General features: G+C 35.7%; 1 protein-coding gene across 1 annotated transcript; it reads left to right on the forward strand.

Moving 5' to 3' along the window:
- The first annotated feature begins 12,603 nt into the window (after positions 1 to 12,603).
- On the forward strand, positions 12,604 to 39,390 carry rtp (MORN repeat-containing protein retinophilin). The gene is made up of 4 exons (XM_081726786.1): positions 12,604 to 12,616; positions 14,384 to 14,576; positions 28,461 to 28,570; positions 38,979 to 39,390. Exons 1-4 carry the CDS (start codon positions 12,604 to 12,606, stop codon positions 39,140 to 39,142), a joined length of 480 nt encoding a protein of 159 aa, XP_081582912.1. The 3' UTR covers positions 39,143 to 39,390.
- Positions 39,391 to 72,089: the final 32,699 nt, after the last annotated feature.

Here is a 72,089-nt window from a genome sequence, read left to right on the forward strand (position 1 = left end):
TATATTTCAAACAAAACAACTTAAATGCAATATGTTTTGTTAAAAATATTAAGCAGTCATTTATTAGGGCTAAGTCTCGATTTTGTTTGAAGTATAGCAAATATAATTATAGTAATAATTATATAAATACAAAATAGATTGCAGCACACTTCCTAATGCAATTTTTGTCACAGAAATCACAAACTTCCAAAAAGAAACTTATGAAACATTACTTAAAATACGTTATTTTTACGTAGCATAAATGTCAAGTATACTGCGTAAAGCTTTCGTTATATCTAAAATACAACCCATCCTAACTCTTAATAGAGCTAGTTACATCATGCAGACGGTGTGTAGGCCAATTAAAGGGTGTGCTTTATCCAGTGCTATCTTAAAACAAGCCATTTCTCATTTGCTTGTTTTTATACAGTAGATATTGTTACCGAATTAAAACTACTATCCTTATTGTAACAACAAGGCGTCTCAGTAACTCAGTCACGGTAATTCCTAATAGGTCGGTTAAGCCAATAGTTGTTATTATCTGAGCTGCCTCGTATCTGACGGCAAACACGGCGCTAGTGTACAGGAAAATTGCGGACGCCCTACAGAATTTCAAAGCTAGTAAATCTTGTCATAAACTTAAATACTATAATCAATATATAAGGCTAGTTCCAATAATAAGTACATTAATCACACTATTAGATGTCGTTGCCTGCACTGCCGAATAAACGTTTATCTCTTATATTCCGTAACAAAAAAAAAGTGTCGCTACCTACCTTGATTAGATGACTACAAGTTGTCTCTGACGTACACTACCTGTTATTACATATATATCTCCTCTTACTAGTCACTTCTCATACAAAGTCGCTCGGCGAAAAACAAATATGATTTCTATATTTAAAAGTGCCTTTAAACCATGCAATCATCGTGATTAATATTAGTCAACTTATTATTCTCGGATCATTTTAGCACACTGCAGTACGCAGTATTAGTACTGTGTACTAATTTCATACACAGAATTTCAATAAAGAGAATTCTTCGTTAACTAATACCGTATCATGTTCTAATTACTTTTACATTATCCCCATCTAAAAATTCTTGATCTAAAAATCTATGACCTAATGCCTCAATAAAATAGTATGGTTATGTCTCATACGAAATGTCTTCCTTTCATCCGAAGAAACATTATGTCTGTTTCCCTCTACCACTACTATTTCTTCCCTTCATAAATTACTTATAAGTATTCGCTTTCATCCGTCTACTTTACCCTAAACCCTAGATATATAATACTAGCAAAACAAAATAATCTCACTGATAATGTTAGAATAAAAACGTCCCAGCATGTATGTCACATACGCACGCAAAATTACATTCTTGGTGCTAATTCTTATTCTCCATACTGTCTAATATATTCCAATAAATTAATGGCTAGTTTGGGCGCTTTTCGTACACGTAGGCCCAAGTTCAATTCTCGGTGCTTCTTTCATATAAACCATAGTAATCGTTTTACTTTTTAAACTAGTTTCCCATCTTTCATAGCCAAGAAGTGCAAGCCTAAGGCGTTAAAGTGAAATAACATATGCTCTATACCTACAAAAGGCGCTTGTCCGGTATTCAATTAATGAAACTGAAACGTGACTTTGAGCAAAATAACATTTTCAAATACTCTCCTCCCATTTACAACACAAAACTCCTATCTATTAAATTACGACCGCTGTAAATCACGAGGTGAATATACCGTATTTTAGTTTACGTAACAGTTTTAAACACGAATAAATCTTCTTTGTGGCTAAGTGGTTAGCGTACGCGCCTTTGGCGTGGGGAATAAATTTCCTGCTGAAGCTCAAGGATTCTAATTCCACGTTAATCAGTAGGTCCATGTCTCACATAACTATGGTGCTAAAAAGGGACACTAAACTCCAAATCAAATACGATTATTTGTACCTTCAATGAACGATAAGAAAAATCTAAATTTTCTCATAAAATGATTACAAAAGTATCACATACCAAGCTTTATTCCGCTCCTGCATTTCACAAAGTTAACTTTTTTTTTCCAGGTGCGCCTCAAAATGAAAAAAGTTGGGAACCACTGACATATGCTAACAAATATAAAAATATTATTCGTCATCAAAATTCAAACTTATGTTCAGTTCAATATTACTAAAGATAAAAACAAGCAAAATTCAAAGCAGGTGTAGGCTACCCAGTTCCTTTCCCCTACTGTAAATGTTAATACCACACACAAAAAATAATAAAAAATTAATACTATATTACATAAGTAATCAGTTTCACCCATCATTTAATGGTCTTTTCATGTAACACTAACTTCTTATATTCTGAAGATATGCTAGAATTCTATGAGCAAGAAAATAATCGCATATTTATTATGAAATTTATCTGTCTGTGTGTCTATGCATCTATTCTTTTAATATGTAAAATAATAACTACGCCTCGTCCTAACGGAGAGGTCCAAACAATCCAAAATTCCTTGCTATTTGTTTATTGTGTTTGGCTTTTGGCGCGGTAGATCCTGATTCGATTCCCGGCAACGTCACAGGTTGTGTTCAATTTTAGTGCCATATAAGTAAAAACTCCATCGAACAAAAGATTTAGCGTACGGTTTTCCACATGGGAGAGCCCTGGTTCAAATCCAAGTGCAATGACCAATATTAAATCCCTGTAGCCTCCATATTACATTACACTATACATTAGTTAATTTATAATTCCATAAAAATACACCGAGTCATATGGTTTTCAATGCCGGAAAATCCGCAATATCAATTCCCGATAAAAAAAAAACGAACACTTCCGTCCCCCTTATACTCCCAACAATTACAAGTGTTTACGTGTATTTCATTTCCAATGTCCCTTCTCATATGAAAAAAAAGAAAACAAACATAAAACAAGAAAAAAAAACAAAGCCAGTACTTACAGATAAATTCTTCTTCTCTGTTAACTTCTATAAAATACAATTCATCAACTCAAACGCATCGTGCTTTTATTTCTTCAAATGAAACCACTGGATTTGCATCAAAGTTTATATACCAACGAAAATAAATCCAGAAGATTCTACGAAATTCTAGAATGATTTTATTACTCTCACTCTCCGAGACTCATATATTACATCCTCTGTGTCACCCAACCTCCCCTGCGGGCACTTAAACAGATGGCGGTCTCTTTTCTTAAAGAACCCTTGTCGTTCTGAATTAATTTTCCTGTCGCGTCCTAAACCTGCCGGGTTGCAGTTTTGTTTGCCTGTTGTTTACCCAAACAATTAATCTTTAAAGGATTGCGTTTCCGTTTCAAAAAAGTCTTTCAAAATCAAACGGTTGACATTAATTATACACTTCAAGAACCATGCGTGAATTCTTTACATTATTAATTACTTCTTTTATATTAAAATGTCCACCCTACCCAGAACTAAATTAACATTATTTTCTCATTTAAACCCAAAACAATTTATTTTCAGTAACTAATGTTGTTTTCTTTAAATTTGTCGCTATAATTCAAAGCACTACAAAGTCTGCCAATTCAATCCATCTAATGTCACACCCTCATTACAAATTCATTTACTTATCACTTTATATATGGGCAAGCTCTGTTTAGACATTCAAAATGTTACAAAGTACACAAGCAATAATTATTCAACATAAAGTACAAGCACAGCCGACCGTTTCCTTTAATTTTATATTTAAACCTTTATCAAAAAATAATTCATCCTGTCACTTTAACATGCTCTACAAAGGAACGCATATAAAAAAAAAGTGAACAAAAAATATGTAGGTCGTTATTACGTAGGCAAAATAATGAAACTACAGTCCGGTACAGCATAATTACATGTCAGTAATTGTTCCTAAAGTACCGGTAATAATTCAAGTTCAATTGAACCTTTGTACTTCAATTTATTACTTCAATGAGAGGTGAGGTGATTTTAGTTTAGCGTCCCTTTCAGCAGCGAGGCTATATGAGACGTGGACCTACTGATTAACGCGGAATCCGAACCACATGAGCTCCCGCCGGGAATCGAACCCGGGTCCCCCACGCTACTTCAATGAGAGTACTTAGAGTAATTACAATATTCATTACCGTACTTTAACGACAGTATGTACCAAAAGTGTAAGTACTTTCAAGGTCAAAAATGGAGACGTTTACAGATACCTCTACTTACTCGCCTTTGGTGCGGGCATTCCCGGGTTCGATTCCTGGGGGGGACATGGTCGAAAAGATGTAACAGGTTCTTTAGGTCAGCCATTCTAGGTGAGGTTTTTCTGAGTTTTTTTTTATTAATACCAAGCAGATGCCGGGATGGTATGTAACATAATGGTCCCAGACACTTCCCTATTTCCCCATTCCTTTCTCCTCCTCCCACTCCACGATGAACGTCATCCCTCATGTGTGACGGACTAACATTAGCATAGATGCCAAAAGCCCAGAAATCTAATTCCTAATCCTAGTCGAAGGACTGTGAAGCTTTTCATAGTGAAAAGCTATCCAGGAGCTCATTATTATAGAAAAGGTAATCTGCTGCTAAGGCGAAACGTCATATGTCAATTATCTTATTGTATCATTGAAGCGCCAAAGCTAGAAATACTACGTCTCGTCCCTCAGTAGTAGGACATCTATGACAGCTGTCTGGCGTCGACGTAACTAAATCATGGCCACAGTACTGTTCTTAGTGTGCCTACTCTAAAAATAGATGGGTTTCTGGAGACGTATCGAACAGAGATAGCCAACATTTTGGGCCGAAACTTCTCTGAATCTGCACATTATTCTGACGAGTTGAATCACTTTCGTACTCGTACCAAGCGGAAACCGTTAAATTTTCGTACTGATAATACTGAGAACTACCTAGATATAATATTCCATTTACGGTTCTCGAGTTCGATTTCATCTTCCTACTAGTTTTGAGTCATTTAATGCTGCAGCAGAGGTTGATCGTGTATCATGATACGTTGCTCAATGTCACTCGAGATACACACGTTATTGCAGCTTTTCAATCATATCTGGCCACAGGAGATTTTCTTACTTTGATAGCGTCAGGTTTTTTTTTTTTTTTTTTCATCTTGAAACTAGAGAAAGCCGCAACGAATGCCAGATCTGCATCGCCAATGCTCTCACGAACTATGTATGTAAGCTCTTTAAACGCTTGGTGAAAAAGCGACTGGTGTGGTATTTGGAATCAGATTTTCTCATCAGCAAGTTTTAATGTGGCTTCCGCAGATTCCGATCCCTTACTGATAACCTTACTCAACTCGAAAACCTGTTTCAGGAAGCGTTCTTCCACCGTCGACACCTTATTGCTATATTTTTCAATCTGGAAAAGCCTTATGACAATTTAATGCTACGGAATTCTAAAACGTCTGCATATCTGAAGTTTTTTAAAACTATATGACTCAAATTTTTAGCTGATTTCCTTAATGAACGCTATTTTAGGATGCGTATGAGTTCTCTCATAGTGGTTCCTGCGGAAAATGGTGTTCCACAAGGCAGTGTTAATATTACATTGTTTGCTTTCACCATGAATTGTGTCACACTGTTTGCTGTCGCCATGAATAGTGAATGTTCTATCTCAGATCCAGGCTTCTGTCTGTAATCTGCTGTATGTTGACGATTTAGTTAATTTAATATCGTTCCAGATACCTTTATGGTATTACTTGACAGGTTCAACGCACATTAAATCGTTTCGTTCACTTGTCGAATGAGACAGACTTTCGATTTTCTAGAAAGAAAAAAAGTGTGTACTACTGTGGCCAACGAACTTACCTTGTTGACCCGGACTCGCATCTAGGTGGCACACATCTGTCATTTGTTGACATGGCCCGATTTATGGGTTTGAGATCTGAAGAGTGCGGAGTGTGTGGACGTGTGGGTTTGACTTTTGATTGTCGATTAAGGTGGGCACCACAGATTCGAAATCTTAAGTAATATTGTCTCCGAGCTATGAACTTGCTTCGAGTACTTTCGCACTGCACCTTGAATGCTAATCGCATTGTTCTATTGCTATTATATCATAGGCTAATTAGGTTCAAGTTATACTATAGTTGTATTGCTTATTCATGTGCCCTTCCCTCTTTGCTGGAACAACTTGACAACTCTTCGTCACCTAGGTATTCCACTAGCTATTGATGCTTTCCGTACTGTAGTGCTGTCAGCCTTAATTAGAAGCAAACGATCCCTCGTTTGCCTATCGTCGCGAGAGATTTCTCAGAAATTATATAGCCCATGTGCATTGCACTTGTAGCCACCTTGCAAGTTTCTGTTGGGTAGTGAGCAGATTAACGGCATATATGCAAAACGCCTTTGGCACCCTCGTACTTACCAGAGTCTAACTGCACACGAAATTTTGTGTCCATCTCGTTGTTAGCTACATATTTGTGGTCTTTCACCATGACTGTTGACTCCAAAAGGCTCGAGCTTCGGTTGTCATCGCATATCAATAAGACAAATGCCCAAGAACAGCAGCAAGAGTTCGGAGTGCTGCTGGAAGAATACCCCAATTTTAATGTGATGGTTCGAAGATGAGAATTCTGTTGGCTATGCTTTCGTCACAGAAGAAGGTCGTTAAGAAATTAATCTGCATCGCCTGTGTTCAGTATTTACTGCTGAATTAGTGACAGTTAAACTTGCTCTCAATCACACGCTTCAGTTTCTATTTCATCGTGTGCTTATCTGTACTGATCACAAAGCGTTATTATAAGCTTGCACAATGCCTTTACTAAATACCCCATAGTGCAAGACGTTCTTGTGAAATGCCGTCAGCTACAGCAACTAAAATATGTAGTCGTTGACTTCTGAGTGCCTGCAGATGTCGATACTCGGATAAACAAGCGTGCTGAAACAGCAGCCAAGAATGCTGCATTGAACGATATTATATTGGAGCACTCTCTCGTTCTCGGAACTCCGTAGCTATTTCGTCCAATGGATGCGCTCTCACTGGCAAGCAGATTGGAACTATATAAACGAAAATAAGCTCCACTCAATAAAAATTTTTGGGAGCAATTGGCAGACTTCGTCGCATACTAGTCGCCGAAAAGAAGTGATCCTTACACGCTTGCGAATCGGACACACTCATCTCACTCATTCTTATTTAATGCGGGGTGCTAACTGTCCGTATTATAAAGAATGTATTCGGCACATACTTGTAGAATGTTCAGAATACTAAGACTAAATATCTTAATTAGATTTTAGGGGGTAAGCGGTATCTATTGACCATATTTTAACTTTTATTCGTGAGATTGGAATAGCTAACGATTTTCTCTTTATATTTTCCCTGGCATGTATTACTATTATTGTAATTTTTTAACTTATTTTTTTAGGTACCGTATATACGTTCACTGACAAAAAATGAACACCCATAAGGACTGGAGGGAATGAAATGAAACTTCACTGGTTACAAGACTACACAACTTTATTGCAATGAGTACAATATCAGATTAATTCCACAGCGGGTTTGGTTGTACATCGCAACGTTTCCTGAGGCAAGTCAGTCTATAGCTGCTGTAACTCCTCGAAAACTTGTAGATCGTCAGTGGCACGGAGTTGGCGTCCGAGCTGGTCCCAAACATGTTAAAGTGGAAAGAGATCAGTTAAGGCTGGCAAGGGAAGAACCTCAACATGATGTAAACAGTCCATAGACACTTGTGGACTCGTGCCATGTGTGGCCGAGCGATGCCCTCTTGAAAGATTGTATCAGTGTGCAGGGTTGGCCTCAGGTAAATTGCCTCTCCGTGCAATAGTATCATTTGCCGTCCCTGCCCTTCCCTATAAAAATCACATCTTAAAAGTTATGATTTCAAGTACTTTAGCCCATAATTATAGTAGCATTAATGAAATAATAATAAATTGTTAATACGAAGAGTTGTAGGTCAGCGAGAACGGACATAGTGGTTAGTCATGAATTAACTTTGAAAAGTGTATTTTAAATAACACATTTTTCATATTTTTCACTTTTGTATACTTTATACCAGCTTTTGCCACTCTCCAAAAGTTTCCACCCACATGTACGTATTGTCATACGGTATTACAGGAGCTACCAAAGTGTTCTCGTATAAGGGACATAGGAACACATAATCTCACCAACATATCGCTGGGTCGCCAACATGCTGCAAATTACTACGAGGTAATCGACAGTCATAAACTCCATACCATGATGCCAAGAGTAACGCCAGTATGCCGTTCCACAATATTTCCTGTATGTGACTCTCTCTCCGACGCTGCCACACACGCACACGATGGTCATCTGTTGTAATGCAGCTCATCACTGAAGATAATCCGTTGCCATTCATAAGTATTCCATGCTGCCCGAGTGCGATCACTCCACATGCTGTCGTATGTGCACCGGTGTTAATAGAAGTCTACGCAGGTGACGGTACATCTACAATCCAGTTGATATCAATTGTCGAGATATGGAGCGGGATGACACAAGGTGTTACAATCTACTTGTGTCTGAATAGCAGGCGCAGATGTCACACGGTTGCATACTGCTTCACGCCTAATGCGACGATCCTCTAGTGTTGTGGTCTGCCGTGTTCGACCGGAACTTTCACGTCATATGTTGATACCTTCATATAGCCACTGGCCCCAACATCGGCCCACATTGTCATCGGAATATCCCACCCATGTGTCTGACAATCACTCGAAACGCCCATCCGGTCTAGTGCAACCCCACGATGCAGCCCTTTTCGAACTCAAACTTTGGTAACGCTGTCTAGTGCGGTGACAAGACATTATTTATGTTTCTTGATCTTCCTTCACTGTGCTGACTCACTTTGTCACGCTTCACAACTGACTAACACGACCAGGACCGTACTGGCCAGGCGGGAAACCGGGAAATTTCTCGGTGGGCCCTGGACGGTAAATTTATTAGTGGGCCCTCCATCTCGTGTCGCTAGTAGCAGGATATGTACAAGAAGACACATGTCATGCACTCCTTGCATACGTGAGTAACGAAACGGAGGACGATTTCCGGCAATGCAAATCAGTTAATCCCAGACTAGAGTTGCCAGCCCATGATGTTGCGAAAACAGTCTTTCTTTTTCTTTTTTTCTTTTTTTTAAATTCAACCCTTGAAAGTTTCCTGATTTCCCACTTTGCATCATAATTTTCCTAATATTGAAATATTCAGCTAAATTGAAATCTCAAATGATACCATAACTTGAAACTAAATAATAATTTACATTTTACAGCACCTTGTTTTCCGTATAGGAAATAAACGGGGCCGAATTATGATCACTGGAGGCCCTGGAGCGGCAAAATATAAGGGAGGCCCATCAAAAACGTCTATGATTTGCTCTCTCTCAACATGTTCAAAAGGTCTATGATTTATATACGAGTGACTCATGTCATGTTTTTTAAACTTTACGGTGAAAATGTTTTCAGTAATTTTTAAAATTTTAAGGGCCTCCTTGGTTACGGAGTCCTGGATCAAAAAATGAAAACTCGATCGGAGTGACACTATCGGACTCCCTTTTATTGTCTGGTGAGGGGACAGTACGTATATGTGAGTGGGCCCCCTAGAAAGTAGCTTTCCGGTGGATCCCTGGATTGCAGTACGGCCCTGGACAAGACCACAGCCGAATTCCTTACTGCTGACTTTATTGCCCTCTGGTGGCCATTCTCGATGTTCCCGATTTTTGAAACTAATAGTTTACATGTCCTCCATAGCGCTATATATCTACCGAACCTATACAAGCAGTTGAATTGGATTATTCCTTCTTGGTGCTTTTTTTTTCTGTTAGTGAGTGTATTTCGTATTTTGTTATATATTATTTTGGTCTTTGCGAATTTTATTTATTTATTGTTTTGTTTTAGTCTTATTTTTTTTATTACTTATAATTTAACTTCTTTTCTGTAAGCTCTTTTTTTGAATTTTTAATTCATAGAATGTGTCGGCCATTTACCTTACCGTGACGTAAACAGACTCGTTGCTGACGTGCCCATTAAACATCAAATAATCAATCAATCAATCCTCCATGGTTATGCCCCAATAAATATTCTCCACTGTGAAAAGAAAATCCAACGTTATTCAGAAATATCTAAAACTGCTTTTTCAGAGAATTAATTCCCAAATTTTCCTGAGGAGAATCTCTTGCTAAAGCTGGCGATATTCCATATCCCAACCCCCCTGATTGTGGACTGCGAATTAAAGCACCCCTCCTTATTTTCAAAATTCGGCACACTTGATTGTTGAGATGTAAATAAATATATTAGGAACTTGATAAAGTGTTTAATAATATCGAAAGTAGATTTTGTTAATTCAGATGATAAATTTTGAAAGACTTATGGCGCAAGGACATTTCCAATAAACATTTCCTTGATTTCTATGCCGTCTCCAGTCTATCTAAAAAATGTAAACTTAGTTATAACATGACTGAGCTGGGGAAAAATTCTGCCGCTGCAGTATTAACATTATTTTTTTAAATTGTAGAATGAATGAGATGAGCCTATTCCAATAATGAATAGATTTAATGTACATATTTCCGCAAACGACTTACGGAATTTTCCTTATTTAACGTAGGTCCAAATACAGTTGTGAACCTATTTTGTACAGAACTCTGAAAAGGCATTTTAGAAGGAAGCCTTACCAAGTATAGATATACTATATTGACTTGATCCCCGACCCTAGTCTTCCGTTGCAAGCGCTGCTATCGGCTGAAGGAATTCCACTCCCTTTCGCTTAGCTACAGATGAACCCTTATTGGCTCAACTCGTGGGTGTGTGAGGGTGAGGGCTTTAGTTCACATTTTTGTCACGGCTCAAGACATGTTGGCAGCACAATAGCTAGCTATCATGCATGTCTGACATTAGTGTGATAGGACAAGAAAAGCTTTAAAAGTAAATAATGATGGTTAGCTGCAGGCATGGGCGGAGCTAGGAATTGTCTGCTGGGGGCAGACCTTTTGATCGGTCCCGGAGATCATGGTATGTGGTCATCTTGTAGGTGGCAGTTTTATTTTTTTGGCAAAAAATTGGGAGGGGGCAATGTCCCCATAACTCCGCCCATGGCTGCAGGACTTGAACCAGTACCTCAGGCCCGCAACCAAATGGGGGCTAGGGGGCCTGTCCCCCCTAAACTTTTCGTGACCCCTCCAGACCTCAACACAAAAAGCACAATTTAGATCAGCGCTTCCTAACCTTTTTCAACTTGCGGCACACTACGGGTGTAACATGAATTCTCGCGGCACACTCATAAATATCATTATTTGTAAATATAGAATACCGTGATATTTTTTTCTGTGATTTCTGATCTCCTTCTCACAGAGAAGAAACCTCGATCACTGGTTTTCTCTGTGGTAAATTATTATGCTCATTTTTCATTCTAATTAAATATAGGACTCAGTTTTTTTTTTTTTTTAATTTCGTTTTGCATGTTTGCTTTGTCGAAAGGATTGAATGATATATTAAAATTCCAAGTTACGATATAGTCTGAAACAATAAAGAAGCAATAATGATCATACTGATAACACATACTTTTTTCAACATTAGGGGGGCAAAGGGGGGAAGTTGCCCCCCCCCCACTTTTCTGAAATGGCCTATTAATGTATATAGTTTAATTTAGAAATGTAAAGTTTTTCCATGTATTTAGAAAAAAATGGTGCCGTAGTCTCAATAACATTTGCCTTTGCTTGAGGACATATTGATTGTCTTCCCGTGAAGTTAAGAAAGCTACAAGAATTGCGTTTTAATTGCCATAACAAATTGTCCAAAAATTTACCTATTCGAGCGCAACATTTCGAACATACTTTCATTTCTTCTTACAATAGCTCGATATAAGTTCAATATGAGTTGATCAGCCGCTTTGAAACTGAGATAACATTTCGAAAAAAAAAAAAAAAAAAAAAAAAAAAGAACTTTCATTCATTCCTCGGTCATTCCTCACTTCGACCAATTCACTTTCTTCCTGGACATTTAATTCTGCTGACTGGAGGACAGAAGGCGCAAAAGGGTTCCTCACCCAGTCAAATGAAGTCAACTGAAGCATAGGAAAATACTTCTCAACACTGGTGTTTATGAGGCCCCGACAAATAAAATTCTGCTCCCGAAATACTATCTGCTACATTATTTGTCTTGTATTGTGTTGCATTTATTTTTCCATTGTGGAAGTCCATAGCAATGTGAAACACAAATATACATTTTTTCCTATGTCTTACAATCTCGTTGCTATAGAATTAATATTTTTTTTCGATTTCCTCGCGGCACACCGGTTGGGAACCGCTGATTTAGATATGTGTAAGAGAATTTTTGATGACTTGGCCCCCTCTAATATATTCATGCCCCCCTCCCCTAAACCTCTGTGGCTGGTTTCGGGCCTGCAGTACCTCCTGTTTGCGATTCGCAGCTTTCATCTACGTTTGGTAAATTTACGTTTCTATATATAATGTCCTCTCTGTTTCTTACCAAAGTACTATATAGTTTATTAATTGTATTTTGTTATATTCAAACAAATGTTATGCATTGTAAAGATATTTGCTATCACTGAGTTCTTCGATATGAGAAGAAAGTGAAAGAAACCCTGCCACTGCTAAAACGAAGCCAATAACTGAAGCATTAAAAGCAGTTTATATGCATTTAAAAGGTTTCTTTTAGAACACATTCATGTGAGAAGGAAGTTGTAGGCAGAAAATCATGGCAGACAGAGGTAAGTTTCTTGTTCTTTCTTAGACATAATATAAAGTGAGGGGTTTCTCAACCTGGGTCGCGACTCCTAAGAAGGTTGCGAGATAAATTCTTAGGTGTCGCAAACGGAGATGAAAAAGGTAAATGTAATATAATTAGGACCTAGTAGCAAAAAATATTTTTATTTCTTATTTTGCTAGACGTATTTTTATATTCATACATATTGCCAAATATAACAAGACATCTTTTAAAAAAGCAAATTGGAATAAAAGAGGAACGAAACTGGTGAAAAACTGCATATTGAAATATTAGAAAAAAACAAATAGAACTTCATATTAAAATACAATTCAAAATGAAGGTTGCAATCACACAATTGCAAACGATAAGTAGCAATAATTAGAAACCTTATTACAAACCGGACATTACTTATGAGGAAGGACCTACGCATGGTTGTTCCTGTAGGTCCGAACCACCTCTCGAAATTCCGACTTTTCTGTATATTTGGTCAAATATTAGGGCAGGGATGCAAATAAGCAACAAAATTTTACTCGCCCAAGAAAAAAAGCTACTAATCCACATCCCACAACAGAAATCATTTACTGCCTTCGGTATGATATTAAATACTCTTCCGCACCGATGAACCACTCGCCCGGGCGAGTGGACGAGTGGTTATTTGCATCCCTGTATTAGGGGTTATTTTTACAAATTTTAATATAATTTACTCTCATATTGATTTTGCAGCCTCCAAAGCTTTAGACCGCTCCAGAAATAAATTCCTGCTTATGTACTTGCTTGTGGGGATCGCTGGCAAGAGGAGGTGATGAAAGAAGATCGTGATATGGAATATGTTGAGAAAGCTTGGACTACGTGAAAAGAATGTCTTAATTCGACTATTATGAAAAGACAAGTCTATTCATGCAATTAAGTCGTAGAAAAGATATAGATGAAATAGAAGATATTTGGGACAGTAACACTCTTCATAACTATGAAAATACTTTGTTTTACTGATGTTTAATTTTTTGTTGGTGTCTTAAGATTACGTATAGTCAGTGGCGGCGCTAGGCTCGTAATATTAGAGGGGCAAGAGGGGGTGCAAGAAAAATTTTGAGGAGACGAGGCAACCACACTTGTTTTGCTTTGGGTATTAATATCAGTTGTACGTATTATTATTATTTATTTATTATTCACCGGTTGCACATAGAAAAATAGGGGCGAAGGAGAGCCAAGAAGAAATATTGGGGTGCCGGTCGCCGCTCCTCGCCTCCCTGTGGCACCGCCACTGCGTATAGTATCGAAACTATTTATTTGTGCAAAACGCAACATAAAAGTTGAAAGTTCAGCCTGTCAACCAAAAATACTGATTGCTCCATTGTTAACATTGTAACATACACCTGTATTACTCGATAACTCTGACCAACCTTTGAGCACAACAACTGCTTACTGTAACGAGAATCGTCTTTATTGATCAGTATACGTCTCTATTGAGTTGTAAGTTAGCTTTGTTCCTGTGTGTGTCAGACATTCACATACACAGAGAGAAAAGTGAATGTTTCAGTCCTTTTCTCATATTAAACAATACCTACGTCCACCATGGAACGACTTTTTGAATGTTCTGTTCTGTATAAGAAATTTAAAGCCATATAAGTCTTTTTTATCAAAAAGTAACATTATTTACAGGACAAGAAACTTTTGGCTGGAAACTATGTACCATGAAGATCTGTTAAAAAATTTTTAAATTTTGCCCAAATAAATTTCGTATATAAGGATCTACTGTGTATCTATTTATAAGTTCTTCTAGGTGTGGTGAAATTTGGAGCTTACACGTACGAGGATGGAACTCGATATATAGGTGACTGGAATTGTAAAGGTCAAAAACATGGCATGGGGCACCTAGTACTTCCTGATGGTACTCGCTATGATGGTGGCTTTCAAGGAGGATTGTTTGGAGGACTGGGAGTTCTCACATTTCCTGATGGTGCTAAGTGAGTATTCTAATTTATTTAAATGTTTATTCATAGGGCCTTTTCGGCTTAACTAGATGTCAGAATCAGAATATATAAATTGGTTTACGCGTATGGTATTAACACTATCGTGTATTGAGAAGTTTCATGGTTTAACTTCAGTTAGATCCTGATAAAATTTGTATTAAATCTGCGCGAAAGTAATGCTCTTTGAAACTAAAAAAAGAATAATGAAAATCGGTATATTTGTGTTAACATTATGCGTGAACATGCGCGCAATGAAATTGATTAATTACGATATGAATACTTTCAGCCTTTGAAACGTTTCGTTGTCTATCTCCAAAGACTATCATTAAACCCCGATGAAATTTAAATGAAACCATATAATCACGAGAAAGCTTAATCTTCCAATAATAATAATAATAATAATAATAATAATAATAATAATAATAATAATAATAATAATAATAATAATAATAATAATAATAATAACCGACATCCGATCAAACGTAATAATGCTTCGTCTAGATTTTTTTCTTTTCTGTGTTTTTACCAACACACATTTCAGACAGCCTTCATGGTTAACTTGTATTACACTAGTTAACAAATTTAAACTTTTTGTTTGTTACATGAGAAAAATCACCTGATCTTAAAGGAACTCTTTGCGCTGAATTCGAATATGCACTCGGTTTCTCTCCATCACGTACAGTTTTCCCGTAACAGAGGGATTTTCGGGAAATTCCCTCAAAAATTTCCCTTTTTCAGATATTTTATTCCCCTAGCTCCTGTCCCCTTACATATAGTAACATAGAAATTATACCTAAGTATACCTTGATTTATATTTAATAAACCCTAAAAGTTTCGTAAAAATCGCTTTGTTCTTTCTAGAGAAATAAATATATTTGTATGTATACTGTGTGCACTGTTTATTGCACCTGATAGTAATGCTTTCAGATCTCCTGAGTTGGGGTAAAAACGATTTGCTTTATTACTACAAACACAGACATAAAAATGAATATTTACAATAGTCAACAACACACTTGTATTGCTCTCCGTAAATTAGAAACGTGTATAAAAATAGAATGTACTTCCAACGTATATTTTTTTTTAAAACGTACAGTATATGTATATCTTAATACATATAGGTTCCTATATACAATTCTCCAAGTTTTTTCGTTTTGTTCATGAAATGGTTATCAATATTTGTTATCAAATGTAATAGAATGCAAAAGAAAGAAAGAATGGAATACAGACTCATTGTTGACAACAATGAACTAATGCAGTCTGAATTTTCCACTACGGTATCGTTTCCCCCCTCCCCCCGCGCATTTCTTTCTTTCTTGTGTTCTTGACACCTGGTGAGGGAGTTTTGTACATTTTTATATTGACGTGTGGTTTAACACTACTTCACTTTCAAAGTTGTCTTTGCTGCTAAGAGTGCTTTCATGTTTGATCTTAACGGCATTATACCCAACTAAGACCAGAAGTTTAGTTTGTGATCAGTACAATGGCGTCAAGAGGACGGCGTTCGTGTGTTAACTCACCAAATAGTTTTTGTTATGTGTGTGGCCAGTTTGTAGTTAAAGGACAGTGTAGATCCATTACGCCATCGGTGAAACTAGCATATTATATATATTTCGGATGTCGTGTGGGAGATCAGGACAAAACTTGGGCACCCAACATAATTTGTGCGTCGTGCTACGTCACTTTACTTGCATGGGCCAAAGGGAAACGGAGGTTCATGAAATTTGCTGTACCAATGGTGTGGAGAGAACCCACTAACCTCTGGATGATTGTTATTTTTGTCTCACAGTAGTTAAGGGACATTCTAAAAAAAGCAAATACACAATAAGTTATCGTTAACGTTAAATCCGCAATTAGACCTATTCCGCACGGGGATGAACTTCCACTTCCCGAGCCCCCTACCAACTGGGAAGAGATATGGCCAAAAGACTCTGATGATGATCATGACCTTGATGAACCATCGACATCAACATGTACATCCAAGGATCCAACGTTCATCCCTGACTGTGTTCGCGAGCCACATTTCATCCGGCAATGTGAACTTAATGACCTAGTCCGTGATTTGCACCTGACAAAACAAGAGGCGGAACTTCTGGGATCAAGGCTCCAGCAGTGGAACTTATTGGATGCAGAAACGAACATATCAGTGTACAGGAAAAGGCATGTTCAATTTTCAAGCTATTTCTCAACGCAAGATAATGTGTGCGTATGTACGGATATAAATGGGTTGATGGCGGAGCTAGGAATTCCTTACGTTCCAGAAGAATGGAGGTTATTTATCGACGCTTCAAAGGTCAGCCTTAAAGCTGCCCTTTTACATAATGGAAATAGAAAACCTTCTATACCACTTGCGCACTCAGTGAAGATTAAGGAATCCTATGACACCATGTCAACTTTGCTAAATCTTATAAATTACAAGGACCATTGTTGGCAAATATGTTGTGATCTCAAGGTAGTTGGTATTTTATTAGGACTGCAGTGCGGTTACACGAAGTACCAATGTTTTTTATGTTTATGGGATAGCCGAGCTGATGACAAACATTATAAAGTGAAGGAATGGGAACCTAGAGTGAATTACGTACCTGGAGAATGCAAAGTCAAATACGCTCCTTTGGTAGATCCTAATAAGATATTACTACCGCCACTTCATATCAAGTTAGGACTTATGAAAAACTTTGTCAAAGCCATGCACACATCTGGTGAAGGTTTCAAGTATTTGCGAGATAAGTTCCCTAACCTGAGTGATGCTAAGATTTCAGCGGGAGTGTTTATTGGTCCCCAAATTAGGAAATTAATGCTTGATGATAGCTTTGACAGCAAGTTAAACAGTGCTGAGCTAGCTGCCTGGACAGCATTTAAGTGTGTTGTGCGCAACTTTCTGGGCAATAACAAAGCTGAGAGTTACACAGAAATCGTACAGGACATGATACAGAAATACAAAGAGTTGGGTTGTAGGGTGTCTTTAAAAATCCACTTTTTGCACTCCCACCTCAGCTTCTTTCCTGCTAACCTAGGTGCTCTCAGCGACGAACAGGGGGAAAGATTCCACCAAGATATAATGGCAATGGAGAAAAGGTACCAGGGACGATGGGATCCTTCAATGATGGGGGACTATTGTTGGGGTCTTGTTAGAGAATGCAACATTTCTTACAAAAGAAGGAAGTAGTGTACGTTTTTGTAACCCAATGGAAGTTTCATATATTGTGATAGTTTTGATTGTCTTTTCATGACCTTTTGGTACATTTGTATTATTGTTTATTGTAAATTGTCACACTTGTAAATTATATTGTATTATAATTGTGTATATATGTGTTTATGGTAATAAAGCAAAACGTTTTACCTCAACTTAAGAGATCTGAAAGCATTACTATAAGGTGCAATAAACAGTACACACAGTATACATACAAACATATTTATTTCTCTAGAAAGAATAAAGCGATTATTACGAAACTTGGAGGGTTTGTTAAATATGAATCAAAGTATACTTAGGTATAATTTCTATGTTAGTATATGCAAGGGGACAAGATCTTGGGGTGTAAAATAAACGAAAAGGGAAATTTTTGAGGGATTTTCCCGAAAATCCCTCTGTTACGGGAAAATCGTACGTGATGGAGAAAAACCGAGTGCATATTCGAATTCAGCGCAAAAAGTTCCTTTAAGAACAGATATTTCCTTTTATATAACAAAACCTTTGTTAACTAGTGTTATTATGATTTCAATGGTAACTTTTTCATTAAAAGAAAGGACAGCCTAAGAACTAGAAACATTTTAATAAAGAACTGTAAACTTTATTAATCATCAATAATCAAACTTCAATGTTATGTTTCCGTACACATATTGTATCTGTATTTCTTTTGTATTTTTTACTATGTTATAATTAATTTTTTTTTATTGTTACAGGGTGGTCCATAATAATTTTAGTACTATGTTTTGTAAATAAACCGGATTATCATCCAATTTATTTTCTGAAGGGCAATCAGTGTGGTGGATACATTAATAATTAACAGGTCAGACAGTATAAGAGTATACGGAAATTAACTTAGGAATCTCTTGCATTGTTTAAAGCCAGACTTCCGTGTAAAGAAATCTGTATATGCACATTACTCCACAGACTTCACAATCAAGAAAATATATAAAAACATTTGTAAAAATCTAGAGTCTAGTGATGGGTCGAAGCAGTTCATTTGGTGGAGCTAGCTCATTCGCTCTGGCACCGATACGGGAGTCGTTCAAAGGTACCAGTTCCTTTTTGAACGGTTGGGAGTTGTCGTTCAAAAAGGAGCCTGTTCTTTTTTTGAATGGTTGGGAGTCGTCGTTCAAAGGTGCCAGTTCTTTTTTAACTGGTGTTGTGTCATTCAAAAGGTAACGACTACGTTCACTGAGTTCCCTGTACGTATGCATTCTTACTGGCTTCTGGCTATATCGGTGTCGATAGGCGTGTGCGGTAGTTTCGTGCATTCTTATTGGCTGTTTCGGAGCGGAGTCGTCGTTACTTTGAACTGCTGGAATTGTGTACGGTGCTCTGATGACTCAACTGCTGGTGTCGTCTGCAGAGCTGTCGTTACTTCGAACGGACAGTTCCAAATGTATGAACTAGTTCCATACTAGTTCACATGATGGTGTCGTTCAAAAGAGTCAGTTCGTTCATGAACGACCCATCACTACTAGAGTCAGGTATAAGGAAGTCTTACTACAAGGAAGACAATTGAGTCATCTGCGAAGTAATTGTAACGGTAGGATTTTAAAATATTGCAAGAAACACGGAAGGTAGTTTTCAACCTGCATGTAGGACACAAGGAGAGCAGTCTCAATTAAATTCTCGTTTCGGAAAGATCCCGCGCGATTCGGCACCTAAGTTTCTATATCTCTAGTGAATGTAATTTCAACACTTCTATAACAGAACTGGAATATATCAACAGCAACCAGGTCAGTAGTTTCTCTTGAGATGTCTAAGTTAAGCAACTATTAGCAAAACCAAATGATCATTAGCTTCAACTAAAACCAATTAAACTAACTTGTGTTCAAACTGTAGTAGCTAGTAGCTACACTGCCCATGCAAGGCCCTAAGTCATTTGAGAATTAAGAATAAACTATTTAATGACATACGTTAAGTGTAGTTATTTAGTTGGTTGTCTGGTTCGCTATCATCGAACCCAGATTGACCAGATTATGATAATATTAGCAGCAAATGATTAACCTTGATTATAAATCATCAACACCGAACCAGACGCCACCATACTACTACTACTACTACTACTACTACTACTAATAATAATAATAATAATAATAATAATAATAATAATAATAATAATAATAGTAGTGGTAATAGTAATCGTGCACCTATATCAAAGTTATGCGTGATCACATATTCACACATATACAGGGGCGGATTAAGGTTTTTGGGGCCCTGGAGCCGACTATTTCAAGGGGGCCCTATGTTACGAATAATTCCAGCGTATAAATTTTCTTTGCTGCCTTTCACAGCTTCATAGGCTTATCGAAACACCGACAGCTATGCTGTAATATTTTAATGTGCTCCAAGTTTACAATAATTAGTTTAATTACATTCATTATTAACAGTTAAATGCTCATATACTACAGTGTAATACACAAATGCCGAATACAAGCCAAATGGTCAACAGTCCCTGTAAAAACACTAATAGAGTAAAGGAGATTTGGAAAACCTCTTAGATTTGCTCTAAGTAATGACAGATATTTCAAAGTAATTGTCACAATAAGCTAATAATTTGGTTTGTAATAGAGACCCAAAATAGCTCACTCCATCACAAAATAAGTATCGTGAAGACGCTGGTGGAAGAAGATTTAACTTTAGCGATACTTCGAGCGTAGCAAGCGGGAAAAACAATTGCATGGGTCTGAAGTCTAAAATATAAGTTGATTGCTATGTTTTAGTATTAAAGATAAGGATTTTGGGGGCCCCGGAGCCTGGACTCCATTGGCTCCACCCTTAATCCGCTCCTGCACATATATAATTATAGTATTAACACTGTCAGCCATTGAAAGGTTTCATGGTCTAGCTCCGAAGATTATCGTTATCTCCTTATAAAAGTTTGTCTGAGGTCACCAGGAAAGACTACTCTTTTAAACAAAAGAAAAATCATCAAAATCTGTGTACCTATGTCCAAGGTGACCAGAATTTTTACTTGCAAAAACGGGACACATTCGAATCGGCGACGCGGGGGGGAGGGTAAATATATGACTTTCAGATTGTATTTTGGGACTCAACAGTGTTTTCAATTTACAAAATACACAAGTAAGAATGATAACACAGCGTCTCTAACTTAAGTACTACCCAACAATACTTTTAACTACTTGAACACTCAGAAATCGAACTCAATTCCCACTTGAACCACAGAACACTCAATTCTCATTTGAACATTCAGAAGTTCCAGACACGGCTCAACCTTCCCAATGAGTGTTGGTAGGGAAGATTGTAGAATTTGCATTGACCATTTATATTTTGGATAATAATTACGGGACACCTGGGTCATTTTTGCTTAAAAACGGGACATTTAGGCGTCCCGTTTGAGAATCAGATAAAAACGGGACAACGGTTGAAAAAAGGGACTGTCCCGGCTAAAACGGGACGTCTGGTCACCTTGCCTATGTCATATCCCAGTAATGGAAGTGACTATAGTTTACATCGTGAAAAGAAAAGAAACTGTGCATATACTTCATCATCGTACATTCAATACAGGACCTTATCCATTATAAAAAGCTAGCAAATGTAGATCACAAATAATAATAATAATAATGTAAAATTCACAATATTATTAGTTCTACAATTTTCAAACAATAGAAAACTTGAAATATTCTATATTCAGTGAAGTTTTCGTTAAAGATTTTAGTGCAAAATTTAAATAACTTTTCATTTATTTTAACACATTTTCATCTTAGTAATATTTTTGCACGGAAATATTATATATGTATAAAATGTATATGTTAGTATAATATCTTATTATGGGACGCCACGGGTATCCAAGGCAAGTGATTTTTTTTATATGTGTGTTTTCAGTTCGATGCCCTGTTGGAGTGTCGATACTATAATTTTTCAGTCGTTCTGCTGGGCTAGTAAACGCACAAACTTTGGCAAATGGACTTCAAGATCCTCTGTTTTCAATATATTTCTGAATCTGTGACTTGGTTACAGGTAACATAGTCGAGGAACGAACTAAAATCTTTCCAGCTATTGAGACAAAGCTTAAATATTCACTTTTAGTTCACATATGAGACTATTTGTAATACTAATTGGATTTCCCAATGCCAGTCACGTTCTAAACAAAAACTGTGCATTCGAGAGCTACGTTCGACACCGAAGCATTGATTCGAACTCCAGTACCCTCATATTTGCACCCTTACGTAGAGACAAATGTGTCATTACATACTTGCCTTTTGAGAGAACAAGGAAGTATGGGATTGAACCGAGACCATAACATATTTGGCGCTCGAACAGGGACATACGGGATCGAAATCAGTACATTACACGTTCAGTAATGCAAGTACAAACTCTCTTTTTATATATGAGGCCATTTTGTGGAGCACATATACAGTAATGTTGTTAATCCCATTTATTATGTTCATCTTTAGTTTCTTAAGTGAGTATGGCACTTTCCCTTTCACCAGAAGTTGTTTACATTTTTTACAAGACTAAGGCAAACCTCTGTCATATTAAAGAATATTGCTATTGCTTTTAATTTTATGCTTTAAAATACGACTAAAAGTTTTAATTATACTCAAAATTATGTAAATTCTTATTAAACAACACATTACAGTCAGTTTCATCGCCTTTCTTCTGAATTGGAACAATGATAGATTCTTTCCACTCTTGTGGCAATTCCTCCTTGTTCCAGATAAAGAGAATGAGTTTGTGTATCTTATTCCACAATTTTTCGCCTCCAGCTAAAATTAACTTAGCCGGAATTTCGTCTACACCCAGAGATTTGTGTTTCTTTAATTTCTTTATAGCGGTTTCTACTTCTATTCGGTTGGGTTCTAGAATTTACAGTTGTGCGGTGTGTATCTCCTTTTCTCCACGCACATTAGTTTTTGGCTGCTTGTTCAGCAAATTGTCAAAGAAATCATTCAATCTATTTAAGATGCTAGCCGTATCAGTGAAAACTGTTCCGTCATATGTTTGGAGATATGAAAAGAAAATGGTCTTGAAATTCCAGAGTCGGAAACACATAGACTATAGGAGTTCCTCATCGAAACAAACTAGACATTCGCCATCGAAATATCACAAATTCATTTGGGATGAATCTCTTCCTTCATTGGAGGCAGACAACGAATGTTCCAAAGATAATATACTAACAAGTAAACCTTACGTTTGGGTGAATCGAGTTGCTGACTGAGACACATATGAGAAAGTAGTACTAAATGTGATCAGTATTTCAGTGAAGTTGTAGGTGCGAAGCTCCAGGGGTTTAGGATATACAGCTACCAGAACATCACATGGAAGTACAGAATAGTCTTCATACAGTTGGAGGTAAAAGCTCTGTAAGACCTCTTGTAACGACAAAAGGTGAATAACAAATATATGGGTACATATTAGGACTAGGGGGAAGTCATATAGTAAGGGTATACCTGACGGCGGCCATCTTGAAATCCGCCATTTTGAATTAAGGTTAAGTTTTTAAAATAGGAATAGGGTCATGTGATACATGATTTAAGGCGCAAATTTAATCAGAAGAGCAATGGTCACGTTAATTTTGAGTTACGCACAATTGGTAAAAAGTTACAGGGAAATTAAATATTGTTGCAGCATATGTATTAGTCCTTTACCCCACCTTGTAAATTTTGTTTTAATGATAATAATTAAATAAAAAGCACGTGGATAAATATTAGGTATATGGTAAGAGTTGTCTTGATGGCGGCCATGTTCAAATCCGCCATTTTGAAGCAGACAAAAGTTTTAAACAAAACGCATAACAGAGATACCTTATTAATAGCAAATTTTACCATAACTCCAATGGTATAACCATTTTTGCTTTATCATTAACCAGCACAAAATTAAATGGATCGCACCTTACGACTACTGCTTTGACGGAATTGTTAACGACAGATGTGTCATGTGTAACTCGATTGCCTTTGTCAGGTGTGCTCACTGTAAGCAGAGCATTTGTGCAAGTCATGCACTCTTTTCTGAACTACATATTGATTGTACTAATTGAGGACTTTTCTGGAAGAAAGACCCAAGTTCAATTATGACTCAATTCCTCTTTGGTCATTTTTCCTTAAATTAGCAACTTGTTTATGCGATAACAAATGATGGTTAATGATAAAGCAAAAATGGTTATACCGTTGGATTTATGGTAAAATTTGCTATTAATAAGGTATCACTGTTATGCGTTTTGTTTAAAACTTTTGTTTGCTTCAAAATGGCGGATTTGAACATGGCCGCCATCAAGACAACTCTTACCATATACCTAATATTTTTCCACCTGCTTTTTATTTAATTATTATCATTAAAACAAAATTTACAAGGTGGGGTAAAGGACTAATATGCTGCAACAATATTTAATTTCCCTGTAACTTTTTGCCAATTGTGCGTAACTCAAAATTAACGTGATCATTGTTCTTCTGATTAAATTTGCGCCTTAAATCATGTATCACATGACCCTATTCCTATTTTAAAAACTTAACCTTAATTCAAAATGGCGGATTTCAAGATGGCCGCCGTCAGGTATACCCTTACTATATGACTTCCCCCTAGTCCTAATATGTACCCATATATTTGTTATTCACCTTTTGTCGTTACAAGAGGCCTTACAGAGCTTTTACCTCCAACTGTATGAAGACTATTCTGTACTTCCATGTGATGTTCTGGTAGCTGTATCTCCTAAACCCCTGGAGCTTCGCACCTAGAACTTCACTGAAATACTGACCATATTTAGTACTACTTTCTCATATGTGTCTCAGTCAGCAACTCGATTCACCCAAACGTAAGGTTTACTTGTAAGAGACATTTTTCTACCTACTATTGATGAGGCAATCACTGAGATGGAAAACTGCTTTAAATCATGTGGTAAAATCATTAGATCAATCACGCTCTACATCCAAAATTGAAAACTTTCTAAATTACAACACTGTGGAGCAACGGCGCCGATATTTTTTGATTGATTTCGTTTTAGTTAAAATCTTTTATGAACACTGTCATAAAGGGCTGTGCTCAATTATATTCACAATATAGTTTCATTTTATTATTATTATTATTATTGTGGGGACTGCCTCTAACTAGGCAAGAGACAGGCAAAGAAGATGGCAATATATTGCTTTGTTGCCTTTTCATAGACACATTTGAAACAAAAAATTGTGTTTTAGATGTTGGAAATTTTAACTTGCATCCCAATGTTTTAATTGCTTATTATTTTTTGATAATGGGAAGTGAGAAATATTTATTTTATATTGTTCCTATCAAACTGTGGGTGTGCATCACCCACAAGATTATTTGCTTGCGTGCTGGAGCCCCGGAGCACCCACGTAGTCGGCGCCCATGTTGTGGAACCTATGGCCCAGCATTATGAAAGTGATCTGGAAATATTAAAACATGAACTCAAAATCCTCCCAAGCACAATTAAGTTGTATGAAAACGAGAGAAAAGCAAAGTTGATTTTTTATGAATTTCATTAATCTTTTTGTGTTTACAAAAGCGCACTCCTAGAAACCTATAAGCTAGATGTCACAGAGGTACCAGTTTCTAGTGCTACAAGTGAAAGGTCATTCTCATGTTTGAAAAGATTAAAGACATATACGCAATTCAATGATTGATAGGTTAAAAAACTTAGGATTATTTTATATTGAAGAAAATTGCTAAATCGTTCGATCTTGAAGAATTTGTTGATAAGTTTGCTGCTGCCCACAAGAATAGAAAGATTCTCTTAAGTAGAGGCATGAACCTATAAGTTATTTTCCTTTACCATTAAAAGTGTATTTCTCTACTTCCACTTAAATCAACCAGCCAGTGGCGGCTGGTACTATATGTTGTATGGTTGTGCAACCGGATATTTTTTTATACTAAAGACATTTTTAAATGTTAAAGTAGTGTATCAGTAAAAAATAAGCCTTTGCTCATGAGCGCAAGACAGGATTGATGCATTTCTAAAAGAAATTCAATTAGAAAAACTGAAAGAAAGAGAGAGATTTACATTTCCAGTTGCAGCGAACATTGCCACTGGAAGCAGTAACGTTGAGCATATGGCAGCGAGCTCCTATCTCTTAACATGGGGAAGTGGATTTATTCTTGCATCGCTGCTATCCTCCCGTATTGTTCGCTTCCAGTTGCGTCTTTTCCGCAACTGGTATATAGTCAGCTTCTGTAATAGTTACGAAATCCTCCGCTTGGCAGCGCTTGATTCAATTGATATGGTGATTGAAATATAGACGCTTGAAAGAAAGGAGTTATTCACAAAACAAACTCGCAAAGAACAAATACGCGTGTGGTGGTAGTAGTGTTTCTTACAGGCATAATATTGGGGAGTTTACTCTCTCAAAGTTGGATAGCGTTTCCCCTGAAGCTAAGAAAATTGAATTGCTATCCAGTCCAGCCTCTTTTGATCCTGTTTCCGGACAAAAGTTTCTGGAAGAAACAGTGGCGGCTTTAGCGAGTAGGTCGGGTAGTCACGGGTTTACCCAAAAATTTTGAAAAATATATAAACGCTAAAAGATGCAATTCATTATCTACCATTAATATAGTAAATATATTTTCCACTATTTATATTAATGGTAGATAATTATTTCACAAATAGCATCAATCACTACTGTAAAACTAATTTCCTACTGTCATTAATCAATCAAAAGTGTATATATATCAATAAGCAAGGGAGCGGGCCTACCCAAAATTAAAATCCTAAAGCCGCTCCTGGCAAGAAAACTTGATTGGTAGTTAAAAAAAAAAGGCAGCGGCGTAACTTTAGAACCAACAATGCAAGCAGGCTTGGCGTGGTGTAATGGCCCACAGACTCTATAATTTTCTCATTGAGAGAAGCGAGATTATGTATTATGCTGGTTTTACAGTAAAGTCCTAAGCATAGACACCAGCAACAGAAGTATATATATTCTTTCTGTGTTTAAGAGGTTGCTTGGTTTTGTTTTCACAGAATTTCTCCAATTTAAAACATCGTTAAGTTAAGAACTGAAATAAAGAAGACTCAATAGTCAAACATACATGTAATATGATGTACAGAATGAATGGTAAACCAAATCAAATCAAACGAACATTGATAATAGCAGAAATATCTAGTGCTTGCAATCGCAGTTCGTTCTTTCTTCCTACTTTGAAATATATTCCTACCATTCCCAAAAGATACATTCCTATATTTAGGGTATTTTCACCATCAAATTCAGTGATTTCGAATTCACGGTTAATTCGATTGATTGAAAACTAACAAATCATTCCAAATATTAATATTTAGTAAATCATGTCTCGCAGGAGAAAACGTCCTACCACTGGTCTAATTCCTAGCTCTGTGTCTTTCGTGCACATGATCCCGTGTCCGATTTCCTAAGCTTCTTTTGCCTTTTTGCTGAAATGTAAAACTATTTTTTTTATTATTATTTTCGAAGGAGAAATCTTAGATTTCGTGCTTCTTTATAGTAGAACAGCAGACAAAAAATACATGGTTACTGAAAATGGACTTTTTGTCCCTTATATTCATACAAAGAAATGCTAACAAAATCCATATTGTCGGAGGAGAGAGGTGTTTCTGTACCCTAAAGAAAATAAAGCGGAAAATATTTGCGGTAGCGATGCTTTGTATTCAGAAAAACTTGGCGAGCAGCATTTCAGATTTCAATGAAATCATAGAAAAATTTGAAGCTCGAAAAGAACGAAGAAAGGCCTTATATTTCAAAATAATGCATAGTTTATATAATTAAATAATTTTGTTTAACTACGTGCATGAATATATTCAATTTTCTTGCTTTTTTTTCTTCTTTTAGGGTTAACGCTATCATTCATGGCTTACAACACATGCTATATATTGATTTATCTCTTGTTCAATAACATGAGTGTAGAAGTTCTGTATATAGATAGCGTATAAACGTACATTGATAGTGGTTGTTTGAAAGAAAGGAAATAGCTTATATATTAAATCAATATTAGAGAATACACTTTAATCAATAAATATAAAAATAGAGCTTAAAAAGACTTTCCTCTTCATATTTCCTGAATATTTTTTGGATAAGACTCCAGAACGCTGGGGGAAGGGAAAACTTGCGCATACCTACATACCTTTGATATTGCAAACAGTGCTTCTATAGACCACGAACCGCTACTACAACCAGCCACACATATTTTAAAAGCCGTGATTAAATAACTACTTATCTATATTAGGAATCAATTATGTTCATGTATCCTAGTTGTTTGAGGTAGTAAATTCTTACATTTTCACTGTGAAAGAGTAAAATCATGAACAACGAAGATGAAAAAATTCACCTTGAACACACACACGCTTATATAATATTAATATAAATAAAATCTTTCGTTCATGGGAAATGGCCCACTCAAAATTTTCTTGGGCCCTTCATTGGTCCCCCCTGAAAAAATTCTAGTTACACTACAAATTATATTATTGCTTGTAGTAATATTTATTATGTACTTTATCTACAGTGGTTATCTACAATATCACATCTTTAAGTATAATCTTGTCTATTTGCAGACTAAGTGTCAATATTACAACTGTTGCCATTTAACTTGTTATATACAATGTGCTGCTCATTTCCTATAGGAGTGACTTTTTTAAAACATGCTCTGGTTCTGGGAAAAATATGAAATAATTTTGATTATATACTATAATACAGAATTATAAATGATAGAATAATATTAATTATCAATTGATTATACACTTTATTCTAATATTGTAGGTACGAGGGTGAATTTATGCAAGGATGGTTCCATGGTCACGGAATATTCTGGAGAGCAGATGGGATGAAATTCGAAGGAGAATTCCGAGGTGGAAGAGTCTGGGGTCTTGGTAAGTAATTGATCGTTTTCTTATTGCAAAATCCCTGTTAAGGGTATCATCTGCCTTATTACTCATTCTTACATATGTGGTATCCCTAATCCCAATTCCTTTATTTTAACCACGTATTTTGTTTTACACATATTCGTAAACTATAGGGGATAGGTACTGGTCATCCCACCCCTATTCTAATAGCCTAGTAACATCGATTAGCTCTGTTAACAAACGGAATAGAATATTCCTTCCAGTAGAATTTACTACATATACATATTAATTACTAAGTAATATTAATTATATTATGTTTATTTAATACATAAAAACATTCTTTTTTTAAAAAAAGATAACTTTGTACTTTTACATATAACAAATAAGTTAATTTTATAGGCTTCTGTGTATTTGAGTTGCTCAGAACCAGTGGATATTCATTTTTTACTTGAGTAACATGACAACGTGACTGAATAAAAAAAAAAAATGAAATTTGACTTACTTTCTCTACCAAGTATAGAAAATAGGCAAGGGAAAATGCTATTAATTTTATCCTGTGAAATAATTATATTAGGGAAGAAATTCCTAAATCGGAACAGTATATGGAAAAGTGAACGTAGCGTGCTAATCATTTTGAAAAGAACTTTTTCTGCAAAGAAATTATATGACATCACAATTACTTCTCTAACTACTGTATATAGTTAACTCATAAATAGTCATTTTACGATTATTATTTCAATTAATTCATACATTTTTAGAAGAAAAGAAGGAAGAAAAATACTATCTACCTATAATATTAAAATAAAATAAGTACGCATTAGAAGTAAATATTATACTTTGTTATTTTAAGATTGGCTGTAAATTCAAGATCACAGACATGATTCCCCATTACTCACCACTTTCCCTACTTGCTTTACTCGTGACAAATATATTGAGCTCCCTCGTGGCTAAGCGGTTAGCGTACGCGCCTTTGGCGTGGGAGACCCGGGTTCAATTCCCGGCGGGAGCTCATGTAGTTCGGATTCCACGTTAATCAGTAGGTCCACGTCTCATAAAAGCCTCGCTGCTGAACGGGACGCTAAACTAAAATCACCTCACCTCGTGACAAATATAGATAAAAGTGTTGTCAACTTAATCCTAAAATATTTTATTGCGTATTTAATACATTTAAATTCTATGTGTAAGAAGCTATCCACATAGACTAGCTATCTTGACATCCTGGGACCAGTAGCGCGGCACCTATAATTACAATCCATTTCATTTGGACGCGAGATAATGCGGTGGAGTTAGAGTCTATATTATGAAGGTTGATCTGTGCTTTTGGTCCGAGGACCGAGGTCACAACATGACGGTTTGTACAGCCGCCACTGCACCAGATTCAAGCTTCGACCATGGTTCGGAGCCCACATTAATAGCATTGGCATACTTTGTGGGCTACCAAGCCTACCGGCGGTAGCCCTAGAATATTACAAAATAAAGTTAATATAATATAAACTAATTTATATTGATAATTTTATACTTTAGTATCTTCTTTCAATGTTAAAAGATTCTGTAAAATGTATGCATTTAGAAACATCTACTAACTTTTCTCACGCACTCTGTCTCGCTTCCGTAAGAGATTTTCAATCTGACAACACAAGAGGAAACCTCCTCTGTTACTCAACTGCAAGAAAAATCGTGTAGTTATCATTGCATTCCCCTTCCCACTGGCGTCTCTGGCATGTAAAATTTGGGGGGACATCAAAGGAAGTGATTTAAATGCTATTACCTCAGCGGAATTTTAGATCATGTCGATTTGTTATTTATTTATTAAACAGATGACTGTGATAGACTGAACAAAATTAATAATCTAGCAGCTATTCAATAATATTTAAAAAATATCAACACGAAAAATGCAAATTCATACATACAGTGACGTAAGGAATACAAAATCATCGTAATGTCCTTTAGTTACCTATTTTTTTAATGGTAATGCAAGCAATGACCAAAGATCGTCATGCGGCGGTCATTGCTTGCATTAGATCTATCTGCTAACTCGTCTAGGTTGAGGTCTAGTAAATCATGGTGTTTGGGACAGATGATAACATGATTTAATCTCTCCTGTGTCATTGTGTTTCTAGTCTTCGAATAGATCTAAAGCTCTGTTCAGCTTCACATGAAGAAACTAGCAGCACAAGCAAAAGACGCAATAAGTTTTCAACGTTTTTAAACATCGCTCGAACTTCTGGTTCCACTTCTTGTAGTAAAGTACTTTGCAAGCATGACTGACACAAGACACAGAAACATTTCTGCAGAAACATTTTCATCTCAAGAGAAAATGACACTGCATCTATTTCTGGATAATTTTCAAGTATGTCAACTTGTTCGACCATACCTGATAAAAGCCGTATCTTCTAGTTGCCGAAGACGCAGGAAATCCGACTGAGTATAAAATTCCCTATAATACGCACTGACATCTTCAGGAACAAAATCTTCTACCGGTCCTGTGTACTTCCTTGGTACTCTCTTCATTCTTGGCAATGAAAAGGGGTTCAAATTATATTTTACTACTTTCTCACTAGCTTCTTGCATTATCTTGTCAAACCTTTCTTCTTTGTGTAGGTTCTGAATATTTCCTGAAACAATTTCAACACCTTTAATCAAGCCTGTTACAGTTTATTTCCGACTTTGGAATGACTTCTTCAGAAGTAGGTTCGATCCCAGCCCCCGCCAAGTGAACTTTGTGGTGGACAAACACCGTGTGTGTGGGTTTTCTCGGGGTTCTCCCGTTTCCTCCCACTTTCTTCATTCCGCCATTTCATTCATTACTCATCATCACCGTCTCCTTTAGCCTAACCGGCATAACCGTGGGACGTAAAACTCAAAGATTTCATTTCATTTTTTTCTTGAGAAGTACCAGCATACCAATTATTTTCTGTCTAAGTAATAAATCCAACAGCTTTATGCCAGTTTCAAAATAGGATAGAAGATCTGGAGCTCTTGTAAGCTCTTTTTCAATTTCAGAAATACCATGCAGAGTTTCTAGTATAACATCATATTTATCTAGAATTTCTCGAATCTGGTCACCTCTGTATAACCATCTTGTAGGACAAAGTGGTTTTATTCTAGTAACATTGCCTATTGGAACTTCAGATTAGATTCAAGTATAGCAACAAAATTTCCTCTTGCTATATCTGATTGAGAAAACAAGACACCTAACTCATGAGCCCATTGCGTTGCATTCATGAGTTTCCAAACATTATTTTGAAGGACTATTACTCGACTAATGAAGACAGATAAAAATATTAGGCCTACATTAACATAGTGTTATAATCCAACGGTTCTTAATCTTCTTTTAGTCATGGTCCCCTCTGGGACTATGATTGGAGCTTTAAAACTCCTTCCAAGAAATATGGACTTAAATATAAATTTTCGTATACTTTATTTTACAGAAACTTGATCGTATCATACACAATAAATTACTACTCTGTTATCTAATACTAATAACACTCAACCAACACTGTAATCTAGCCAACCTGTGTATTATCTTCGATTTAATTTGTTACCTTTCATCTTGTCTTCACGGATTCCCTGAGACATATCAAGAACTGTTATAATTGTTTCACAGCCTGAATATTATATTCCAAATAAATATAATTATTATTATTTAAATGTTATTCTGTCGTTAGTAAATAAATTAAATTAGAATAAAATATTGAATATTTCGTACTTCAAAATTTTGGGGAAGGACGCGTCTCCCTCGTCCCCTCCCCCCGCCAGAGACGCCCGTGCCCCTTCCCTGCATCTACAACCCGTAGCGTACGAACGGGCTAGCAGGTGACATCAGTTGCCTCTAGAGCAATCTGTTTCTTGGGTGTGAGTAAAGGCAAAGGAAAGTTATATGACAAAGACAGTGCATTTTGTGTCTCTGGAAATTGTCTCGGACATCTTGAGCTTCGTTCCGTAGCGGTTTACGTCAACGAAATTCAAATTTTGTGTTTTACAGTATTTTGCAATAGTCGGCATAGTTATAATTACTTGTTTCATTATTTCCGTTACGTTCCGAAGGCTCTTACAGACTGAGACTCCTTTGTTGTTAATGGACTATTTCAGCATTCTTTACAATTCGCACACAGTGGTGCACCACGGGGGATCAAACGGGTCCGAACCCCCCTCAAAACATCCTAAATCTAATATATTTGTACACTTTCTCAATAAAACTATACTTGTTTAACAGGGAAATGATTGATGTAGCATGAAAATTTGATCTAACACTTCATCTGTACTCTTTCTCTTATAAGAAGCCGCCGGGGCTCAGTGGCAGAGCATTCACTTTTGGTGCATGGGGTCCCTGGTTCGATCCCCGCTCACGCCAAGTGAAGTTTGTGGTGAACAAACACATTGTGCATGTATTTTCTCTGGGTTCTCCCATTTTCTCCCCTTTCTTCATTCAACATTTCATTAATTTCTCATCATTACCGCCTCCTTTAGCCTACCCGGCATAAGCGTGGGTCATAAAACTTACAGATTTAATTTCATTTTTTCTCTATTATTATTTGTTTGCTAGTTTGTTAGATAGAACACGTCCAAACAAGGCGCGCGCTATAGCCAGTAGGAAGAGCACAGGCATTACTAAAGAGGAACTAGGCCCAACTAGCAATTACTCAATACTGCAGAGAAAGAGTTATTATTATTATTATTATTATTATTATTATTATTATTATTATTATTATTATTATTATTATTATTATTATTATTATTATTATTACAGGTGTTATAAAGGTTAGTGGTAGTCCAAGCCATCAAACCAGTATACGCCACTGGTTAATAGTAGGTTGGTAGATCCTGTCCTTCTTAACCTCGGTGATACATAAGGACACAAAACAAAACAAACACTCAAACTCTTTAATAATACATAGATAATTTGTTGTGATTTCAGAATCACTGATTAATTTCTTTAAAAAAAATAATAACTAAGTAACGAACTTATTAGATGTTAACCAAGGATGTTATAAAATAGAGGATTTGCCCGTATGTATCTTTATCCTATGAAATCAATGAAGCCCCCAAAAAAAAAAAAAAAAGAAAAAAACGAGCATCGGCACGTCTGATTGGCTACTCTCTCCGCCATGATTGTTGGCTCAAAATATTGCGATCTCATTGAGCGGAGTCTTCAGAGTAGGGGTGGCGAAACTGTGACGCATGGCTTCAAGATTTTGTTATTAGGGCAGATCCTCTATTTTATAACATCCTTGATGTTAACACAATTTCCATATAAAGAAATAATATTTCTCTCTTTTTCTGCAATGGTTGTTGAATTTACAAGGCGCTATTTCTTTTAACAGAATTGTCCTGATTTAAGTACGTTTCCTGATGAATATAAACGATACAACGTTACCATTGTATCTATTCTATTAGCGAAATTTTAAATCCAGTTAATCGTCCTTTCTTCCTCGTGTAATCATTCTTGAGCGTAAAGTTCTTAATCCAAGTGATCTGACAACATCCCACGTAACAATGAAATAATGTTATTAAAGTAAGTTGTTATTTTTTTAGTTTAAGGTGTCACAGTTATATTTCGAGGCTGAGAGAGACGGTGATGAAATTTTGGGGTGAAGAAAATGAGAAGAAACGAGACAACCCACGCACACGTTGTTTATTCCCTACAAAGCCCGCTTGGCGCAAGCTGGAATCGAACCATGACCTCAAACACCAGAGGTGAGCGTTCTACTACTGAGTCATTACAGCCTCCAAATTCGTTAGCCTATTTACAGCTTTAAGGCATACTACACAAGCTACAATATGATTACTAATGTGCTACCACTTACCAGGACATGTCAGGCGCGGTGCATGAGAGGAGTACCTTAATATGTCAATTCTGAAGTAAACAACTTAAAAAATATATAGACGAATAAATTCAGTGCCGCGAATAGCTTGTTAGCAAAACTATAACTCATTTTGTGGTACCAAAACATTATTATTATGATAATAATAATAATAATAATAATAATAATAATAATAATAATAATAATAATAATAATAATAATAATAATAATAATAATAATAATAATAATAAGAAGAAGAAGAAGAAGAAGAAGAAGAAATGAGAAAAAGACGAAATGAAATCTTTCAGTCTTTCATTCCACGATATGCCCTTTAGGTTAAAGGAGACGATAATTAAGGCAAGTGAATGATGATGGAAGAATTGGTGAAAAACTAATATAAAACATTGTGTACATAAAAGTCAATTAAGCAGAAATAATTCCTAGTCAATGCTGTTAAAAGTGTCAAACTCTCTATCTATCTAAAACAAAGAAAAGAAAAGCTAAAAATGGTAGTCTTAAAATTTCAATTTAGCTTAATGTTGCTGAAGTTATTGCTTAAAAACAACTAGTTAGATCTCATAAAAATTTTTATGTGCTTAATACAGTAAGTTTAAATTTATAAACTTAAAAAAAACTTAAAAAAAAAAATCACATTTCCAATATACAGGAACTAAAATCGTTATTCCTTATGCTATTATCTGGCACTTTAAAACCTGTTTCGTAAACAGAATTCACTGATATATACGCTATCAGGCCCGTATCCAGGGGAGGGGGTTAGGGCGGTTAAATTTTGGCTGGCCCCCTAAAATTTTCATGATAGACTGGCAAATGAACTATAATATAGTTGCATCGGTCCCCCTAACTTCAGCCGGGCTCCCCTACATTTTTGGGTTGGCTACAGGCCTGTACGCTATAGTATATAGTATCTTTTGCATGCATACTTTGTCAAAATCTTTTCTTCTATTCGTAAGACTCTCCAAACTCCAATAATTATTCTAATATTCATAGCTATGTGAATAGTAAATGAAATGAAATGAAATCTTTGAGTTTTACGTCCCACGGTTATGCCGGTTAGGCTAAAGGAGACGGTGATGATGAGTAATGAATGAAATGGTGGAATGAATAAAGTGGGAGGAAACGGGTGAACCCCGAGAAAACCCACGCACACGGTGTTTGTCCACCACAAAGTTCACTTGGCGGGGCTGGGATCGAACCCGGGACCCCAAGCACCAGAGGTGAACGCTCTACCACTGAGCCACCGCGGCCCCCAATATGTGAATAGTATCTCATTAGTATTTATAATAATAATAATAATAATAATAATAATAATAATAATAATAATAATAATAATAATAATAATAATAATAATAAGTGAATATTTACTTATTGAAATACAAATCCAGCATTTTCCAGGTAAATTAAGGGCTTGACAAGTGCTTGTGGCATTTTGTCCACTGTAAAATGTGATCAACTGCTACAAATGCCCTTTTATTTAATATAAACTTGGAGCTTAAGAGGGCTAGAACTCCCACTTGGACTCCACCACGGATGTACCGATATACTTATATGTGAACAAATATGGTAGAAAATATTAGATCGATTCGAGAGACTTTTGAAATGATGGAATACATCAATCCATGGAAAATACACAGGGAGTTCTATTTGGAAAGTTTTTTATGAAGGAACCTTTAAGTATCCCAGGAAGAGAATGGGAAAGAAGAAAAAAGAGTTTTAGTGAGTAGGAGTTATCTTTGATATCAAATTAACCTTTGCTCAACACGTTGACGAAAGAACGAGTAGTGCATATAGAAACCTAGGTTTAATTTATAGGAAGAGGCAGGATTTCTACAAAGAATTAACATTTATAAGGTTATACAGAGTGTCCAATGTACGATGCAATCCGGAGTTTGGGATAGTAGAACTTTTGAACCTGAAGTGATACACGAATAATGGTTATACCAAAATGAAGCCTTGTTCATGCATATATTTTTAAACTAAGAAGCAACGATTGAAGTACACTAGGAACCACACAGTGTTGTTAGATATAACTGAAGGTGTAAATAATTTTTTTCTTGTAAACATGTAAATTGACTCATAACTCATATGTATGGATGTTCTGTCGTTAATTTTCAGTTTGTTTAGTTGGAGTAGCTTGGAAACTATGGAGCAGAAAAAATAATTTTTCATTTCCACCGATAACTAATCGGATGAGGCGTTTGTAAGAGGGAACTAGAGAAATCGTAGTTTTCATAAATTAACACTCTGAATTGGCAACTTTGCTAATGTTTCAGTGCATCAAAAGATGTGTTAAGGATCTGTCTACATTATGTAATTCCTGAAAACAATGAAAAACAAACTTTGAAATTATCATGATAAAACGTTTACTTAGATGCACCCGGCAACACTGCTACTATCAGAAATGAGTTATCAGCTCTACAGCGGATGCTGGGAGTGTCCCTTGTTTTGATTCAAACATTGGTTCACACGTTTCACCAGGTTCACAGCAACTCTACGAAAATTAGAAGTATTAATGTTCTCAATAGCACTGCGAATGTTCGTTTCCAGGTCTTGAATAGTTCAAGAATTGTTCTTGTATACCTCTAGCTTTAAATATCCCCATAGAAATGAATAGCCGAGTGCATGTAAGTAACAATTTTATCATGATAATTTCAAAGTTTGTTTTTCATTGTTTTCAGGAATTGCATAATGTAGACAGATCCTTAACACACATTTGATGCACTTAAACATCAAAAAAGTTGCCAATTCAGAGTGTTAATTTATGAAACCTACGATTTCCCTAGTTCCCTCTTACAGAGGTCTCATCCGATTAGTTATCGGTGGAAATGAAAAATTATTTTTTCTGCTCCATAGTTTCCAAGCTACTCCAACTAAACAAACTGAAAATTAACGACAGAATATCCATACGTATGACTTATGAGTCAATTTAAATGTTTTGCAAAAAAAAAAAAAAAATTACACCTTCGGTTACATTTGATAACACTGTGGTTCCTATTGTACTTCAATCGTTGCTTCCCAGTTTAAAAATATATGCATGAACAAGGCTTTATTTTGGTATAACCATTATTTGTGTATCACTTCAAGTTCAAAAGTTCTACCATCCCAAACTTCGTGTTGCATTGTATATTGAACACTCTGTAGAATTGCACCTCCTCCCCCAACAAAAATTTATCGGTGCGTGGCACTGACTCATTTTCATGTAGCTTGTTGAGCAAGTGTATGATATAGAACTGCATGAAGAGTATTTTCAGCAATACGGCGCCACATCTCTTTATCACAGAGGATTCGAGGAAGCTGATTTCAAGTCTCTTTGGGGACTGGGTATTTCCCAATAGTTTATGCCACCATCCGACTACTTCTTCTGAGATTACGTGGAATACAAAATAGATATACACTACCTGTTCTCAAACATTGGAGGATTACACATGAATAGCAGAACGTTACAAACGATATCAAGGGTACCACAATCCTGGGAAAACCAGCCAGGAACATTCAGTTGTTTTCAGCAGCAAGGTGAATACTTTCAGCATTTACAATAAACGTTTGAAATCTTCACATATTTGATGTTATGTGCAGGAATTTTTTGTTTACATAATTTACTCCAATAAAATAAATTTAATGCTGGAATAATTCACAGCCACACCCAAACACAAATTAAAGTTCTGTGGACCGGACCCCAGGTATTTTGTTACACAGAATCCAAATTTCGAAACCCCAGGAAGATCGATAGTGTCAATTCCTTTCTATGAGTGAAAAAACTTGAGCGATTTTGTTTAGGGAAGATACAAGTAATACAGCTATGCAAAGAAACAAAAGTTCTGTTCAACGGTCCTCAGGGTATAGATTCGATATAATTTGTTACATGGTCAATTGACCGTGTCACTTTTGTTTTATGGGCGAAAAACGTGGGTCCTCCCTATCTAAAATCACTCAAGTGTTTCGCAAATAACAAAAAATTGACATGGTCAATCGTCCTGAGGTTTCGAAATTTGAATTCTGTGTATTAAAATACATCGAATCCATGCCCTGGTGTCTGCTGAACAGAACTTTTTTTTTTTTTTTTTTTTGTATAGCTGTATTAGGTATATCCTTCCTATCCAAAATTGCTCAAGTTTTTTGCCCATAAAAATTGACACTTTTGATCTTCCTGGGGTTTCGAAATATGAATTCTGTGTAACAAAATATCTCTAATCCATACCCTAAGGTTTGGTCCACAGAACTTTTATTTGTGTGTGGGTGTGGGTGTATCTGTGTAATTAATGTGTTACTTTTATATAAATCGCTCTGTCCAATAAAGTTCTTGAGCAATGCTAACTCTGCCTCACTGCTGGCCGGTTATATTTTATTATTACGTTTATTTATAATATATTGTAGAGCCAGAGTACCGGTAATATATTTGTTAAGGCTATACCCAGAGTCAGGAAGGGGGACATACGAGGTCAGGCCTTAAAGAAAATTAAATTTTACACTGATTTAAACAATGTTTAGAATTCTCTCTAAAAACGGCTCTTTTCTTCTTTTCCTAAAATAAAAGATGATTGCCCTATTCCCGGATTATTTTTCTGGATATGGCCTTGAAGTGTCTACTTTTTATATATTTATTTATTTTTCAGGAGTGGTCACGTTTAAAGATGGCAGCCAAGGATTTCCGAGGAATGAAGGTTTCTTCCAAGACTGTAGATTTGTAAGGAAGAAGAAGTGTCCTGAGGTGGTTCACAGAGCTCAAAAAGTCGCCATGATGGCTCGTGTACAGTGCGATGCTACGATATTCAATTAGAAAAATTTGATTACGTTACACCTGCACTTAATGTCATAAAATTGTGGTTTTGCTTTCACCATAGTTACTATAGAGTTATCATTAAAAGTTCTATTTTTTTCTTTTTTAATCGTATTACACATATTAATTTCAGAACTTGTAAAGGGAATTGCTTGTGTGAAATATTTGTTTATATTATTTTTTGCTAGGAAGATATTATCTTTTATACTAATTATATATATACTAAATCTATACAGGTCGTAAATCAATTCCGAAACTCATTGACATTTAGCTCTTAATGAATTAAATATAAATTTATTTACAGATTTGCAGTTCATTTCAAAGAAAAGAGAAGAATACGTTTCCATATAAATCAACGGAACTAAAGAAACAAAGATGGCGCAAGCACTCACCTCCGCTAAGAGCGACAATTCGCAACATCTATTTCAAAGGAGCTAACGAATCTAAATTACAATTTCCATTAAATGAGAGGAACCTGCCGTTTTCGGATACGTGAAAGCGATTTAATAAATCTGAATTAAATTAAAATTTTAATTTAACGCCTCATGGTATGAGCTCTACCAAACATACTTCAGTTTCTTATTAAATTCTTTCCTACTTTATATTCCTACCCAGGAAACACAAACACAGGGACCCCTAGGACAGTTAAAAAGCCCTGTTCTTTAGTGGGACTCGAATCTGCTAGGGATTTCCATCATCAGCCAAATGCCTCAGACCACCCGAGTACACCACCGTGCTTTCAGGAGAGGTGTCAACTTAGGAAATCAAATATCGCCTGTTGATTTTCGGTAGAGCTAACGGCTTCCTTGAAATTTGTTCATCTTTGGTTTCTGTATGCAAGAAATCAAATAATGAGGAGCTCCTTCATAGCTAAGCGGTTAGTGTACGTGCCTTTGGCGTGGGAGACCCAGGTTTGATTCCTGGCGGGAGCTCATGTGGGGTTCGGATTCCACGTTAATCAGTAGGTTCCGTTTCATATAGCCTCGCTGGTGAAAGGGACGTTAAACAATCAACTCAAGACATTTGTGGGAAAATATATTTTGGAACGAATATGAGAAAAACTCATTTTGAAGGGCCAAACTACTGTCATAAAATTGGGCGGGTGAATCTACCATTTTTAAGAGCAAGAAATCGATTCCGGAAGTTTTTCAACTTTCAGGAAAGTTGTTGAAGGTGAAAGGTGTTCCTTTAAGGAGGCTCGTGACTCCAGCGAATTCGAAAGTTGCTCTACGAAGCTTTTGAAACCAGAAATAGGAAATATTTTTATCTTTTATAAGTTTTCGGTTTATCTAATCTTGGCTATTTTTGCTAGTGCATTATTTTTCAATTTACTACATTAGATTGACTAGTTTAGAAACATTAGTTATAGTCTATGATATGATTACGCGCAGGTCTTATTTTTAATTCAAATTGCATTATAATTTGTTTAGAATATATGCAATGAACTGTATATAAATGGTTTGATATATATATTGACATATTTCCTTTTGTCGTATAAATACAAATTACACTACTACTATCATTTACGCATCTTCAAGTATAAGCAGAACATATTTAATTGATTGTATTCAAATATTGCCATGCCACTGAAGATGAGCTAAAACATTGTTCCATATTGTGTTGCTTCCGTTTAATGATACAAAACAGTTCGCAATATTTAGAGATGCTTTTCCTGTGTTCCTGTAGAGTATGCCTACCTTCCCTGATATATCTTTACATAAAATATATCTTCCTGTGCTCGTGACTAAAACTTTTTTTTTCTAATCTACTTTTGTGAGTGCGAAAAAGCAGAGAAGTTTACAAAATATTTCTGGTTAATGGACAGTAATTTCACGTCAGTCAGTTTGTTTGTACAAAATACTCGGCTGTTTATAACAGCGAGTTGCTTTCAGTTTAGTCACAACTTATCATGAAATAGGGGGTCATGAACCCCTCTTGTAGACATAAACATCAGTGGGACCAAAAATAGTAACGGCACCGCAACCATACAGCAAAGCCATGACTCGAAAAGAATCTAACGAATGATGTGGCTGGGGTGGGCTTCTTCTACCTTCCCTCTTTCTGAGCATATAACACTTTTCACGCTGTCTTCATGCCATCAAACGCATTTTTTAAAGCTTAAGTAGTAAATACATTAATGTCAAAAAACCGTGTACCGTATGTTCGTCTTTAAAGCTATAATGCTTGTTGCCAGATAGCTATAAAGGTAACTAATTATATTTTGTTCTTCCCAAACTCATAAAAAATAATGTATAACAGATGCTTATTCTTCCAGTTTTGAGCAAAATATCTACACTAATGCACTTAATCAGACTCTAGTTCTGTCCTTTTACTAATTCTAGTTTGCGATATTCACAATTGGTAGTGTATTATTATTATTTGATTTGGAACAGCCTAACAATTACTCTCGTGAACAAACTTGAAGTGGTCCAAAAGTGTTTTCTTAGAATGCTTTGTTTTAAGTTAGAACTGGATTATTTCTCTAGCACATATGAATACTGGAAACCATATTTTAAATTGGAACCACTAGCTGACAGGAGAAATTTAATTGACTTTGTATTTGTATAAAAGATGCTTGACAACCGTACTATATTTTTAAAAATGTGGATTTTAAAATTCCAATATACGGTACAAGGTTAAAAATTTTGGTGCAACCACATGATAGGAAATATATTTTAATCTCCAGTCTTTTAACAAACTATACTGTAATAGACGCATATATTAAAATGTGACTTTATTTTAGAATTTTAATATAACCCGTAACAACATTGCCAGAATTTTTGACATAACAACACAGGCCCGTCTGTGAGACTCCCTCTGGAATTTACAGTCGTTATTAACCGATGTTTGTACCGAACAATAAAAATTGTGCATTTTTATTCTCTGTCAATGTTTACTTAACAAAATAAATGCAAATAGCCATTACAAAATTTCTTACATGATAACTGTTACAAATACAAAATATATTGACGAAAACTTTTGCCTATTTTGATAGTACTATATTACTATTGAAAAAGCACTTTTACTATAGTCCACAGAAGCAACATGATCCACATGAAAAAAAAAATCAAAGGGTACTTTTAATGAAAAATACACAAACTTATAAAAAGGCAAACATTTTAAGAAAAAATACAGGGTGTCTATAAAGTCATGCTTTTAAATGGAAAATTAAACTCTGCTATGAATTTCAATATATTTTCCATTTCCACTTTGATCAAGATTAATTAATGTTTTTTTTTTTTAAATAAAAACACCAAATTGTTCTGCTTGTTTTTACTTTGTACAATGGCGGCAAATCTTAACAGAACACTCATAGTCCGATTCATGATCCGATCATAGTATTTGCGTCCTGGCGCGATTCTAAAGCAAAGTTTTCATCAATTGACAAATCTTCATCACTCCCTTCTTCCTCCAACCACTGGGTAACAACATTCCGAAAAGATGGGCTGTTTAAGCTCACAGCAAGCAAAGGACCAGGGACAACATCCATTACGTTACAAAACACGCCCGTCTCTGTCAGAATGAACAATTAATCAACACAATGCAGTGAGGTTGCAACGGCAACAGCACAGGGAACGATTAGGTGGTAGCGCCATATAATTTTACAACAGGATAAAAGAAAAAAGCTAGTGAGTGGTATCTTGAGCAGTCTTAGAGACGGGCGTGTGTTGTTACGGGATAACCTAGTAATTGTTTTTATCTTACTTTTAATTTTGACGCCTCAGTTAATTAGGAATTGACACAAACTACACTGTTAGAGTTTAACTTATTATCAATTCATGTTAAAAAGTTAATCATTGTTTATCTGTTTTACTATATTATAGTATTAAAACAATGTTGTAGAATTTGATAAAGTGCTGTATTTTTACTGTATTTCAGTTTTCTCAGCATGTAAATTAAAATTTATTATTATTATTATTTACTCCCGCTGGTCTAGTAGCTAGCACGCTCACATTTGCTGCACAGGATTTCGGGTTCGATTCCCGGAGGGATGGTCTTGAAATTTGAACGCATTAGCACTACGGTGGTTCGGATTCTACCTTAAACTGTAGATTCAGGTGCTTAAAAAATGACAATTCACGTCTCGTTTTCCAGACGGGATGAGAAATTCATGAGTCTCGTCCGCAATATCAACTCACTTAAGTCTTAAATGCTATTTTAAAACATGTTTAATAGTATAAAACAAATTAATAAATGATTATAAATAAAATGAAAGATCACTTATCAACGTTTAAAGATGCAACTCATTACGCAATATACACTTCAATTCAGTGGCGGCGGTTGGACGTCAAAAGTGGGAAGCAAGACATGATCTCAATATTTGTATATCAATATTAGTTTTTTGGTTGCTTCTAACATTTTGTTTGACGAAAGGTTGTATAACTATTAGGATACTGTATTTTCAAGTTAAAATACCAAATGTCGTGTTTCATATTTTACTAAGTAAATTGAGAAGAGCAACGCAAGTAGATACTAGCCCTTTGTACTCTTAAACAACGAAGGTGTAAGAAGAGATTTGATTCCTTGCTCATGAACATCTTAAAATTCTGTTTGGAAAATTGTGCTGTCAGATTAGGGGCTTATTTGATAAATTCGCAAAACAAACAGAAAGGATAATATTAATCGAACAGTAATGAAAAATGAGGCTTGTTTCGCAAAAGTTATATTGAAACTGGAAATTAATGAACAACTTATATTTTTAATTCCATGCATGTTATTACATGTTATTACACTTAGAAAAACAGTAAATACTACAAGCATATGCTGCGACATTTAAAGAAATACTTTTGCAGCTTCCCGAAAAATGTTGGTTGCCATTAGGTACAGTTTTCACTTTCTTGGAATACATCAAAACTCAACAATACTTAGAATCACTCCACACTCCAGTTATGAAAAATAATCCTAAAACTAGGGATGCCCACGAGACAAGATTTGAGGCTGTCTTGTCTCAAAAATGTGCTGTAAAAGTGATGTCTCGACTCGAAAAATGTATTCTTCTCTATTGGAAGAGCTGTGTCTCGACTCAAATTTTGTCAGGAAAATCTGTCTCGACTCTTCTCGTGCGCATCCCTACCTAAAACCTAGAATTATGTTGAATTCACTAAATTTAATTGTATATACAAAATTGTATACAGTATGCATACCCCTAAATTCATATATTACACTGCAAAACAATGCCGCGCCTTTGACGTGGGAGACCCGGGTTCGATTCCTGGCGGGAGCTCATGTGGTTTGTATTCCACGTTAATCAGTAGGTCCACGTCTCATATAGCCTCACTACTGAACGGGATGTTAAACTCAAAAAAATCAAATCAAAATATTCCTAACCATTAGAAAGAAGAAAAGACATTTTAGGAACTGTCGATTTTTGTGCGATTAAAGAATAATTGTGAACGTGTTTCTTCCAGACATGCTTTTGGGAGGCACTGCCCCCCGAAGTTCTGAGAGTATCCCACCCCCCGAACGAGACCAAAATAAGACGTCTATAATATAATAATAAATAGAATAGTACCAGCAGTGCTCCCCCCGGAATACTAAGTGTGCGCCCCGGAACATTGTTTCTGAAAGAAACACTGCTTGTGAAGAACTTCTTTTTTTGCGAAATGTTACCTCATTTAGTTCTAAAGCAACTGACTAACATATCGAGCCCTTGTAAGAAGAAATAAAAGTACACTCGAATTGTGGCACTCCAATAGGTTAATTTTTGGGCCATTTTTCGTGGCAATTAAAACGCAATTCATGTAGCTTTCTTCGCTGTACGGGAAGACAACCAATACGTACTCACGAAACGGCAAATATTTTATGGCACCATTTTTATTTTATGAACCATTAATACATACAAAAACTTTATATTTCCAAATGAAATTATATACATTGATGGGTCATTTCAAAAAAGTGGGGGGCAACTGCCTCCCTTTGCCCCCCTAATCGCCGCCCATGCTTCAATTATAAATATGATTTGAATATAGATGTTACAATTTAATACATTTTAATTGTAGACTAACCTGTTTCCTATATAATTTAACATGAGCTGAATAGATAATGGGTTCTAAATGTTTAATTTCCATTCGTAAATAGATAAAAAAATGAAATAATAAAGGTCCGAAGTTAATATCTCGGTCATTATATGATTTAATAGTTTTGGTTTAAACTATTTATAAAATATCATTTAAGTATTAAACTGCTTAATCTAATTAGGTGATATTCAATTGTTTTATAAGAGCTTCTCCGTGGCTAAGCGGTTAGTATATGCGCCTTTGGCGTGGGAGACCCGGGTTCGATTCCCGGTAGGAGCTCATGTGGTTCGGATTCCACGTTAACCAGTAGGTCCCATCTCATATAGCCTCGCTGCTGAAAAGGGACGCTAAACTCAACTCATCATCATCATCATCATCAATTGTTTATAATTGAATATCATATAAATTAAAGAAATTATTTCCATATTAAAAAAAAGTAAGGCAGCCTGCTTTCTTCAATTCTTCATTAATTTGTAATGGAACGCTTTTGTTACATTACTTATCCCTGTAAGAAGTCCGAGAGGTTTAGTCAGTATTTTTATATTTCATATATACTTCGAAAATTAGCCTTGAAACAAGTTTCTTTCTGTGCTATATATATTAATTAATGCTAATTATTCAACAGCATTGCTAACAGCTATGCTATCACTAAGACAAGTTAACTCGAAAACTGATTCCAAAAGCCAAAGAATTTGCATAAATTTACAAAGGGAGACAAGAAAAGCTTTTCGAGAATGTAGATTGGAAAAAAATCCTTGGAGAATCGGGACATTTCGAGACTTCTACAAAACTGATGAGACAATATGAGAAAATCTTATTTCTCGTTTCATCTCATGGACAATAATAATTCCCACAGATATTAAAATGTAGTAATGATAAACAGTCCATTAACTTCTAATTTTGCGTGCTGCAATATGCTATGAGTAATTGTACGATAATTCCTGTAAGTTCTTATGTTTATAGAGCGTCTGAAATTATTTTTGCAACCAAACCGGCATACTTACAGAGACGCAACTGCCTATGATATTCGTACTTTTTGTTTAGAATAATGAACAGAAAAAGGAAGGAAGTTGACACTACTAAGTTTTGAAGAGTTATGAAGTATCAAGTTGGCTGACATTTTACCGCATCAAGAACATTTTTTAGAGATGATGTATTGTAGATACGAAATACGATGTAAGTACTTACGAGATGAATTATTCTTAATTGTAGTGCAATAATCAAAACACGTGTCATTCTCACATAACAAATGTTCATTCCACATTAGTGTACAGGTGTTCCACAAGTTGGCCTCAAACGCACTGAAAAAAGTACGTACTTGCAGCACTGAATGGGGCAACCATTTTGAGCATACGTATGTGAAAATATAGGCTATATGTATTGTGAAACATATTCAATACTATCTCAAATAGTATTAAGTAATTTTACTTAATGTCGTCCGATTTTATTATTATTTTGATGTGCATGATTTTTAGATCATCCGTCAATTTATTTAAAGTCCGAACATAGGACTTATGTCACTCGATGTGTCATCGAACTTGCGGAAAATGACATACTCGAGGGTGTCCTTACGCGTTAGTTTTCGAGAAAGTTGACAAAAGTTAAATTTCATGCAGATAAAAAAAAAAAAAATATTCGTGGCCAACAACAACCGGTTCAAAAATACGCCACATATTAAGATGAAATGACACAAAAAGTACACTTTCATCGAGACTTTCATTATGACACTGCCAAGAAGGCAGCACACACTGTGGTTTAACGTAACTAAATTTTAAATATCTTTCATTTAACGTACATAGAGGCGCGCACCCAGAATTTTTTGTGGGAGGGGCCTACAGTTTGGAGGAGGTCCAATACTGAGACATTACTTCCATGTAGTGTTGAACTGGTGTAATTCTACACAAGAAGGAAAAAAACTATAAGTAATGGTTAAATATTGCCAACTAACTCATAGAAGTAGATTATTTTTGTAAGAGAAGAAAACGTATAGATGAAGTGTAATATCATATCTTTCTGCTATATCAATCATTCATCTAATAAAGAAATATGCTCTTAACTTTATTTAAAAAGTGTAAAAATTACCAAGTATTGGGGAGAAAGTGTTTGGACCCATGGTCCTCCTGCATGGGTGTGCCTGGTTTTTGTAAATAAGCAGGCACTGGTTATCTTGGCAAAATCTCTGTTTCTTCTTAACCACAACAAGCATGAGTCATCTATCAATCAGCTAGCTGAGAGGTGTGGTTATCCATCAATGTTTACATATTCATGTAGGTAGGTGGACAAGCTTTATTGTTCTGAGAAGCTACACAGCTGTTATTGTTTGACAAAAAGTGTTCCTTTATTCTCACTAAGCCGTCAATGAGATAGCTACCTGATATAATTGTATATACTGTATATGCACTAGGCACTGCATATAAAATTCGAAGTGCTTAGCTATAGATTGTACGCGCCAATATAAATAATCTGAGAAAATTTTACTGCATATTTTGAAAATAACGGTTGTTTACTAAAAATCCGGACTACTGATGGAACCCAATTTGTTTAGTTAATTGGCAATGCACAAGAAAATAAGAAATCACAAAGTAAACAATGAACAAAGTATTCTACAAAATTGTACTCATTGTTGTTCGACCACTCCATGTCTGCGGATATAGTGGATCCTTTTGTTCGTACTGTTGGAAAGCTTCTCTACAACATTTTTGTCCAGCTTTCTCAAGCAGAATTTAATGCGATTTGCAGGTTTCCTTGTGTGTTGTGCTTTGCAACCGTTTGCATAGAGATGTCCTTTTATAACAGATGAAAAGTCTTCAATAAATCGTGCTTCTGGCAAATTAGCAGGGTTGTCTTGTTTCTGAATAAAATTGATAGGTGTGTAGATAATGAAAGACAACTTTGGCATAATACAAGCTGGGTGTATCTGGCCAAAAGACATAATTATCGTTATAGTTTCGTCGAATGTACGGAATAAGTCGTTTTTGAACACCATTTGAGTTTTTGATGAAGGGCGTACTCATTCTATTGGAATCAAATGCAATACACACCAGAATTTTTTTTTAAAACTTCTGTTTGGTTGAAAATTTAACTGTAGCAGTCCTAGAGGACATATTGGATGCTTAAAAGCTTCTATTGCCGTGGAGGAGTTGGACAAGGTAAAATACGATTCATCTAAGATCCACGAATATTTCGAAAATTTTCGGTAAAGTTGACCGCATAACTTTTTCGTCTTTCATCGCGGTCAGGAATGTTTTTTTTTTTTTTGACATGCAACGTTCAGTTTTTTAAAATGTCTTATTAATTGTCGCAGGAAAACAGTGGAACAATTTTGCAGCTTGACGTTGCGAAATTCCGTCCTTATGGTCAAATTTTCGTCGTAAAACCGACCTTTCTTGGTGTCATTAGTTTTGGTGTTTTACCAGTTCCAAACTTGAGCAAAGTGGGCAAATCTTTCTCAAAACGCCTTAAAATATTATAAACAATACTTTTGGATATTCCTGCTTTGCGAAAATAGTTCATTGTATAACTTTTTCCAACTTCTTTGTTCTCTGAATAGAACCTGTACACCCTTTCTAGAAGTATATACTCTTTTGACATCATTTTTCACACTTGTTTGCAATAAGAAGAAAAGACTTAAAATTAGTGTCAGAAACGAGATAACATACACTACAAAACTACACTATTAGTTTGCGTCACAGTGTCACTTTGCATACTGTGGTCATATATTGAAATTTGTGCAAATATTTAGTCAACACCCGTTATCTTTTACCTGTATGTAAAAACCAAAGCACAAATGAGAAATGAGGAGGGCAAGGTGTCTTACCTCTGGTGTAAGGGGTCTCTGTTTCGATTTCAGGCATATGATATTGTGGTGAGCAACATTATGTTTGTGGATTTTCCTCAAGATTCTGCCATTTCCTTCTACATTTTCATTTTATCAATTCTTTCATAATCGATCACTTTCATTCATACCCGGCGCCAGGATTTTGGTAATGTGTGTGCAGGCTAGGTGGGACAACACATCCTAACATTATTGCCAGAATGCTCTGCACTATTGAGCCTTAAGATCTCAAAAATAGTTCCTAGTTTTACTTTTAAAAAAAACTAGAAAAACACGGTATGATAGCAAGTAAGTTATGAGAGACTTAAGAAGTCACTCAAATATATCCAAACATAGAAGACAATAAATATACAAAATAGAAAGGATTACTGTAGGAAATCTGAAAATCAAAGTTAATGTGGGTGCAGCTGCACGCACTTCACCCACTGTGGTGCCGTCATGCTTTCCTTATTCATCTTTTCCCTTTACCCTATAAGATATAAACCTGAGCAGTAAAACTGGAAAATTTCATTTCATTTTCAAATGAGAAATGTCTATGTAATCAGTAATATTCATTTGTTAAGAATTAGGAATTAGATTTCTAGCCTTTCGGTACTATGGTCATGCTAACCCATCACATATGAGGGTTGACGTCCCTCGGTGATGACACTACCCGAGGAATTGAGGAGGAGGAGGAAAGAAGTTGGGAAGAAAGAAAGTGGTCTGGCATCATTATGTTAGGTAACATCTCGGCACTTGCCCGATGTGAATGAGGAGAACCTCACGCAAGGTGGAAGACCTGAAAACCTTTTTACATTTTTTGACCGAGTGCCCCCACCGGGAATCGAACCCCGTGGCCGCTCGCACAATGTTCATTTGTAAAAGAAAAATATTCGGATCTGTTGTTGCACAAAAATTTCTGTTTTATATTTTAAGTTTTGTTCAATTGTATCTTAAGAGCCTGTCTTACTAAAAAATAATACAAAATCTACCATTTTTATTTTGTTTGTTTATTCATACATGAAAGGAGATAATGTAATGCAACTTACCACAGTAATAGATAATGTTATTCTACAACATAAAACATAAACCTGAAGAATGTTCAGTGTTGCCATCCATAGAAATTACAGTGTTACCAGAATAACAATTCCCCAAAAATCTAAGTTATGGCAGCGACTAGAGGAACGGATTCAACTCCATTTGATTAAGTATTATGTTGTTTTGGTATCCTGTGAACTACTTTTTAAATAACATTATTATTTAATTTTAATAAATACATGTTAAAACTATTTCGTTTATTACAAATTAAATACAACTATTATTTAAAAAGTTGCATTTCATTATCTCGTTTCACGTATGAATAAACAAGAAAGAAAAAATGGTAAATTTTGTATTATTTTTAGTAAGGCAGGCTCTTAACTAAATAATTTGGAAAAGTACGTAAATCAAGCAGTGTAATGTGATTACAAACTAAAGCAACTTTCCTTATTACAGTAAAAATGTCAAAAGAACATAGGCTAAGACTATGCTGCGCGCCAGGAGGTGCTAGAAAATTAATCTGCTTTTCAATTAACTAAAGCTATCTGTTGAAAATAGTGGGAAAATAGTGGGTTTTGTTTGTGCACAAATTACACACCGACTGTAATTCGGTTTCAAGCTTAGTAGTGTAACCGTTGCCTAACTATTTACCAATCATTGTCTCACTTGCAAAAGAAATACCCCGAAATGCATTTGTTGCTATGGCTCTTACATATAAGTTCCTTCGACTAAGGTAGAAGAAATATTCTTCCCTGGACCACTACCCTTTTTCCAATGTGGGCTCAAGATGTATGTACTAGTTATCAAGATGAATGTCACAAAGTGGTAATATCGAAATATTTTAAAATTTCGGACTAATTTAGAATTTCGAATGAGTAATAGTATAGCCGGAATCTACTCATGGCTGAGAAAATACGCATGGGCGCCAACCATGTATCAGCTTTCCTTTTATGCTGATTCTCTACGTGTAAATTACATATGCATATTTGTCACACACTGAAGAAGCGCAGTAGTCCATAAGACTGGGGAAGAAAGAAAGTAAGTAGCTAACGAACACAACACTGAATCACCCAATAACTAAACATGATCAACTGTAAAGAAGTGTCACGCAACGGAATTCTCGCTTGATTTTCATAGGAACACAATATGGAAATAAGTTCTTCCAGGTTCTTGCCAAGGACAGCATTCCCCCATCCCATGGAGACTTCAATTCATTTATACTGATTTAATCTATACCCATTTATCGTAGCATCATAAGACCTAAATATAAAGTTTACTGTATTTTAATATTATGATTTAAATTCGTATAGCTTATAGTAAACAACAACAACAATAATAATACCGGGTTCAGAGTAGGATTATTTTAATGGTCGTAGATTGTCGTGATATAATTTAACATATGCTTACATAGAAAGTCATATGTCCACGCAACAAAACTGAACATAGTTTTCCAATGTTTTCTCAAAACTTCCTTGGATTTTTTTTTAGGTACAACTTTTGTATATACATTTTCAGTAGCATTCGTAATAAATATCAAGCACAGTTTCACAATCTGCAGTTAGTTAATTGGTACTTTGATCTATATTTAAATTACAAGATTACATATACATGCAACTAACACATACATATCCATGCAAGTTATAAACATTTAACCTAAGACAAATAGTAATTGGTGCCTATGAGGAGTTTCAATTACAACTACATATAAGAAATAGCTAATTATTTTTCATCTTTTTTTTAAAATTGTAAATAGCTCGTGGACTCCCTGGGGTCCCTCCGTGAGCTAGATATATACTGGAATACACCTGTTTGCAATATGCTTATTCTTGTATACCTTTATGTATAAACAATCTAATATATTATTTAACTTATGACACGTGCATTAATTCTTAGCCAGCTAGTATCAGTTCCTGAAGGGAACATATATCAGGGAACATATATATGTTTTCTATTTGCAAGAAGGTATTAAATTACGTAACAATTAATTTAGACGATTTACACAAATTTTTGTAGATATTAGCCCAAAACAATTTTATTCTTTTTCATATGCATGCGAACAAATTTTTACCTACGCTGTAATCTTTATGACGCTTCAACCTTGGCATTACATTTTAGAGCAACCAACAGATGCCGAAACACACACGATTTAAACAAAATAGTTGCGATATTTGCTGCATATCAATAAATGATTAAATGCTTACACTAGATTTAATGAAAATTTTGTAACAATCGATCAGTTATTGCTCCAAAAATAATATTTAATCTGCACTTTTTTCTATTCTTGTTAATAATCTCACAAACGAGTAGTTAATATTGTTTAATTTCTTTAAAATTTACCAAAATACAAATGTGTTTGTCTTCATTCTTTTCGAACTCTATTTTCTGCTGTTTAGATTGCAGCCCCGTGAATATTATTCATCCTATGCTTATTTATGAATTTATTGTGAATTACTGTCATTAATATGTCTCCTGTCCTTTTTAGATTCTAAAATATACCCTTTCATAATAATGCTAATGTGCAGCTATGTAGAGTATGGTAATTTAGTTATTATTGGCCTAAATATATATTAAACGCATTATATAATTTCATAACCACAACTAAGAATACTAATTACAATGGTTACCTGAATGGCATAATATATTTTTGAAACGTAACGTACCATTTAAGCACAGACAGGTACAAGTATAGAATAGACGCTCTACTTAAATGCATTTGAAACCGTAATTTGAAATTACTGTTTCAATTTTCCCCCAGCTGTAAAAAAAATATTTCGAGAGAATATTTTTTTATTTAGCCTTTTTATGCTTTATAACAGATTTTAAGTTCCCTTGCTTGCACATGATCTTCCCTTACTCTTTGATCAACCTTTATAAGTTATTTTTGTTAATCATATTTCTAATGGAATTTGCTACTTATTCATTTTTTATTATAACAGCGGTTAGCACAACAGTGATTATGTTTTATGAATGATGAATACACACATATATGAAGACTCAATATAATAACAAAAAATCGGAATAGCTTGAGCAACCATGCTCATTAAACTATTTAGAACCACTGCAGGGTTCTATCAACTGCAGGCTCAAGTGACATTCCTAAGAATACCCACGGAAGTTAGGAAATTAATAATCTAACTTCACTTGTTAATTAATAATGATTACACGAGTAATGAAAAATTAGTAAGAATAAAATAATCACTGCGCACTTCTCCTATTATGAAGCAAAATGAACAGCAACTATTAAAAACCGTATACAATGTTACAGACAACAATATAGTCCAGAAAGTTATTTGTATCTCACTCTATCTATTTTTTTAAATTAAATAACGGAAGACGATAAGTATTGTTGAATGGAGTTTAGTATTATAACAAAAGTTGCTCAAATTGCAAGGGAAAGAAACGAAGCAATACAAGAAAGGAACCAAAATTTAACACACTTGTTATTCTTCCTCTTTCGGATAATCTTTTAAAAGAGCCTTTCTTTTCTTTTCACTGCAATTAAACAGTTTAATATTTGAGAAATTTTGTGCTCGATCCTCTCTTCCTATTAAGTCTTTTAATTCTACGTTATTTTTATTAATCTTTGTGATAATATACGGGCCGAGGTATGTCAACATATACTTGTGCGTTAAGCGTTTGGAAGCGTCCGACAGTGGATGTGTTTTTACCATAACTAAGTTTCCACGTTCCAAAACAATCTCTGATGAGGACTTGCCTTGTGCCTTTCTGTTATTTCTGTTTCCTAATTTGGGGACAACCTCGATATAACGTTTGTCGTTTTTAATATCTCTTAGTTCATCTGGCCACGGGAAGTTATCTTTGTGTTGCTCTGCAGCGGAATAAGAGATGAAAAGCTCTGCATGTGTTTTCCCAAGTGCACTATGGTAACTATAAGTTAAAAGGTCTTGCGTTGGTTTCACCACATCCTTCCATTTAGCGTGGTTGTTATTGCAACATAACCTTATAATTCTATTCAATTCTCGGTGAGTTTTCTCCAATATCCCATTCGCTTTTGGGTTGTACGGCGTTGTAGTGACGTGTATTATTTTATGTGCCTCACAGTATTTACGCCAGAGACTAGACAAAAATTGGGGACCTTGGTCCGAGAGTATAAATTTCGGGTACGGGAACGTATAAAAATAATCCTTTTCCAGTACACGAATTATTTCTTTCGTTGCTGATGTTCGAAGCGGGAAGTAACATACAAAACGACTATATACGTCTTTTACTGACAAAATGAAATAAAATCCATAGCTGCATGGCAGCTTACCCACAATATCCACACTAATCTTTTGGTGTGGCCTGTCAGCTTCTATTTTATAGGCTTCCCGTCTTATAATCCGATTTGAATATTTTGTCTTTGCACAAATTTCACAATCGCTTATATAATCTTTGAAACTTTTTCTCTGCTTCTTCCAATAAAATAATTGTTTGGCAAATTTCACACATTTGTCAACCCCGAAATGCCCTTTATTGTGTATGATTTTTACAAACTTTTGTACCAAAGTGTGAGGCAACACCAACACCCAACGTTCATCCTGAGAGTTCCGGACGAATAGAATGTCATCAACTACTTCAATATTATTACCTGCATTATTCGCTAATTTCTGTTTTAGCTGATTGCAGAGTTCATCATTACCTTGCTCTCTCAGTATTTCTTCTTTATCTAACGGGAAATCATCTGCACTGGTTACAAAATAAATACACTTTTCACCCGCGTCACTGGTATCATTAGGAACATTGCGACTTAATATGTCGGCAATACTATTGTCAGTTCCTTTAATGTGGACAAAGGTTATGTCAAACCGTTGCAGCTTCAATAACAATCTTGTTGTCTTCGGATCCAAATTCTGTAACGTGAACGCATAAGTAACAGCGTTATTATCACAGTGAACAACTATTTTTCGCCCTAAGATGTAGTAGTCAAAATATTCACAAATAAACTACCGCCAACAACTCCATCTGGAAAATGGAGTACGAAAATTCGTAGGATTTTAGACGCCTACTGGCATATCCTATCACACGGATCTCTTCCGGAGTATCCCCGTACTGTGCTAAATATCCTGCTATAGCCCCAACCGACATAGCAGCGTCTGAGAAGATATGGAAGTCTTTGTTGAAGTCCGGCTGGCATAATGCCGGTGGACTACTGAGCATTTCTTTCAATTGATGGAAAAGCTCAATGTGTTGATGTTCCATTTTGAATTTACGGTCCTTCTTCAGGAGGTCATAGAGAGGACCTGTCAGGCTGGAGAAGTGAGGGATGAACTTTTTCCTCCACGCTAATATTTCTAAGAAGGAACGAAGTCTCTTCTTAGTTGTTGGAATTGGGAATTGTCGGATGGCTTGGTTATGCTTGGGGTTAGCTTTAATCTCTAATCCATTGACAATATGCCCAAGAAATAAAATTTCAGATTGCACAAACTGGCACTTCTTGAAATTTAAGGAAAAGTTGGCACTCTGAAAAATTTTGAAGACTGTTTCTAAATGCTGAAAATGATCCTCGACTGAGTTACTAAAACACATAAGATCATCCAGGTATACTATTACGAAATTCCTAGTCTTGAGCCCAAAATATGAATTCATAACATTCTGAAATACTGCCGGAGATGATTTTAATCCCATCGGGAGTTTTAATAGCACATATTGGCGTCCTAAATAAACAAAACTTGTGCATGATACTGAATCTTCATGCAATTTTACACCGTAATATCCCATAGTTGCATCAACTGAAGAAAAAACTTTACTATGGGATATGCGGGTTAAGATTTCATTTATAGGCTCTACTTGAATACGGGGAGTGATGACCTTTTGGTTCAACAACCGTAGGTCGATTACTGGACGTACCCCTCCCGAAGCTTTTCTAACACAATGGATTGGATTTCTATAAGGGCTTGGTTGTTCTCTTGCAATTCCCAGTTTGATCCACTTGTCAATTTCTTTTTCAAATTCAGCCTGCATCGATTGAGGGATGGGATATAATTTCCCTACTACCGGATTATTATCAGTAAGTTGGATCTTATATGGTTCACACTTTATTTCACGAGGATATTCACAAAAGAGATGCCGGTACTTTAACAGGAGTTTCAACAGTTGATCACTAATATTACTATCTAAGTCGTTCCTGTCTTCAATATAATTTCTAATCTCTTCTTCGGAGATAGGATTATAATCACTTGTCTCCAGATCTATTGATTTTTGATATTCACCGGAAACTTCATCTTTGATTTGAATTAACAAAACACTTGGATAATTAATATCTAGGGAAACCTTGTCACCGTAATTATTCCTCAAATAGTTTTCGATTTTCACCATCAAGGTGTACTCCAAATTTAGCGAAAAAAGGTGAACCTAAAAGAAAATCTGATTTCATATCTTTAATTACGAATACTGGGACATCAAATAGGTTTCCCTGTATATTAATTGTCAGTGTTTGCATTCCCTTAATGACAAATCTATCTTGACCTGCAAAAGCACTTAAACTCAAATTAGGGACAGGCTTCAATTTTGCCGAGGGATGACAGTCTTGTATTCGCTTCCAAACGTTATAATTTAGCAAAGAAATTTCTGCTCCCGTGTCCAAGATTACACGAATGGGAATTCCACCCACCTCACAAACAACTGATGGTGAGGGATAGGATTCAAAATTTCTATCTTCGTATTCGGGATCCTCTTTTAGCACGAAATATGTACGAAATTTCAAAGGGTATTCCAAATTAGAGTTGACCGAAATAAATTCTTTAACTACTGTTTCCGAATCGTTTTCATCTATTTCTTGTGGGGAGAGAGGTTCACCGGTGCAATCGTCAACATCCCCACTTACGGACGACTGCACCGCGAGTTTTCCGAACCCTTGCTCTGATTTCCTTCTGTGCTAGCAGAACCCTGACTAGGACCAGTAGAACTAGCTACCACAGGAGATGTGTTATTAGTAGAGGAAGAATAACTGGCTGGTTTGATTATGCCATGGAGGCATACCAGGATAACCGTAGCTGAAATACGGTAAAGGCATACCGAATCTCGGGTACATAGGAGGAATAGGTAACCCATTATACAGGGACATAGGCATCCTAAAATCATTGTTATTTGCACCATTCTTAGCCGAATTAAAATTTTGGTTATTTGCCACATTGGAATATTGCCTAAATCTATTTCCATTTCGGTTATTATTAAATCTCTTATTACCATTATTGTTACCATTGCGGCTATTAAAGTATTTACGGTTATTTTCCCTATAAGTATCGCTACTATTTTTAGTGCTATTTACGCTACTATTATTTCGCGTAGTTTTAGTCTCTTCATATTTTCGTTCCTCCTGATTGTCCCTACCCTTGAAAGAATTCGGTGGAACTACATTGTTAGTTTTACTCTGCGTAATTTGCTCAGCTTTTGCCTGACGGATAGTGAGTTTTCTATTACTACCATTTCGATTGCTAGATGTTTCTAGCCGATCACCAGGCTTGCAATCAACCTTGGCGAGTCTCAGCGTGAGATCTCTGACGGTAGGGATCGGTCCTAGTTTAAGTATGCGGCTTTCCTCCGCTGGTAGACATTCCATTATAAGATCTACGAGCTCCTGCTCACATGGGTTAGAAACTGTGGAATGGTATTTTTCGGTAACAAACCAGGCAGTCTACCAGAGACGGAAATCTCGATTTATCGTATTTCAAACCATACAATGCTCTTTTCTGAACTTCTTCAAGATGAGAGGATATGTATTGGCGCCTGAAACGACGAACAAATTCATTGAAAGTTTTAACCTTATGTGAAATGTTACGGTACCACGATCTAGCGGATCCATCGAGACACCGTCTTGCTATATAAAGCCTATCTCGCTCGTTTAGATCATATAACTCCATTGTCTCAGTGAGGTCCTCCAGAAATATCCGTGCTGTCCCCTGGGACAGAACGCCACTGAAACGGGGAAAATCACGCAGATCGCGGAAGTACGAACCCCGACGATGCTTTCTATGATCGAACGAGACTGACTTTTTCCCATGCCACTTCCTATCTTGGTGTGAGGTATCAGACTCCTCACTGCACGAGCTACTCGAAGTCGCGGTAACCGTACTACTGCCATTTGCACTTGTCTCATTGCGGGCAAACTTAAGTTTCTTTCTCCCGTGGTGTACTCTATTGCCCTTCTCTTCATCCGAAAATCTCAATCTTTTCCGCCGACTGACTGGGGTTGAGTGCCTAACACCCTCATTTGTACGCCTGTTACTATGGTGAGAGTGGGTATGGGCTTTACTACTTGTTTCCGAATCATTACCTCGATCGGAATCATCCCAATTCTTAGTTACACTCTGATCAATTGCACTTGTGGTTGGAGTATTCTCGCAAGCAATTGCTTGCGTCAATCCTTCAACAACAGCATGCATTTGATTTACGTTTTCCCGAATGTAGGCAATATTTCTTGCCTCGGTATTGCAGATTTCCTGCACACCAGTAAGCTTTTGTGCGAATTCTTCAGTGTTCTTCGAAACTACATCTCCCTGTTTGTCTAATCTCACACTGAGAGAATCGCACTTCTGTGTAATATCTTGGAGTTTTCTTTCTAAATCTGTGTCAGTCTCCTTCAGTTTCCGAATTTCACCTTCCAACTGATCCATTACTTTACTGGTCTTTCCGTTTACATAAATCTTAACCGTGTCTACATCAACAGATAAATTTTCCATTCCCTCATTTATCTTAGCAATGTCCTTAGCAAATTTATCATCAAGGTTATCTACTCTTTCGCTAACTTCACCTAGCCCATGTACACATCTCTGATCTACACTAACCAATTTTTCAGTCAATATGTTAACATCTGATTTCAACTTGTCTTGCAATTCATTAATATTAACTATAACGTAACTTTCAATCTTTTCTACCTTGTCACATTGTTTTTGCAATCTGATTGAGAAATCATTTTTCAACGTTTCTACATCTTGCCGAATATTTGTTTCTAACTGTCCTAATTTACTGTCTTGTTCTGTAAACTTAACATTTAACTTATATTCTATGTTATCTGAATTTTCCTTAAGTTTTTCTTCTAATTGTTCGGAAAACTTAGCGTTTAACTTATGTTCTAAATTTTCTGAATTTTCTTTAAGTTTTTCTTCTACTTGCTCGGAAAACTTAGCGTTTAACTTATGTTCTAAGTTTTCTGAATTTTCTTTAAGTTTTTCTTCCAATTTACACTCTAGGTGACAACTAACAGTATTCGAAAATCTTTCCCATGCTTCTTGCTGTTTGGCCATCATATCAGCCATTAGCTTTATGAGTGCCTCATTCCCCGTCGATAACTCTCCTTGAGCAACAGGCACAGTTACCATTGCACTCCCGGCACCTGTTGCCGCAGATGTCGTGGCAGTCAAGTCAACACTGTCACCCATTCTTGTACTACCAAGGGTTACCAAAGGTGAACTACCAATATTATTACTACTTGCAGCACCAAACTGAGAATTCGCTGCACCCCTATTCTCACTATTTTCCAAACTGTCACCGCCATTGAAATTGTGTTTGCAATCAGGACAGCTCCATGGCTGTATATCCTGTCTTAATACTCTTATTTGTGTGCGAGTTAGATTCAAACAACTCACATGATACCATCGAGAGCAGGAACCACAGTTCACTGACTCGGCATGCTGTTCGTCACATTTCACTTCACAACATGCGTGAATCTCAGCTTCACGTCCACTTTCTTTCATAAAGTTAACCAGCATATTCGACTTTTTAACCACTGACTCATACATACACTACCATGTACAGCCAGCCATCAGCCAGACACGCAGACTTCTCCCCTACAACTATTCACATAAAACAGTATGATGTTTACTTATGTAGCCATTAAATTATTAATAGTCTCCCTTCTCCATTATTGCAGTAATCAAATTATTGTCTCCATGTGATAGACGAAGTACTGTACCAAGACATCATAAAAGAAAATAAATGGTAAATAAACAAATGCAAGGAAAGAAACTAAACAAATTATATGTAATATTTTTTTTCTTTTCTTTTAAAGTTAGACAAATGAAACAACAATCAGAAGATTCATTAAATTAAAGAAATCCTGTGACTGGGTTGCCATTGTAACCGTTGCCTAACTATTTACCAATCATTGTCTCACTTGCAAAAGAAATACCCCGAAATGCATTTGTTGCTATGGCTCTTACATATAAGTTCCTTCGACTAAGGTAGAAGAAATATTCTTCCCTGGACCACTACCCTTTTTCCAATGTGGGCTCAAGATGTATGTACTAGTTATCAAGATGAATGTCACAAAGTGGTAATATCGAAATATTTTAAAATTTCGGACTAATTTAGAATTTTGAATGAGTAATAGTATAGCCGGAATCTACTCATGGCTGAGAAAATACGCATGGGCGCCAACCATGTATCAGCTTTCCTTTTATGCTGATTCTCTACGTGTAAATTACATATGCATATTTGTCACACACTGAAGAAGCGTAGTAGTCCATAAGACTGGGGAAGAAAGAAAGTAAGTAGCTAACGAACACAACACTGAATCACCCAATAACTAAACATGATCAACTGTAAAGAAGTGTCACGCAACGGAATTCTCGCTTGATTTTCATAGGAACACAATATGGAAATAAGTTCTTCCAGGTTCTTGCCAAGGACAGCATTCCCCCATCCCATGGAGACTTCAATCCATTTATACTGATTTAATCTATACCCATTTATCGTAGCATCATAAGACCTAAATATAAAGTTTACTGTATTTTAATATTATGATTTAAATTCGTATAGCTTATAGTAAACAACAACAACAATAATAATACCGGGTTCAGAGTAGGATTATTTTAATGGTCGTAGATTGTCGTGATATAATTTAACATATGCTTACATAGAACGTCATATGTCCACGCAACAAAACTGAACATAGTTTTCCAATGTTTTCTCAAAACTTCCTTGGATTTTTTTTTAGGTACAACTTTTGTATATACATTTTCAGTAGCATTCGTAATAAATATCAAGCACAGTTTCACAATCTGCAGTTAGTTAATTGGTACTTTGATCTATATTTAAATTACAAGATTACATATACATGCAACTAACACATACATATCCATGCAAGTTATAAACATTTAACCTAAGACAAATAGTAATTGGTGCCTATGAGGAGTTTCAATTACAACTACATATAAGAAATAGCTAATTATTTTTCATCTTTTTTTTTTTAAATTGTAAATAGCTCGTGGACTCCCTAGGGTCCCTCCGTGAGCTACAGATATATACTGGAATACACCTGTTTGCAATATGCTTATTCTTGTATACCTTTATGTATAAACAATCTAATATATTATTTAACTTATGACACGTGCATTAATTCTTAGCCAGCTAGTATTAGTTCCTGAAGGGAACATATATCAGGCTATACTTACATTCAAATCGAACAAACGTTATAATGATGTACATGACGATGAAATACATTTATGGACATGATAACATACGAAATTACTATTAAAACACAAGAAACCAGAAACTCCCTATATGCACCAATCACCAACATGCACACATTCATTCACTCAGATATACATGCACAATCGTTTGCAGAAATTTAAACTAACCTACTAAGTTTTGGCATGCCAACGTACTAGAAGAAAAATTCGGAAACTGTGCTGAAACTAAATCAATATATACCATAATATTTAATATTTTGCTTGTTGCCCAATGCTTATTTGAATTCTTTAAATTGCAATTTTGAATTAGCAGCCGAAACTTGTGAAAGGAGACAGGGAGACATGAGATTCTCAAATTACTGAAATTTGGAGGCTACATCGTTCTTAATAACGCTGAACTTAATTGCATATATTAGGGAGTAAATCTACGTAATGCCCAAACCAATGGCTAAGCTGCCCATGGCAGTGTATTGTAAGTTTAGCTGCGAGCCATATTTCGTTTCTGATTTCACTATAAAAATTATACAACACTGGAACTAGTCAGTACTATCACGTTTTAGCTACACTTAATCGTCTAGTTATTACCTTTTATTTCCTGTAAAGGCAAGGAAAGCTTCGATTTTCCATAAATTTCTAAGCGGAGCATAAATCAAGGACACGCCTCCTTCTGATTAAAACTTCATCATACTACATTGAAACACATCCGCGTTTTCGTGAGCAACACATGATGACTATTTTCATGTCAAAATAGTCCCATGGTCCACTCAAGATTTTTTTCAATGTTTTCTATTTGCAAGAAGGTATTAAATTACGTAACAATTAATTTAGACGATTTACACAAATTTTTGTAGATATTAGCCCAAAACAATTTTATTCTTTTTCATATGCATGCGAACAAATTTTTACCTACGCTGTAATCTTTATGACGCTTCAACCTTGGCATTACATTTTAGAGCAACCAACAGATGCCGACACACACACGATTTAAACAAAATAGTTGCGATATTTGCTGCATATCAATAAATGATTAAATGCTTACACTAGATTTAATGAAAATTTTGTAACAATCGATCAGTTATTGCTCCAAAAATAATATTTAATCTGCACTTTTTTCTATTCTTGTTAATAATCTCACAAACGAGTAGTTAATATTGTTTAATTTCTTTAAAATTTACCAAAATACAAATGTGTTTGTCTTCATTCTTTTCGAACTCTATTTTCTGCTGTTTAGATTGCAGCCCTGTGAATATTATTCATCCTATGCTTATTTATGAATTTATTGTGAATTACTGTCATTAATATGTCTCCTGTCCTTTTTAGATTCTAAAATATACCCTTTCATAATAATGCTAATGTGCAGCTATGTAGAGTATGGTAATTTAGTTATTATTGGCCTAAATATATATTAAACGCATTATATAATTTCATAACCACAACTAAGAATACTAATTACAATGGTTACCTGAATGGCATAATATATTTTTGAAACGTAACGTACCATTTAAGTACAGACAGGTACAAGTATAGAATAGACGCTCCACTTAAATGCATTTGAAACCGTAATTTGAAATTACTGTTTCAGTAGTTGGAGACCTTACTTGAAACCTATTGAGTATAAGCTCCATCTTGATTTCTCAGCCCATTGATTTACACGAGGAAGCTTTCTTCTTTTATATTTGATATGAAGGGAGATTTTGTTTAAGTAATTGTATTTCTTTAAACGTATTTAAATGTCTCTTACTTCGTGAATTTACATTCTGAGATGTATGTAATACGTAAATTACAGATAAAACAAATTTATCTTCACACGACATTTACAAAGACTCGAAGAAGAAACGAACTAAACCATTATAATTCCCGTTCATTTCAAGGAAATCGAATTGTTCTCCATATTCAAATCAATAGGCTAAAAATATATTCAATAGCTTTAAATTTACAAGCTTCACACCCAGAAATGCCTGTATGATTTTTTCCAAGGCAGGAGGAAGATTTATAAAAGATTGACACAAATGAAATCGCGAATATTCAGACCTTGATACACACAATACTTTATGTAAAATAATTATTGTGGACGCACATCACTTAACTTTATTAATTACAATAAATATGTTAAATACTGTAGTGGGTGAGTAAGAAAATCTAATGTTTTGATAAATATTTCGAAGAAGCGAATCCCTTTCGAAAATCCAGAGAAGAGCAATTCCCTCTTTTGCTCCCCACTGTGGGCGCCTATGTATCACAACTAAAATCTGGTATCATTTATGCAACTAACATTTCTTGTTAGGAAGAAAGTTTATTTTCTTTTATATTTATAGAAACAAAGCGGAAAAGAACGAAAGCAGATAAATTTACGGTATGGTTTGCTAATTTTTTTTTTTTTCCCTCCTCTTTCGAGGAATTAAGATTTAAGGCACAGATCCTGGTTTGCTAATCCAACTGTCAAAATGGTTTTTTATTTTCTTCTTCTTCTTTTACATTGTCATTATCACTAATGTAAATACAAAAAAAATTAAACCCTCTCAGTAATCCGACAATTTCGCTAATTCCTCACCACTTTCTGCAAGAAATATCAGGATTAGCAAAAGTGTAGTGTAATTTAGAAAAATAAGACCGCCATAAAATAGGGTTAGATTTTTTTAAAGATGAAAATTTTAAACAAAATGATATTTATGACATACTTTTCACTTTTTTTGCTATCTCTAACAGGCACGTAGCCAGGATTTCGTAATAGGGGGGGGGGGTCCGTGACGAAATATTGCGGTTATCAAACCAGGGGCTCGATCATTCTGAACTATTTTACTGTAAACATATATTGGTTCATTTAGCCAGGGTTTCGTCATGCTGGGGGGGGGGATAACATGAAATACTCTGGTTACACACCAGGGACTCGATCAATCTAAACTATTTTAGTGGCAACACGTATATTGGTTTGTTAGGACAATAAAATGAGGATATGCTAGTAAGTATTTCAATAACGAACTATCTCTCGAGTAAAAGAATATAAAAAAAGTATTGAAAAAGATATAATATTACGAGTTTCTTAAGTTCTTCTTAGAGTCTATCTGATCGAACCGGTTTCTCGATCATCATTTGTTGTCCATAGGATTAGCATGGAGCTAGATGGAATTTGGAATGCTCCGTTACAATAACATTCATTTTTAACTTGATCCCCCCCCCCACATACACGCAGTTTCCTCTACACAAAGCTCCTCATAAGAAAGAGTAACCATACGCTTGCTGCAGCTTTATATTTTTAACGCTGATTCTTCTTTTTCTCATTTCTTATTGTTTCATCCTTCCTAAATTTTGTAATTTCTGGTTCGGAAGGGGGGGGGGTCCGGACTCCCCGGACCCACCCCTTGCCTACGTGCCTGTCTCTAACTTCTTTCAGGAATTCTGCCTTAGATTTGATTCCATCATTGTAATCGGTAAATGCTATTTGTTTCAAGTTACACAAACATATTGATATCTATTTCATATTGGTAACATTGAAGTTACCTCTCTCATCCGTATATGTAAGACATCTAATGCCTACAGGTATATCTTTACTAATGAACTGAAGCAGTAGCGTACGCAGAATTTCGTCAAGGGTGCTCAACCACTGAATTTCATTTCCTTTCATGACAAGTGTGCTTGTTCAAGAGGTGGTTTAAACTACAAAATTTCCCTTGCGTACGCCACTGAATTGAATAAATGACTGTATGTCAAGCGTCGCCGGCTATTATCTCTTAGCGCCTTACCATTCTCCTCTTGTAGCATGGGATTGAACGTACACTCATGCCCAAAATGATTGTCACATATCTATAGCTGTCTTCTTGTAAGAATATAATTTGATAATGATTTTGCAGGGTATTTTTAATACTGATACTATGTGTATAATCAGAAAATGTATATTTGTGGTATATTTCATAGGAAAAGAATTATAAACACGAAAATTAGAATGAGTAAAACAAAATATTGCTAAATGACAAGAAAGTTTAAATTTCTTTTTATTGTTCTTATTTACTGCTCTTTTGACATGAAATTTTCCACATACATGTCTTTGCCGATTATACACATATTAGCATTATAAGAAATACCGGGCGAATTCGTTATCAAATTATATTCCTACAACAACATATTTATAGACATGCGACAATAATTTTGGACACGAGTGTACATAGAGTACTTTTCCTTTAGGCCGTCGTTGCGCCAGATAGAGTGGGGACTACTTTTGGACAATGCTTGACGGGTACTAATTTATCTACTGGTATAAGTAATGAATGAAAATGACAGTTATGATAATTAAAAATAGTAGAATGAATATAAAATGACAGCTAAATTAATGGTTATAGGAATAGTAAGAAAAATTATTATTGAAAAGAATGTTGATCAGTTTTTTTTATTTAAAAAAAATGGAACAAGAATTTTAGGAATGATCCAGAAAATGAGTCAAAAAATGTGATCTTGGCCAAGAATTTTAGGAATGATAAAAAATGCCTAAAAAGATTGTGACCTTGGACAAAAATTAGTGTTTGGATCAGGACACACAAAATTATTGAACGACCCCTAAATTGAGTTTTCTTATTTTCTACGGAATAAGCACATCATACTGAGTTGAGTGATATAGATAGCTACACTATATGTATGTAGTTCTTCAGATATAATGCCCACAAGAAAATTTTTGATTGAAATATATTGGATCCTTTGATCAAAAAATGTTGAATAATACTCGGTTAACGTTGGTGAAAATACAACGGATTGTAGACAAAATGTCACAACTAAAAAGACTAATAAGCATAAAATTAATTTACTTGTCTGCTTGCAAAAGCAAATGAAATATTGAAAAGAATTTAAAACATTAAAACTAACCTGTCTACATAGTTAACATACCGACAGTTAGTGTAATGAAGACAGCGATGTTTTGTTTAAAAAAATATACTTGATTTCTAATTAATGATCAAAAACTCTAGAAAATATTAACAAGTGCTTATTCCAAAGACTTCTGAAAAATTAGGTCTTAAGTTATTATATATAAAAAAGAAAGAAATTAATTAATAAAACGCAGCTCTTTTAAAAGAATCATTTCTTTCCGGTAGACATCTAACAGCATCCCCATGGGGTGAGAATGGATTTCGTTCAGACAAGAAAGCGAATGTAGGTCATCGAGAGTTGCTAGAATATATTGGAATTTTCTGAAGGTTATGTAGATTGGGTATAAATAGGGGACTACTGGAAATGCATAAACTGCACATTGTGAAATAAGTTAAGAGCAATTAGCTACGTGCAAGGAGGTATTAGTCTTGACGGAAATATAGAGAGAAGATAGAAAATTAACTGTAATTACTGACTATGTGATTTATTTTTTATTTTTTTTATGAAAACGTGATACTTGTTCATGTTTATTTTTGTATGTGAATTGTGTATCTGCGTTTTTCGTACTATAGTTTAACACGAATGAGATTTGACATTGCACATAGAATATTTGCTAAATATGAGTATGGGAAAGGAAGTAGTTTTAAACTCAGTGTATTATTTCTTTCCTTGTTTAGTGTAATACCGAGGCGATACGGGACAGGCACCCCGACAGAAATCGAATCCGAGATTTCCCGCATTGAAAGCCTCTGGGATATCATATAGTTTGGCAAACTTTAGCTGTATTTGAGTATGAATTGTACAAAGTTTAGCACAGCACAGGGGTTATACAAGACAAGGGGCATCTGACACACCGGGAATCAACCTGAGATCTCCAATGTCGAAACCCGTGAGCTAAAAACATACTTTGCCAGAGTTGAGGTGTATTTCAGTATAAATTGCATGAAGTTTAGAACAGTTCGTAGTACCCAGATTAAACGAGACTGACGTGAGGATTGCAATCACATGACCGTACTGGGAATTGAATTGAGGGTCTTTAACGTTAAAAGCATATGCTCCAACGGACTATAGATATATTTGACTACAACTTGTTTATACTTTTAACTTGCATTTTCAACACCGAGTTTACACAAGACAGAGATGCCAATCACATGAACCCTACCGGGAATCGAACTTAGTACCCGTGCACCAAAGGAGCGCACAGGCACCAGTAAATCAACATTATAGATTAAATAATATGGGGGAACCAGAATTAGTACCCTGAATGGAAGTGTTATGCACAGACGGAGACATTTTTAAACATAATATTAATAAGGAGAAGACTACTTTGTTTCACGTATTATGAATACGTAGGCTATGAGGTGAATATCTTAGGGTAAAGCGAACGATTAAAAAGCGAATGTTTATAAATAATTTGTGGCGGGATGAAACGATAGTGGTGGAGAAAAGCATAGACATAGGGGTCTAATTGCTTAATAGAAAACAAGATATGGATGGAATGAAGACATTTTGTAGCAAAGGTGACTTACTTGAATGATATCATTATTTTAGCGTAATATTTAGCCATGGGCGAGAATCACATGAGGTGTACGGGAACCAGAAAAAATCGGGAACACGAATGTGAAGAGGTCACTGTCATATTTTATTTGACTTCATTAGTTGTTTGTTGAAGTTTATCACACTTTTCAGCTGCATGGTTATGGAAGGCGCAAAGCATATTTTAACATAGATCACAAAATACCCATCAGCAGTAGCGTATTAACGATTTTTTCGAGTGGGTGGGGGGGGGGGGTATTTGCTAACTTTAGACCTGGAAACGTGAAAATTCTGCAAGATATTTCATTTACAGTAATATAGTAAACAAAATTTCGGGAGGGCTTAAGCGCGGAAGCCCCGCCTTAAATACGCCACTGCCTATCAGGATTCGATACTTGAAAGTTTGGAGAAGGAAAGATAAAAGTGCTAATTACTAGACTAGCAGAGACACACATCTGCTACTAAAGCAAGAAAAATTCATACGTAAAAGATTTTTCGCCTTATAAATATACACTGAGTCTATTAAGAATAGAAGTTGCTGGAAGACATAAATTGAATTAAACAAAAACATTTAGTGACATAATAGAATGTATGTTAATGATTAATTATTAAAATTATACTAACTGAAGTGCGCAAATGTTGACAGCGCATGAAGATGACAACGGGTCATAATGCTGTAAACAAAGTTTAGCTACTTTGCTCCAAGTTTTGACTTAAAAGTATTATTATTATTATTATTATTATTATTATTATTATTATTATTATTATTATTATTATTATTATTATGCAACTGGAGACTGAACTTTTTAAAAATGTTTTTTTCCTTATATTTTTGCACTATGTAAAGATAACTATCTAGTCAAGGAACAGCGTTTACAATTACTTTTTTCTTACATTTATTAACTATATAACCATCTTTCGAGAATTTGCCGGGAGTGAGATGCCAATTAATTGTATAAAGTCCCTCAGCGCCCATTGCCTGCATATTACAAAGGGGAAAGGAATCTGAGGAAGATACCATTAAGGTAAACAACTACCGAAGCTTCCTTTTCATAGAGGGATTTATTCCAGGGCGCTGTTCCCCTTCCCTCTGTTGCCCCTAAGTAATCTTAACAGCCAAGTTACAAACTAGCATATTACGCAAATTCATGCTAGTTCTTGTAAATGGCCTTTTCGTTATTCGAAGTAACGTTTTTAGCCCTAACGCCACTAGAAAAAAAAAAGTGGGGATACTTACCTGTACACAGTACTTTTAACCATACCGCACAAATAAAAGAAACTTAACACTTAGCGACTGTTCGATTGTTGATTTTTCAAGAAAGGAATTTATAAATTAACAATGATAATAAACAATATTATTTTGAATAATGAAAATTTTCTTTTTAAACTTTAACTTTCAATCTTAATAATAAATGGGAAATGTGTTGGTCTGTCCGACACGCTAATTTTAGTAATAAACATTTATGCTAATAGATGTCGCTACCTGCGTTGGCAGATGTTAAATATTATTCAGGCAATTTGTCGATTTGAAACTAGTAGTTTGCATAAATGTTGTTGGTGTAGCAGGGATCTTCGACGCATGGTCTTCGGTTCAAAAGCAGTATTCGTAGTTCGAGGGAAATTTCTATGCCCTAGGGAAATTTGTAGGTAAATTTAGCAAAAAAGAAAAAGGGAATTTTTCGTTAAAACGTGAAAACCCAGGGAAATCTTCATGCTGACTGATTGACTAATATAGGTCTAATTGCTTAAATTTTTCTTTGTTCTTCAGAAATAAACCAAACAATAGCAATAATTTGTGGTCTGTGTGTTCAAAGTAGCATAATTGCACCCAATGTTGGCTAAGTATATTTGTGTATATCTTTTTGTAAGGAAAAAGTTAAGGATTTTAAAAAAATAAAATAAAAGCAAAAAGCAAATGAATAAAACAAATGTGCTTAGCGCTTTCTTGAATATAGCTAAATTAATCTTCTTACATAACTTCTGTCATAATGGACCCGTACACATATCATTTGTTTCAATGAGAAATTTTTGAAAATCCTCCATGTAGCCGTGATTTAGCCCTTCCCGACAACCATTTGCGTGGAACCCTAAAGAAACATCTCAGTGAGTGGCATTTCGATACACTAGAAGAGGCACAACAGGCTACGGTTACTTGGGTAGGGAACCTCGAACAACGTTTCTTTGCAAAGCCATGGAAGATTTAGTGTTTCGTTAAAATGTATGTTTGGACGACAATGGTTCCGATATCGAATGTTAATGTGATACCATGTGTTGCGCGGCACATTTTTAGTAAATCTAAAATACTCTGAAGGAAAATTAATATCAACAATCGATTCATATCATATTTACCAAATACATTTATCTACTATTTTTTAATTTTATGTACGTGGTCACGATAGAATACGAGGGTGGGGTGAAAAGTTCTCGGCTTGACCCAGAGATAGCACTCCAATCAGCAAAATTTTATTGTTCTTGCCTGGGTGCGCTTTTCAGTTGTTCGTATAACAAGTGTCAACTTGTTCTCTCAAGTAGTTTGTGTGCAGGCATTGTTGTAGTTAGATATATTGAGTGTTAGTTGTGAAAATGGATAAACTTGAATATCGTGCGGTAATCAAATTTTTCGTTTTGGATGGATTAACCCCTACGGAAATTTATCCGAAGTTGACAATTTACGGGGACTCTGCTCCTTGAATGTCAACTGTTAAAAAGTGGACACTGAATTTAAACGTGGTCACACATCCCTAAAAGATGACCCACGTTAAGGAACGCCGAAAACCGCAACCACATCGGAAACAACCACACAATCGAAAAAGTGCATTATATCGTGTTGGACAACAGGCGAGTGAAGGTGAGTGAGATAGTTGAGAGTGTGGGGATATCGGAGAAACGGATGCGAAACATCTTGCACAAAGAACTAGGGATACGAATAGGGATGCACGCGAGACGAGACGAGACGAGAAATGGAAAAGTCTCGTCTCGTCTCGCAGCCTCAAATGTTGGTCTCGTCTCGCGTCTCGTCTCGTCTCGCAAATGTGAAGTCTCGTCTCGCGTCTCGCATAAAATTTTGAGTCTCGTCTCGCGTCTCGCGCGAGACTTTCTCGCATAGTCTCGCAGTCTCGCATATATTCTGGGTTAAAATTTTGCAATGTTTTATTCTATGGCTGTTAATGAATGATGATGTGATATTCTGTCCGAAGGCAGATATTTGACCTAAAAGTCCCTTGGCAAGGTGAACCCATGGTGGTTTGCTATTGCTTTCCATGGGATGAATGTTCATAACATCCTAAGGAGACGGAACCTAGAGTTCAACATGGTATCCAAACTTGTGTCCACTCCGCTCCAAATTAAAAGAAAGTTGTGCTGGAATTTGATTGCTGGACCATTATTTTCGCATAGCATAATTTACAGCAAAACCAGCATAAATTGTTTGCTGGATCCAACATTGTTTTCCAGCTTAGAGTTCTCCAGCAAATATTTTCCAGTATGCCATGCGGGCACATTTTTGCCCCGAAAAAAAAGTTGCCAATGTAATTAGGATTTAAAGAATATAACGTTTCCGTATATGTTTTTCTGAACTCATTGAACCAAACCCGGATCCTTTTACTATATCTATATGCATTTTTTAAAGTTAGCTAGCTATGGTGTAGCTAGCACCCATTACGAGGGCCACACCCTCTATTTGGGAAAGAGATTTAACATTATTATGGCGAAAAAAAATGAATTTCTGTTGGGCAAAGAGACATTTATTAACTTTATTAAACGTCCATAAGTTTTATTTATTTATTTATTTATTTTTGTTGTACGTGAGGAGGTCTTGTTAGTAACAAGCGGGTTTACTGTGCATGATATGAAGGTGAAATATGGGCCGGTACGTGTGATGTGCTGAGGATACTGATGATGTTATAGTCCGGATGATTTGGAGGTACGGTATATTTATATAATGCGAAAAGCAGTGAGAGGTGTAGACGTGTAGTGATGGCTGTGAATGTAGGGAGCGTCGCTGTAAACGGTTTCAAAAAATAAAGCGTGTTCGCTGTCATACCGTCGAGTTATATATTTAATACGAAGAGCTTCAATATGATAAAGAAGGTGAGAAAATGTGATGCGGTCGTACAATTCACGGGTTGGACTTGGTAATTTAATGCGGTAGGCTAGGCGGAGAGCATGTCGTTCCATTATTAACAGCTTTTCGTAATGGTTTCCGCTTGCTGATACCCATGAGGTAAAACCATATGTAAGAACGGGACGGAGGAAGACCTTGTAGGTGTTGATGAGCGTAG

The sequence above is a fragment of the Thermobia domestica genome, chromosome 1 (genome assembly GCF_964235325.1).
Source record: "Thermobia domestica chromosome 1, izTheDome1.hap1.1, whole genome shotgun sequence".
Classification (NCBI taxonomy): Eukaryota; Metazoa; Arthropoda; class Insecta; order Zygentoma; family Lepismatidae; genus Thermobia; species Thermobia domestica.

What these genes read in the sequence shown, in the direction of transcription:
- rtp (XM_081726786.1), top strand. An exon ending in ACATTTCCTGATGGTGCTAA is followed by an intron (nt 14,577 to 28,460) that starts GTGAGTATTCTA and finishes CTAATATTGTAG; the next exon opens with GTACGAGGGTGAATTTATGC. An exon ending in TGGAAGAGTCTGGGGTCTTG is followed by an intron (nt 28,571 to 38,978) that starts GTAAGTAATTGA and finishes TTTATTTTTCAG; the next exon opens with GAGTGGTCACGTTTAAAGAT.